This window comes from Rana temporaria, chromosome 2, assembly GCF_905171775.1.
Source record: "Rana temporaria chromosome 2, aRanTem1.1, whole genome shotgun sequence".
Lineage (NCBI taxonomy): Eukaryota > Metazoa > Chordata > Amphibia > Anura > Ranidae > Rana > Rana temporaria.
In genome coordinates this window covers 104846195-104905691 of record NC_053490.1, presented here as the reverse complement: position 1 = coordinate 104905691, position 59497 = coordinate 104846195, and the positions used below count along the sequence as shown (strand labels likewise).

General features: G+C 43.6%; 2 protein-coding genes across 7 annotated transcripts; both read right to left on the bottom strand.

Moving 5' to 3' along the window:
* Positions 1–10041: 10041 nt before the first annotated feature.
* LOC120929333 lies at positions 10042–14052 on the bottom strand. Its single transcript, XM_040340708.1, has 2 exons — positions 10353–14052; positions 10042–10162 (listed from the first exon to the last, which is right to left on the bottom strand). Exon 1 carries the CDS (start codon positions 13059–13061, stop codon positions 11772–11774), a length of 1290 nt encoding a protein of 429 aa, XP_040196642.1. The 5' UTR covers positions 13062–14052; the 3' UTR covers positions 10042–10162; positions 10353–11771.
* A 5736-nt stretch (positions 14053–19788) lies between these two features.
* PCBP2 (poly(rC) binding protein 2) lies at positions 19789–58534 on the bottom strand. 6 transcript variants are annotated; one of them, XR_005747370.1, is made up of 14 exons: positions 58310–58528; positions 47859–48004; positions 44879–44935; positions 43969–44085; positions 42047–42178; positions 41221–41349; positions 36514–36588; positions 31110–31211; positions 30626–30667; positions 30216–30291; positions 28635–28690; positions 27205–27374; positions 23334–23471; positions 19789–20176 (listed from the first exon to the last, which is right to left on the bottom strand). XR_005747370.1 is itself a non-coding variant. In XM_040340706.1 (13 exons), the coding sequence occupies exons 2-13, from the start codon at positions 47925–47927 to the stop codon at positions 20140–20142; spliced, it is 1062 nt and encodes a 353-aa protein (XP_040196640.1). In that variant the 5' UTR covers positions 47928–48004; positions 58310–58526; the 3' UTR covers positions 19789–20139. The 6 variants fall into 6 exon arrangements, 5 of the variants coding, with proteins under 5 accessions (XP_040196640.1, XP_040196641.1, XP_040196636.1 ...); XM_040340706.1 differs by lacking the exon at positions 23334–23471 and having other exon boundaries at positions 58310–58526; XM_040340702.1 differs by lacking the exons at positions 19789–20176; positions 23334–23471 and adding an exon at positions 25668–26296 and having other exon boundaries at positions 58310–58533.
* Between the last annotated feature and the right edge of the window lie 963 nt (positions 58535–59497).

Genomic DNA, 59497 nt, shown 5'->3' with positions numbered 1-59497 from the left:
AGAGGGAAGGGTGTCTGCGTCCTGTTTAGACACCAACGCTGTTCTAAATGCTTTAGGCTTGGGTGGCTCCACTTGGCTCTTCCCCAATGCCTGGCAGCTGAGTCAGACGCACTGCCTGTGGTCTCCTCATGGGCTGCAGCCGCCGCTGGTTTGTCCTGTCCCCATCCCCAGGGAGTCGTCGGGTACCTGGCACCGAGAGAACCCTGGACTCTCCATCTTCCGCCATGTCGAGGGCTTTAGAGCCTCTTAAAGGCTGCCACATGGCCCCTATCTTGCTGGAAAGGGTCCGCCACCAGAAGACATCTGCCCTGCACAAGGACGAGGCTTGCGCCACTTCTGCGCATGTTCCACGATGCACCCTGGCCCCGAGACGATGACTGGAGAAAAAGGATCTCCAGGTACAGTAGTAGGATTTTTTTGAACTGGCTTTTCTAGAGTTAAGTAGCATGGAAATTACAGATTCAACAGCCATTCCATTAAAGCTAGTGACTGAGAAGCAGGATCAGGGCCAACACTGGGGGGGGGGGGGCAGGGGGATACGTGCGCTGCAATGGGGCGCAAGGATGCTGGGGCCGCACACTGCCCCTTCACTAGCAGCAGATGGTGTCGGAAATTATAGCAGTGCCCGTAATCATATCAGTGTCGGCATAGTCCCTGCTGCGTGTCTTCCCTGCCTCTGAGGTTTCATGTGGTGGCAAGTACTAGGACCTGGGTAATCGTATAAGGTGATGGGAAGACACACCCAAATTGGCCAGTGACTGCATGTAATTGGCCAGCTCTGCCCCAGCGCTGCTGTGTCTGCTCTGCAGGGAAATTTCGGACAGTGTGAGGCGCCTGTACCAGGGAGAGACCAAGCAGGTTCGGGGAAAGCCAAAGACAGACATTGGAGATGCAGGTGAGAGAAAACTGACACTCTAACTATTAGTTAGGCTTTGCTAGTAATTTTCTTTAAAAAAGAAAAAAAAAAAAAAAGATATAGGGTGGGGTGCTGAACCACATTGATCTTTGTTCTCTTTCATGTTGTTTAGGTAGATCTCCACCTCTCAAAGGTTTGCCTACCCCTGTAATAGGATGCAGCCAGCAGCTGAAGAGTTTGGCTCCATCTCCAGCAGGCGTGGGGTTAACTGTGATGTAACACAACTACAAAAAAAGTGATTAGAGCCCCACAAATCCCCCTCCATCATTGTATTCATAATACATGATACGAGTCTAAAGAATGAGCCTGATGCGACCTTTGAAATATAGAATATACACATAATTAATAAAGTGTATATGCTATATTTCGATGGTCACAGCAGCCTCATTCTTTAAATTCCACGTATTATGAATAGAATGTTGGGTGGGTTGCATATTAGTCTTTACCAGGAGCTGCAGTTTGGCATTTTTACCCTAAGCACTTAGTGACCTTGTCTCGGGTACTGGGGGGGTGCAAGGCAAACTCAGTCTTTGCCCCGGGTGAAAGAATGTCTAGCTTCGCCACTAAGCAGAATAGTACAGGGGGCCTTGAGACATCAGTTCTGGCCTGTGGGGAGAACCCAGACATCTCCTTTGCATGTGTTCCAGGTTCTTCCGGGCCAGTTTGGTGCAGTGAGAATCACCAATTTCTTATCTTCCTCTATTTTGCGTGCATGGAAGAGCGTTGGATGCTGGTGCTAGAGTATCCTTGTTTCTGGCCACAAACAGGGGTAAGTTGTTGTTGAACTTGAAGGCCATGATGTTCACATCTAGGGTTCCACATTTCTGACATAAAAAATGTCAGGATGAAAGGACCATTTTACTCTGTCCAGGCAGTGGTGGAGAAAACCTACCTTTCAAGTGTCCCGCAATTTCCTGAGAGACCATGTTGTCTGAAAAAGTGAGACACTGAAACACTCCTCTCCAGCCTGTAAGGCTAGCATCTGTTATTACCTTCCTTAATGTGGAAGAAATAACATTACCAAGGCTGGATTAATAATCCACTAAACTAGGGAGCTTGGCTGGAGAGAAAAATGGGGTAGTTGAGAAATTGAGTGTTTGTTCAAGGCCTAAGGAATGTTGTGTTTAAAGGCCTTAAAGTGGAAGCAAATGAAGCCAAAAGCCGACAACGAGACCTAGAACTCACCAAGAGGGACGCTGCCTGAGTCTTAAGATCTGAGCATGAGACTTTAGGGAGAAGAGCATTATTTCTGAAAGGAAAACTTTTGTCTAGAATGAGACTTAGATATTCTAGACTTAGGGGTCTCCAAACTTAAACTGGGGGCCAGTTTACCATCCTTCAGGCTTTAGGGAGGACAGACTCTGGCCAATGGTGAGTAGTAAAGATGTTAACAGGGGAGGAGGGGGAAGAAAAAAAATGCCCCATCATTGGTGTCATTAAGATGAATTGTGCCCCTTCCCTGGTCTGTTTGGGGGAAATTATTCCCCATTGTTTGTATCAATGGATGAAAAAGTGCCCCAAGGACCGGATAAAAGTAAGCAAGGGGCTGTATCTGGGCGCCCGGGCCACAGTTTGGAGACCACTGTTCTAGATGAAGGGAAGGCTGGAAGGCAGACTTTTGAAAATTCAAGTTAGACTTACAGGTAACTTGTTTTCCAGAAGTCTTTCAGGACAGCACCTTGAGAGATAGTGACTCCACCCACAACCACAGGAAACACCTTCTTCCTCCAGATCTTTAAAGGGAGGTACCTCCCTAGTATACCTCAGTTGTCTCAGAGAAACCTCCGGCTCCGGCTGGAACACATACGTTAGTCACAGCATAGCATATTAAAACTCTAGGGCGGGTCGTTGCTGTCCTGAAAGACTTCTGGAAAACAAGTTATCGGTAAGTCTAACTTGAATTTTTCCAAGGCGTCTTTCAGGACAGCACCTTGAGGGGATAACAGAGACATACCCCCTTAGGGTGGGACAACAGCTTGTAGGACCTTTCTGCCAAATGCCTGGTCACTGGCAGATGTGAGGTCCAATCTGTAATGCCACACAAACGTACGGTAGCTTGACCACGTTGCTGCTTTGCAAATTTGCTCAGGGGTGGAACCAGCTCGCTCTGCCCGTGTGGTCGCAAGTGCTCTTGTTGAATGAGCACAGATTCCTTCTGGAGTAGGCCTCCAGAATAGATAACTTTAACCATCTGGCCAAGGTAACTTTTGAAGCTTGGCAACCTTTTTTGTTGCCTTCAAAAATAACAAATAATGATTCTGTGGGTCTGAAGCTCTTTGTTATTTCTAGGTAGCATAACAAAGCCCTTCTTACATCTAACATACTGTATGAAAAAAGTTTCTTTCTCCCCTGAGGAATTTGCACAGAAGGTAGGTAGCACAATATCCTGGGAGCGATTAACTGTTGATGCTACCTCAGGTAAAAATGTTGGATCTGTTCTCAGAACAATTCTATCCGAAGATAAATAAGGTTCCCTTATTGTCAATTGTCATGTAATTCACTGATCCTGCGCGGTGACGTGATAGCGACCAGGAACAAGGTTTTTAAGGTAAGATCGCTGAGAGATGCGTCTTCTAAAGGTTTAAATGGCCTTCCTGCCAGGGATTGTAGAACTACCAAGAGATTCCATTTTGGGAAACCTTTAATCTGAGCCGGTCTAGACCTTGTAAGGGCTTTGAAGAACCTAGCTACTAGTGGTTCTGAGGCCACAGATCTTTTCAGAAACACTGCCAAAGCAGATACTTACACCTTTAAAGCCAGACTCTGGCTTTAAAGCCAGGCTGAATTCCAGACCCTTATCTGCTCCTTCTTGCAAAAACTCTAAAATGGACTAAGATCGTTTGGGTCTTGACCAGACGAGTTACACCAGCAAATATACACCTTCCACACTTTTGTCTATATAGCCCTCGTCACTTTCTTCCTACTTTCTAGTAGTGTAGAAACTAAACGGTCTGAAAACCCTTTCTTCTTTAAGAGTTGCCTTTCAGATACCAGGCTGCAAGGGAGAGACTGGACACATCTGGATGAGTCACAGGACCCTGTATTAACAGATCCTGCCTGAGAGGTAGATGCCAACATGGCTTGGTCGCCATTCCCAGGACCGTCGAGAACAAAGCTCTCTTGGGCCAGTATGGGGTGATCGAGATGACCGGTACCTTCTCCTTCTGAATTTTCCTTAGCACTAAAGGGATTAACTGGGACGGGGGGAACGCAAAGCACAGGCGAAACCTCCAAGGTTGTGCCAGAGCGTCTATTCCTAGAGACCCGTCCAGTCTGTTTAGGGAAAAGAATTGAGGTACTTGAGCATTTTCCCTTAAGGCAAACAGGTCCACTTCTGGTCGACCCCACTTGTTGGAAATTTCCACAAAGACCTCTGGGTTCAGAGACCACTCTGACTCCCATACTTGATGTCTGCTCAGGTAATCCGCCACCCTGTTCAGGGACCCCTTTAAATGAATAGCTGAAAGGGACCGCAAGTTGTTTTCTGCCCACATAAGAATTTTTGCAGCAAGAATTTGTAGAGGTCTGCTTCTTGTGCCCCCTGCCTGTTTAGGTATGCCACCGCCATGGCGTTGTCCGTTAGCACCTGAACATGGCGATTTTGAAGATCCGGCGCAAACTTTATTAGGGCCAATGCAATCGCCTTTAGCTCTCTCCAGTTTAAGGATCTTTTTGACTCTTCTTTCATCCAAGACCCTTGGATGAATTTTTTTCCTAAGTGGGCTCCCCATCCCCACGCACTGGCATCTTAAGTCAGTCTCTTTTCTACTGGAAAGGACCACTCCAGACCTCTTGAAAGGACCTCCTGATCTTTCCACCAATAAAGTGACCTCTTCACTCGTGATGGAATTTTTATCTGAGTGTCCAGAGATCTGAGATTGTGATCCCATTACCTCAGGAGAAAGGCTTGTAGGCATCTAAAATGTAGTCTTGCCCATTGAATGGACGGCATCGTTAAAGGGGTTGTAAAGAAAAAAAATGTTTTCCCCTAAATAGCTTCCTTTACCTTAGTGCAGTCCTCCTTCACTTACCTCATCCTTCGATTTTGCTTTTAAATGTCCTTATTTCTTCTGAGAAATCCTCAATTCCTGTTCTTCTGTCTGTAACTACCACAGTAATGCAAAGCTTTCTCCCTGGTGTGGAGAAAGCCTCTTGAGGGGGGAGGGGGCGAGCAGGCAAGTCAGGACACTCTCTACTTTGCAGATAGAAAAAGGAGCTGTGTGTTAGTAGGCGTCCTGACACTCCTGCTCGCCCCCTCCCCCCTCAAGAGGCTTTCTTCAGACCAGGGAGAAAGCCTTGCATTACTGTGTGTCGTTACAGACAGAAGAACAGGAAGTGAGGATTTCTCAGAAGAAATAAGGACATTTAAAAGCAAAATCGAAGGATGAGGTAAGTGAAGGAGGACTGCACTAAGGTAAAGGAAGCTATTTAGGGGAAAAAATCCTTTACAACCCCTTTAAAGTCAGGACTCCTAAAGCCGACATTACCTACCTTATTGTTATAGGCTGGTTGGAATGGAGCTGCAACACAGCGTCCTGAACTCTGACCTTTTTCTCCTGTGGAAGAAACATTTTTTGGTTCACCAAATCGACTTGGTAACCCAAGAAATGGATCTCCTGAGATGGAACTAGGGATGACTTTTTAAGTTCAAAATCTAGCCCAGGGTTTCCAGGTGGTTCTGCGCCTTAGATAGGTTGTCTAGTAACCTTTCTTTCGATGGGGCGAAGAATAACAGGTTGTCTAGGTAGGGTATAACTGTCGCCCCCTATAGACGAAGCGGGGCTAGGGCTTCCGCCATCACTTTGGTAAAAATTTGAGGCGAGGATGACAGCCCGAATGGAAGGGCCCTGAACTGCAGATAATTAACTACTCCCTCCATTCTTACTGCCAACCTGAGGTACCTCTGTGACTGAGGGGAGATTGGGATATGCAGATATGCGTCCCTCAAGTCTATTGATGCCATATTACAGTCTGGCATCAATAGATTCTTGACCGAAAATATTGAATCCATCTTGAACTTTCTGTATTTGACGGATTTGTTTAGAGGCTTCAAGTTTGGGATCATTCTGAATTTTCCTGTTGGTTTCTTTATCAGGAAGATGTGTGAATAGAACCCCAGTTGCAGTTCTTCTGGAGGTACTTGTACCACCACACCCTGTTGCATCCGCTCTTTCAAAGAGGACTTCATGGCCAGGGATTTCTCGCCTTGCGTAGGAGGATGGAAAAGGATTCCACCCTTTCCTTTGGCATGGCCCAAATCCTCCAGCCTCCTTGGAGTTTGTTGTCTTTTTCTTGAGCCTTTTTGAGGTCGAAAAAAAAAAAAAAAAAAAACATCTTGGGGGTTGTTTCTTCTTTTTTTACTGGGAAGGATTTTTTCCTGTCAGCTGTCCTATCTAGGATACTTTCTAGATCAGGCCCAAAAAGAAGGTCCCCCGAAAAAGGAATCCCGCAAAGTTTATTTTATGAAGCTGCATCACCTGGCCAGGTCTTTAACCACAATGCTCTTCTTGCAGTATTAGTCATGGCTGCGGACCTCGCCGACATCTTGATTGCTTCAGCTGAAGCATCCGCTATGTAAGCAACTGCAGAGGATAAAGTGAAAAAAAAGAGTCTAAAATTTCCTGCTTAGGTGAGTCCGCCACTATATGGGCTTCCAGCTGGTTAGTCCAAAATTATAAATTTCTAGCTACACACGTTGTGGCCATAGCAGGCTTTAAATTATTCATAATAGATTGCCAAGATCTTTTTAATAAGAGATCCAGGCGTTTGTCCATAGGGTCTTTTAGGATCCCCATGTCTTCAAAAGACAGATCAGTGGACCTGGAGACCTGAGAGAAGGCCGCATCCAGCTTAGGGATCTTATTCCACACTGCAGAGGGATTTTCTTCAAAAAGGGAAACGCCTTTTATGGGCTTTTGGGAAAAGTTTTTTTTCTCTGGATCCTGCCATTCTTTCTTTATACGGTAGCATGAGAAATGACTGGATGGAACAGGAATGTCTGACCCTTGGGCTCACTTAGACCCGCATACATGCGGTAATGTAAACTCTAATCCTTTTTCTCCTCACTTAGGCCCAACGTGACATGAATAGCCCTAAGTAAGCCATCTACCTCCTCTAGGGATAATTTAAATCTGGAAGGGGAAGCTGCCGACTCCTCTCCTGAGTCCTCACTAGGAGGTACCTGGGACTGTCCTTCCCTGGTGACAGGTTCTTCAGCTAAAGGTTCTACCGCTGGTATGGTCACCGACCCCTGGGAGGACTGTGAAGTGGAGGCCTGAGAGTCAGCCAAGTAACTAAAGAGTCACGAAAAGTTTGAATCGTGGCAAAACGTTCATTCTTTACAGAGGCCATCAACTCTTCCCGTACAGAGGCTGATTCCTCCTGAACTAAAGATGATATGCAGGTGCTGCATAGTGCTTTCTTCAAATTCTCTCCCATCTTTGTCCTACACGAAGGACATTTCTTTTTTGGGTCAGAGCTCTTAACCTGGAGAGAATAAAAGAGGAGAAAGCAGGGGAATCCTTAATGAGACCTAGTCTCTGTAGGTGAACCCCCCTCATAGGTGCACTAGGAAGGGGTAGTGAAAACTCCAGTGCCCAGACAGGCCCCTTGCCACTAGGGTGTGTGTGTGTATATATATATATATATATATATATATATATATATATATATATATATATATATATATATATATATATATATATATATATATATATATAAAAAAAAAGAGAGAGACTAGAAGAAAATACAGGTAAGGAAAAGGCAGACTTAAACTGCTGCCTCCTACCTGAACCTTGCTGGTGACTGTGCCTGTCCACACCGCCGTAATCTCTGCATCCTCCATTGCAGTGTACATCGTTCAAAAGTGTCTTCCACGCCGTTTCCGGACTCCCCTAGTGCCTCTGCATCGGACCGGAAACAGGCCCCAGCCTCAGTCATGCCAGAAATGACGCTGCGTTGACCCGGAGACCCGTTCTGGCTACGCCAAAATGGCGAGTCTTTCGGCTCTCCCCAAGCACTAAGGGAGGAAGAGGAGCCCGGACACCATCGATATCGTTCGGATAGGCCGGGAAGACCGACAATCTCGTATGGAGGAAAAAAACAGTAAGAGGGAAGCACGTCTCCTAGGACCACCTGAGAGATACTGACTCCCCCTCATCGAAGATGTTCCCTCCAGCTGGAGGAAACACAAAAACTGAGGTATACTAGGGAGGTACCTCCCTTTAAAGATCTGGAGGAAGAAGGTGTTTCCTATGGTTGTGGGTGGAGTCACTATCTCTCAAGGTGCTGTCCTGAAAGACGCCTTGGGAAAAGTTGATTATCCAGCCAAAGGATTGAAGAATCTGAGAAGTAATTTGCAGAGTAACAGCACATGCTTTGATTTGATGTTGAAATGTCATCAATAATCCAATTTAGACCTAGCACATTTTCACACCTGTGCGAATTCAGGTGTGTTTACAAATCGCTTCTAATATCTTTCTATCCCTTTGGGACAATGCTTCTTTAGTATTCATACAGGGTAATTTTTTAGGATGTTTGTTTGCTTTGTGCCTGTTATGCTCTCAAACTGCATGGAATACGTTTGGTTTCAGCTCAATCTAGCTCACTTCATTTTTGATAATCTCAGATGTTAAATACACCGTTCTGTATAAAAGGGCCTTATCCTGTGCGTTTTTTGTAGCTTTCAGTTGCATATCACACAAGCCTCTTTGCATCAAGGTCTACATGTTGTTGCTATGAAACCCCTAAAGTGGTTGTAAACCTTTCACATGAACAAATTTATTGTGCACTTGTCTCAATCCAGAGCACTAAATGTCATTTTGCTCTCCTGCCTTGTTGCTCTGCCACCTGCATGAGTTACATCTGACAGGTTCTCCAGACACGAAAATAATATATAGAAAATGGGAGGGAGCTCCAGCACACAACCCCTGATTAACAGCCTCAGATCCATTCCTGTGAGGGGGGGGGGGTCCCTTCCCTCAGCTCTCCTCACTGAGATATGCAGAATGCAACATTGGCTCACCACTTTGTAAAAGCTCAAAACAAGCTGTATAAATTCTGCACTTTAAAAGTCTATAGAAGCAGAAGCTGCAGACACAACTTGTGTGGGAGAATTTATTGAATCTCTGTATTATAAAGGTTAGTCACTTCGCTGGATATATGAGTGTTTACAACCACATTTACTGCAACATGGCAGCAGGTGAATGCTTCCAGTTCTGCGCATCTACACTTGGTCTGAGCAATAACCACTTACTAACCAGGCCTTTTCTGGAACTTTTTTCACAAGTTTAAATTAGCATTTGTTGCTAGTAAATTAACTAGAAACCGTCACAATAATCTTTTTTCCCCCGCAGAGACCCTAGAGAATAAAATGGCGAGCATTGCAATATTTTATGTAATTTTATTACAAGCCTGAATGATCAGGCATTAGCTGCAGTCACAATGCCTATAAGAGTATAGCACTAGGATAATAGGAAGTATCGTTATAAATCTAACCACACATTCTAATCTATACTATTCCTGGGTAACTCATGAATACAGAAGCCACCTTTTAGCATTCATGCAAGTCTTATCTCATACATATCTTATCTTTTTTTTGTTTTTGGAACCCCATTTGAACATTACTGTGAATTAACCATTTGCATCTAGTACAAAGATCTGGATAAGTGTGACTGTTGGAATAAAAGGAAAAGTCGCACCTGCGCTCACATCCAAAGACAACATTGTCTTTTTAATCAATTCTGCTGTGGAAGATATCTTCACACTATTAATTCTGTTATTTTTGTTAGTAATGGTGCTTTTCTTCTACAATAAATATTTGTATTCAATTGTAGTGTTCCACACATGTTTTCCTTCCCTTTGAGCAATTGTTTTTTTGGTCACATAGACTGCGCCATATGGGTGTTCATATGGCAATTGGTTGAGCAATTATTTTACTGGACATATACTGAACATCAGTCCCACAGTTGATCCAGGCTATACGATTTCAATATTTTATTGAACACTATGTAGCGGTCTTTCAAAACGCAATTTTTTTGGATGAACACACTTTAGTGAAAAATAATGAAACAAGTCACAATATACAAAAAACCTTAGTTAGACTTACCGGTATTTCTACGAGTCTTTCAGGACAGCACTTGGAGAGAGCGCAGCTCCACCCACTTCCCAGGAAACACTGCAGCCATTGCTTTAAATTCCGCCCACTTCCACCATGACCTCAGTTGTTAACGAGTACCTCCGGCCATGCTGAAATTAGATAAGCAGAACATAGCAACTATACACATTAGCATTTATACATTAACCTTTATAATACAAAGGGAGGGTTATCGGTGCTGTCCTGAAAGACTCGTAGAAATACCGTTACCGGTAAGTCTAACTAAGGTTTTCTCACCTCGTCTTTCAGGACAGCACTTGGAGATGATAACAGAGTACTTACTCTAGGGTGGGACCACCGCTTGCAGGACTTTCCTGCCAAAAGATTGCTCCGCTGCTGCGAGCAAATCCATTCTGTAGTGGCGAGTGAATGTAGAAAAACTCGTCCACGTGGCTGCTTTACAGATATTTTCTGGTGAAGCTCCAGCTCGTTCCGCCCAGGATGTTTCCATTGCCCTTGTAGAATGAGCCACCACTCCCGTGGGAGGTTCTATATCCATGGCTTTGTAAGCTTCATGGATAGCCATACGAAGCCACCTAGCTAAAGTGTTTTTGGAAGCTCCATAGCCTTTCCGAGCTCCCGAGAACAACACAAAGAGAGAATTTGCTTTCCTAAATTCACTAGTGATCTCTAGATAGTGTACTAAACACCTTTTCACATCTAAAGTATGAAAATCTCTCTCTTTCGGACCGGATGGATTTGGACAGAATGTAGGAAGAACAATCTCTTGTGTTCTATGAAAAGCTGATGCGACCTTAGGCAGGAAACCCGGATCTGTCCTTAACACAACCCTATCATGGAAGATGGTTAAAAAGGGTTCAATAATTGACAAGGCTTGAAGTTCACTGACTCGCCTAGCTGAAGTGACTGCTACTAGCAAAACCAACTTCAAAGTCCAAAACTTGAGTGAGGTCTCTACAGGTGGTTCAAAGGGTCTTTTAGTCAGACCTCTTAAAACTGATAAATCCCATTTGGGAAAAAATTTAAACGGTACAGGCCTAGCCCTGGCTAAGGCCTTAAAAAAATCTGATAATATAGGGATCCAGAGATAACCTTCTCTCCAGAAAAACTGAAAGTGCAGCAACCTGAGATTTCAGGGTGCTGGCTGCCAGACCTTTGTCCATCCCGTCCTGTAAAAACTCCAGGACCGACAAAATACTTAAAGGAGGACAATCCTTGGATTCACACCAAAAATTAAAAATTTTCCAGGTTTTAAAATAAATAGCCCTGGTAACTTCTTTCCTGCTACTGAGCAAGGTACTAAGTAAACGTCTGGACAAACCCTTACTCTCTAGGATTTGTTCCTCAGTAGCCAAACCACAAGCTTTAGATGACTTGCGTCTGGATGTAGAAGGGGACCCTGGAACAGCAAGTCCTTCCTGACTGGAAGCAGCCAATGAGCCTCTATTGCTAGATCTAACAGGGCTGAAAACCAGGGCCTCTTGGGCCAATAAGGAGCTACCAAAATTAGAGTCGTCCTTTACTCCTGCAATTTTCTGAGAACTAGCGGGATCAATTGAACCGGGGGAAAGGCGTAGCACAAGCGGAAGGACCAACGCTGGGCTAACGCATCCAGTCCCTCTGCTTGGTCCAGCCTGTTGAGGGAGAAAAAACGTGGGACCTTTGTGTTGGCTTGAGATGTGAACAAGTCTATTTGAGGTGTTCCCCACCTGTCCACTATTTCCTGAAACACCTCTTGGTTTAGGCTCCATTCTGACTCCAGAACCCTGTCTGCTCAAAAAATCCGCCAGATGGTTCAGGTCGCCCTTCAGGTGTACCGCAGACAAGGATGCCACGTTTACTTCTGCCCAATACAGAACTTGCAAGGCCAGATTCAGTAGGCACCTGCTTCTCGTGCCCCCCTGCTTTGAGATATATGCCACTGCCGTGGCATTGTCCGATAGGACTTGGACATGTTGACTCTGGAGAGGCTGACTGAAGGCCCTTAGTCCCATGAAAATGGCTCTCAACTCCCTCCAATTGGAGGATCTCCTGGAATCCTCCCTTGACCAGGATCCCTGGGCCATCTGTCCCTCGAGATGGGCGCCCCACCCCCAGGAACTTGCATCCATTGTTAGGATCTTTGTCGTGGGGAAGGTCCATAACAGACCCAGACTCAGATTTGCTCGAGTCCTCCACCACCAAAGTTTTCTTTTTACCTGAGGTGGGATCAAAAACTGTTTTTCCAGGGATTCCCCGAAAGCCCAGTTTTGGAGGATCGCCAGCTGGAGATCTCTTGCATGGAGACGGGCCCACTGAACTGCTGGAATAGAGGCTGTGAGGAGACCCAGAGTGGACATAGCTGTCCGGACAGTTATTGGGAGATTTGTCTGTACTGCCTTTACTGCTGCTTGTACTTTGACAATTTTTTCCTCCGGAAGGAAGATCTTTTCCTGAACTGAGTCTATGGAATACCCCAGAAAGACTATCACTTGAGAGGGAACCAGGTTCGATTTTTCTTTGTTTAAAATCCAACCTAATTCCTCTAAATGGGACTGAGTCCTCCTCAGGTCTCTGAGCAACCGATCCTCTGATTTGGCAAACAGCAGGAGGTCGTCCAGGTATGGGATCACAGATACTCCCTCCAACCTGAGTGGTGCTAGTGCTTCTGCCACTACCTTCGTGAATATTCTGGGGGAGGAGGAGAGCCCTGAACTGAAAATGTTTCACCTCCTTCCCCGTCCTGATCGCCAGGCGAAGGAAGCGTTGCGATGAGGCTCTGATTGGGACATGCAGGTATGCATCCCTCAGATCTATTGAAGCAAGAAAGCATCCTGAAGGGAGAAGCTTCCTTACTGAATAGATGGAGTCCATCCTGAATTTTTTGTAACGGATTGACTTGTTCAGGATTTTTAAGTTCAGAATCAATCTGAACTTTCCTGACGGCTTCCTCACTAAGAACACGTGGGAGTAACACCCCAACCCTTCCTCTTGCTGGGGAACAGGAGTGATAACCCTTTGCTGAAGAAATTCTTCTATTAGAGTCATCATTGCCTGAGATTTCTCCTGATCTCTTGGCAACTGAGTCACATAAAACCGGGACGGTGGATTCTCCGAAAATTCCAGTGCGTAGCCCTCTGCGATCACCTTGAGGACGAACGCACTGGAAGTCGCTACTTCCCACTGTGGGAGAAATGACTGAAGACGCCCTCCCACAGCTGGAAGACCGTCATTGGGGTTTTGAGGGCTGACTGGGGGAATGAAACAACACCCCCGGCTTGCCTCGGCCCCTCGGGGGCCGCCAGGACTTACCACCTCTCTGTGCCTCCTTTGAATTTTGGGACTGGAGAAAAGAACGAAAATTCTTCTTGGTTTGTGGCACTACTTTCTTTAAAGGGAAAGCTTTCTTCCTATCTGCTGTTCTGTCTAGGACTGCCTCTAGACCAGAACCAAATACTAAGTCCCCCTCAAAAGGCAGACCACACAGCTTCACCTTTGAAGCTGCGTCCCCTGACCAAGTCTTAACCCATAAGGCTCTCCTAGCCGAGTTAATTAAGGCCGAGGACCTAGCCGACATCCTTATTGACTCAGCTGAGGCATCCGCCATGTACCCTACAGCGTTGACCAATACTGGTAAGGACTCCAGAAGTTCTCTGCGAGAGGTACCTGCCTCAATATGGCTTTTTAATTTATCCAGCCAATGTTCCAGGTTCCTAGCTACTACTGTAGACGCCATAGCAGGCTTGAGGTTGGCTAGTGTGGAATCCCACGCCTTCTTCAAAAGAGCATCCGCTCTTTTGTCCATGTTATCTTTTAAGGTACCCATGTCCTCAAAAGCTAAATCTGTGTTACGTGACACTTTTGAAAAAGCTGCGTCAAGTTTGGGTTTCTTATTCCAGACCTGCGCTTCATCTTCATCAAAAGGAAACCTCCTTTTTAGAGATTTAGAGAAAAAAGGAGCCCTCTCTGGATCCTTCCATTCTCTGACAGCATCCGATAAAACTGTGTACTGGAAAGGTTTTGTGTTTAATCTCATCTAACCCCTGGTACATTTTGTCGTGTAATGACAACTGGGCCTTGTCTTCCTTAATACCAAGGGTAGCATGTATTGTTTTTAGGAGGTCGTCTACCTCCTCCAAAGACAACTTGTAACGTGAAGAGGATTTATCTCTATCATCGTCTTCCTCTGCATCAGACCCTGAAACCACACTTTTAGGTTCCTCATCCTCAGACTCACTAGCTTACCCCCCCCTGGGAACTAGTGGAAGCTCTAGGAGTTGAATGTGCAACCGGACGTTTTTCTAGGAAGGAACGGAACGATGAAAAAGTCTGCTCCAATTCCTTCCTGAAGGAGGAAAGCATCTCCTTTGGTTGTTCAGAGGGTGCACTGGCGGAGGCTTCCTCTCTAACCAAATCTGTAATGCATGTTTTGCATAATGGCTTAAGCCATGACCCCTTAAGGGAAGTTTTGCAAACGGCACACTTTCTCTTAGGTGGTGGCAATGCATCCTTAAGCTTTTCTTTACACTTCTGAAAAACATCAAAAAACAACAACGCTATGCTTACTTTTTGTGTATCAGACCATAGCAAACAAATATGCCACCCACAGACAGTGAACAAAAACACCCAGTCCCCATCACCGCTGTGAAAACACAAACAAAGCATTTCTCCCAAAAACATTCATAAGGGATAGTGCTGCAGGCTCCCCTCCCCCTAAGGGACAACAGGAGGGACACAGAACCCAGGAAAATGGAACCGCTGTTCCTACCTGGGCCAGGCTGGTGCTTGTGGCTCCTGCTCCCGCCACCTCCGCTGCTTCAGCCGGCTCCATGTCTCCCCGCGTGTAGCAGTCGTCCGGTTCTTCCATTTAAATCTTCCCGGTTACCCTCGTCGCCACGAGGACCGGAAGTGCACCGCCAAGGCCGCCTCCCCCTCTGCGCTCCAGCAGCTGGAACCGGAAGCTGCCACGCACCGCCGGAAGTTCCGCCCCCCCCGGAAATGACGTCGCCCGCCATCCGGAACGGCTCCACGTGAACCCGGAACAGGCACCTGACCTGTTCCCTTAGCCCACGCTGGCCGCCTATGGGAGCAGACACTTCCAGAAGTCTTAGCCCTCACTGGGCTCGAGAAAGGGGAGAGCACCGGAGCATCCCCCACCCGTCAGAGGAGATGCTGGGTCCGCCTGAAAAGAACAAAAACCGACCGCAGGTATGCCTCTGCCACCTCCACCTGGAGAGAGTACAGCACACCCCTGGTTCCCTGCAGCGCTTCCACCATGGCCGGAGGAAACACAACTGAGGTCATGGTGGAAGTGGGCGGAATTTAAAGCAATGGCTGCAGTGTTTCCTGGGAAGTGGGTGGAGCTGCGCTCTCTCCAAGTGCTGTCCTGAAAGACGAGGTGAGAAATAGACATTAGCTAGTAAATAGATACCCAACCTTTCAAGCTTTAAACCTGCACACGCTCGTTGAATGGCAACAAACTATGGTACTTAAAGGGTCACTAAAGGAAAAAATGTTTTTCGCTGAAATGACTGTTTACAGGGTATAGAGACATAAAAGTTAACTGATTCCTTTTAAAAATGATTAAAAATAGATAGAAATCAATCATATAATGTGCCTGCAGGTTAGTTTCACTTTTAAACTGGTTTCATGTTCCTGTGAACGAGAGACACAGAACAAAAACAAACAAATCCAGGGCAGTGTTTTGTTTTTAAAATGAATCTGATTGGTTCTGTTAAGTTTTAGACACACAGCAATGACAGCTTAGACAACCGTGAAAAGCTCCCAGTACTGTGGTTATAAGGAGCCAAACAACCAGGAAGTGTGGAGATCAGAGCAGAATTACAGCTACAGCAAAAACGAATAATAAGGACACAAAACCAGTACTGCAGTAAGGTAAAGGAAGCTATTTAGCTAAAAAAAAAAAAAAATCCTTTAATCTCTATAGGAGATCTTTTAAACATTTTTATAGGTTACCTGTTTAGAGTTGCAGAAGAAATCTTGTGCTAGAATTATTGCTCTTGCTCCAAACAATTGCGATACCTCACGTGTGGTTTGAGCAAAGTTTACATACGTGGGCACAACTTAAAGCAGATTTCCACCCAAAAAAGGAACTTCTGCTTTAAGAGCTGGTGACCCCCCGACATGGCACATTTGGTATGTAATATTTTTTTTTGTTGGGGGAGCGTAAAAACCCTCTTCCTCACGGCGCACCTGGAGAAAGTTCACCTCTCCCCCACAGGTCCCAGATGATTGCCCGGCTAATCACAGCGTGCCTCGTGCATGCCCAGCTGTGAAGCCACAGCCAGGCACCCACAATGCCGGCGCCGCAGAGAGGAGGGGGTAGAGGAGGCTTTCATACGCCCACATCGCTGACACCTGGGACAGGCAAGTCTTAATAAAAGTCAGCAGCTACACTTTTTGTAGCTGCCGACTTTTATATGGGTGCAACTCTGTGTGTTCGCTTCTGCACAGGAGTATAGAGGGTTGGGACGCTTTTTTATTTATATTACCTTGTTTTTCACACTGTCCCTTTATTTTGTTTATCACTTTCATGCCTATTACAAGGAATGTAAACATCCCTTGTAATAGAAATAAGCATAACAGGTCCTCTTAATTGAGATATCTGGGGTCAAAACAGACCCCAGATCTCATTTACCTTTAAAAAATAAAAATAAATAAAAAACAAGAAATTAAAAATCAAATGCAAAATGTAACACTTCGTTTTGACCCGAGAACCAGAAGTGATGTCAGAGGTCACTCTGGTCCTCCAAGGGCACAGAGACCACAGTGGGGGCCATCTAGCTCAAACACCTGGATCGTGTCCAGGCTTTACCCGTGGCTTTAGTAAGCCCAGAAACCAGAAAGCGGCAGAAGGGGGGGGGGGACAGCACCTCTCTCGTCACCTCTAAAACGTATCAGATACAGAATCGCCCATAGTAAAAATGATTCCGGGTTATGACAGCTAGCAGTATTGTGTGGTAACATTACTATGGGCTACAGTTGGCAAGAGGTACTAAAGTTACAGTACTTCAAGCAATTTTTGCAGCTTTTATAACAATGTGGAGAAGATTTAAGGGGGCTGCACAGAAAAGTTGGTCTTGCAATGCCAATTTTTTCATTAAAGATGCGTTAAATGGCAAATGTCATTGTCAGTTATGACTATGTTTATCAATATAACTTTTAGCATTATATTATGCCAATATAAAATTTTTGTACACAGGCATTTAAAACTCATATTTTAATTCTTGGGTCCATTAAGCAGATACGTAATGGCGTTATTTTTGAATAGCCGATCGAGTCAGAAGGCAGTGACACTCGTTGGCTCATGCAGAGGACGGAGCCGTGACAGCCCAGCGACCATTTTTTTTTACGGGCACCCGATGCCCATATCGGCAATTTTAACCACTACAGACCCGCGCTATAGCCGAATGACGGCTTCAGCGCGGATCTGAATATCCAACAGGCCGTCAATTGACGGCCGCCCCTTTGGGCGTTCCCCGCACGCGCTGCGGGGAAAGTCTGTGTTGGCCGTGTCACTTGGACACAGCCAATCACAGATCGCCGCGAACAGCCAATCAGAGTGGCTGTTTGCGATGCGATCTGTGCGGCCAATGAGAGATGATCTCATATGTAAACATATGAGATAATTTCTCATTGCCGGCTCACACAGAGACAGCGGTGCTGTCTCTGGAGAGGAGACCGATCTGTGTCCCTTGTACATAGAGACACAGATCGGTCACCCCCCCCTCCCCCACAGTTAGAACACTAAGCAGTATACACATTTAACCCCTTCCTCACCCCCTAGTGTTAACCCCTTCCCTGCCAGTCACATTTATACAGTAATTAGTGCATTTTTATAGCACTGATCGCAGTATAAATGTGAATGGCGCCAAAAATGTTTCAAAAGTGTCCGATGTGTCCGCCATAACGTCGCAGTCGCAATAAAAATCGCAGATCGACCGCCATTTCTAGTAAAAAAAATAAAAAAATAATAATTCTGTCCCCTATATTGTAGGCGCTATAACTTTTGCGCAAACCAGTCGCTTATTGCGATTTTTTTTTTTTTTTTTACCAAAAATATGTAGAAGAATACGTATCGCCCTAAACTGAGAAAAAAAATGTGTTTTTTTTTAAAAAAACTGGGATATTTATTATAGCAACAAGTAAAAAATATTGTATTTTTTTTCAAAATTGTCGCTCTTTTTTGTTTATAGCGCAAAAAATAAAAACCGCACAGGCGATCAAATACCACCAAAAGAAAGCTCTATTTGTGGGGGAAAAAAGGACGCCAATTTTGTTTGGGAGCCATGTCGCACGACAGCGCAATTGTCAGTTAAAGCGACGCAGTGCCGGAAGCTGAAATTTCACCTGGGCAGGAGGGGGGTATATGTGCCCGGTAAGCAAGTGGTTAAAGCTGTTTCAGCATGTTGCCAAAACAGCCGTTTTCGGACAATATATATAAAATCTACACACCATATTTTTCACTATGCAGGTGCTCTTCTGACTTTGAGGTGTGCCAGATTCAATTATGTGTTCAATTGTGTGTTTATCACCCTAATGCTGTGCGCAACAGCTTTGATTGGCAGAGAGGTTTTCATGTGTCCCATTTATACACATCTTGACTCAAACTGCACACTTCAGCTATGAGTAAGCATCAAATTATGATGTGAAACGCAGCCATTTGTCAATGTATGTCTACTTTGTTATTGACCGTTTTTGGATTTTATCCTTTGAAAATTTTGAATAAAATTCACTTCAACAGAGTGCGGCAGTCCAGGATGTTCCTTTTCATGGATTAGTGCAGAGCCAGCACCTGTTGGTGTAACAGGGCAGGAGCCACTACAGGGGGTTGGGGGTTTGGAGTGGTACGTTTTCCTTGAATGACAATTTTGGGGTTTGGCTTTTTATAAGTGCACCAGGAAATAAGATTTGAATACATGATTTTTTTTTCTCCCTACAACAGCCTTGAGGGCTGTGGTTGGCCAGACAGTACTGTATTATACACGGTCTCTCCCTCTCCAGAACCCATTACAAAACTTATCACAGGCATGTGTGAAGCTACCACTTCCTACTGAAAAGGAGATCAATCAGGAGTCTTTAGATGAAATCTCACATTTCAAGCACTGTTTGTAGCTACAGATAAGGCCATCTGCTCAGAGTATAGACAATAGTACCAAGCATCAGGAAGCAGAGAGGACACCCTAGACATAATGGATGCCTTGACAGCAAACTTGTCAGTTTTAAGCTTTTTTTCCTCTCCCCCTTTTAAAGGATGTAGTAAACTTCCATCTTTGAATTTTACCTATAGGCAAGCCTATAATAAGGCTTACCCATTAGTGTAAATCTCCTAAACATGCACCTATAGGAGATATTACAGTACATGCAGCCAGTGACATCACTGGCGCATGTGCTCTGAAGGAACAGCCAACCGTGCCGATCCTTCAGAGCCCTGTGCCGTGACCGGCAGCTCCAGCACGCATCCTCAGTAGTGACATCAACACGGTTTTGGCCAGGTACAGAGTCAGTAAACCCAGAAGCAAGACGGGTTAGGATGGAAACTGCCACATGCAATGACATCACATCGCTGGAAGGATTTGTTTCGAGGCAAGTTTCACATAATGTGCTAGTATGTGATGCACATTATGCCTTTGCTTTACAGCCACTTTAAAAGTTTCTCAACATAACTACATTCTGGATACTAGAACAGGTATTTGCCTGCTTACAGCCATCCTTTAGTCAAGCAGACATCTGTGCTGATAAAAGCAAAAGAAACCACAAAATTTCAGTCCGTCTTTATTCGTTTTCTGAAAAATTCCTGACGTTACAGAACTAAATTGAAATGCCTTTAATAACCCACTCTTTACATTGTGACTTAAATAAAAAAAATTAGGTAACAGGACAAACTTTTATAAAACTAAAATCTTTATCAGCAGGTTTTAACAGCAGAAGAGGAAAACCAAAATTGAGTTAAAATGTCATTTCAATAAAAAGAAAAAAAATTCATGAGTGGATGAGGAAAAAGCACGATGAAACTGAAAACTTGCAAACTAGTTAAAACCTGAAAAAAGGCTGTTTGCAGGGCTATGCAGACTGACATGAGCTAAACAGAGGAGATGCTGGAAGTTTCTTAACTGCTTCCCATGCCACCAGCTTCTGAAGAAAGCCTAAAAGAAAAATGAAAACATAATGAAGGCTAAAATCAAAAACTTCCACAGTGTGTTCTGTTACATAAAGCCTATTCTAAAGAACACATTTAAGCAGCTTGGAAATAAATCACATCTACTTATGCCTGGTGAAAAATGGGAAACGTTTTGCAATGCGAAGTGTCTTACCCTTTGAACTTTTAGGAATGTCCTTTTTGGCTGCCATGTACAGAGACACGCAAAATCTAATATTTAAGCGATTACTCAAATTACCCCTTGCAGTAGGGCTCCCCCTAAACTACAGTGGTTAAACACTCACCCTTTGTCTAAGGTACCATTGAAAATCAAATTTTTGTACTTACCATAAAATTCTCTTGAAGTCTTTAAAGAGGACAGGTATTACAGGAAATCTAAAAACCCTTGGCTTCTACTGCCACCTACAAGAGGCTGGGACACTCAGACGTTAAGCCAACCCCTCATGCTTGTGTTTTGTGAGCAAGCAGTACAAAAGCCATCACAGAGGCAGGACCTGTGTCTTCAAATGGACTTAAAGATGATTTCACAGCAAGTCTTATTTTATGTATAGTCCATTGAGGGGCACAGGAATTTTAGGAATACTTCAACAGTTAGGATGTCCAAAAGCAGTCCACTGAGTGGGCAATAGCCACTAGGACCCAACAGATTATTATTAAGGTACTTATATAGCGCCGTCAATTTACGCAGTGCTTTACATATACAAAGTACATTCGCATCAGTCCCTACCCTCAAGGAGCTTACAACCCAAGGTCCCTAACTCACATTCATATACTGGGCCAATTTAGGCAGAAGCCATTTAACCTATCAACATGTCTTTGGAGTGTGGGAGGAAATCAGAGTACCCGGAGGAAAGCCACGCAGGCACAGGGAGAACATGCAAACTCCGGGCAGGTAGTGTCATGGTCAAGATTCGAACAAGTAACCCTTTTTACTGCTAGGCGAGAGGGCTACTCACTAAAGCAGTGTTTCTCAACTCGAGTCCTCAGGGCGCACCAACATGTCATGTTTTCATGATTTCCCTCAGATGAAATGGCTGTGGCAATTACTAAGGCAGTGAAACTAATTAAATCACCTGTGCAAAATAATGGGAAGCCTGAAAACATGACCTGTTGGGGCGCCTTGAGGACTGGAGGTGAGAAACACTGCACTATATTACTGTGATGTCCATTGTGGAAGATCATACTACAAAGTAAACAAGGAATCAATGCCTTAAGACTAGATGAATAAGGGCCAACCAAATATGAGGATCAACCTGGTGCCCCACACCACATCCGATAACCACAAAGGGGAGGGCAAATGGCTTCGTGAAATTGCTATGAGCAGCAATCTACGTGAAAGACCTAAAGGATCTTCACCCTAGAAGGAAAAAAGTCAGCCGTTACAAATCCTGAAGCTGCCGACTTAATAAAATAGCCCTTACCTGTCCAAAGATCCAGCACAGCATTCTTTGCCTCTGCAGCATGTTTAGTGTGGTTAACCAGCTGTGACTCCTTACAGCTTCACAACTGGCTTCCTGCCTGTGTGAATGGTCCCATAGCCTTCAGGGACCTGTGCATGTCCCAGAAGGCTGTGGGGCCTCAACTTCCAAAAGTGGGTACCTATCAAAACCAGGTACCTGCCAAAAGCAGAACTTCCCTTTTGGGTGAAGCATATATATTGCAGGGTAAATTACTACCAAGAGATCCAACAGGGATAAACAAACTTGTCTCCCACCAGCAAAAGTGGTGTCACACATTCATGCAAAAGGCTGACATAAGAGGACTTCTGGCTTTGAGCTTTAGTGGGAGGTAGACTCTGGTCACCTACAATGTACTACTAGGATTGGGTTCTTTCATCCTATCCGCAAAATCTCCTGCATTGAAGCAGAGGTTCAACCACCATTAGCATCTGAGAGACACCTTCCCGTAAAAAGGGAAATCACTGTCCACAGAAGAGGTTTTATTATTTTTTCCTCAGCTGACCCGTTTAGGTCTTAGCCTTAGAACCATCAGTGGTAACTCTAAAAAGGCTAGATCAATTTGGTAGCATGCCTAAATTGTATGACTGGAGAGTCTACAAACTCTTGGTATTGTATGGAGTTTATACCTTAAGGGACTGTATTTGAGCAGACCAAGGATTTTGATGTGCAATAGAGACTTCAGGGACAGCACTACCTGCCTGGAGATGGCATGTTCTTCCTGTGCATGTTTTCTAGTTTCCTCCCACACACCAAAGACATGTTGGTAGATTAATTGGCTTCTGTCTAAATTGGCCCTATTAGGTGTATGTATGAATCCAAGTTAGGGACCTTCAATTGTAAGCTCCTGGGAGGGCAGGGACTGTTGTGAATGTACAACTATATACGTAAAGCACCGTGTAAAATTGTCAAAACTGCAAAAAAATAAAAATGAATGACTTGGCTGTGAATGGGGGTCAAGAACATGCAAGAGCCTCTGGGAGCTAATGGCTTTATTAAATTGTGCATAGAATCCCAAAATACCTGAAGTGGACACAAGTGGTCTTAGCCATGCCTAGCTATAGTAGAACCTGATGAGGGACTAGGAGTCCCAGTATCTAGGTTTTGGTCATCTGTTTCTTCTGGATACCAAAAAATCTCCCCTAGAAGCAGTAGAGCAATATTGGCTGAGGTCACTCATTGCAGAACGGCCTGTGTGCACGCCTTTAAAGGACAAATACTCACAAAACCCAAACAGTTGGTGAGGTTTCATAGAGGAAGCGATGGATGGGGCAGGTGAAACCGCTTTTAACCCCTTGGTACTAGCTCTCGCGGCGGTAAATTAAGTATGCCAGGAGGAAGGACGTTGCTTGCGGTCATGTGACTGCCACGATTGGCTGTCACATGACGAGCAGCTTTCCATTAGCTGCCACTGTCCCGGGAGCACGCTCTCGGCACAGCTCCATTGGCGCTATAGCACACAAATATGCGGACACTTAGTGCCAAGGCTCACCCACGGAGAGGCTGCATATTTACATGCACTAGGTGACAACATGTTAATGGTACCCTAGACAAAACAAGAACAAACCCTCAAAGTTCAGGGGTGCCCCAAAGCAAGAGTAACTTTGAAATTCCTTCAGAGTTCAGTTTTTATTATTCTGCAGTGGAACTGTAGGCAAACCAAATACACATTTACTGCTTTCTTACCCAAAGGATGTGCAATTCGGCCAGCAATTCCTGAGACACATCTTGACAATCAGAAGATCGCTACATCCTTTAGAATACTGCCTCCTGGGTCAGCTCATTTGACAGAGCACAATGCTCTTTCACTGTCCAAGGAACAGGCTGGAGGCAGAGAGGTAACAAAGCTGAAATGCTGAACCAGTCAGACAAATCCTTTGTAAACGTGCATTTAAACTTTGTGTCCTTTATCTTGCATGACATTTTAGTGTTTATTTTTTTTAAACAAATGTTTTCATGTATAGATTCCATCTATCCCTGTGGGCAGTGTACCACATTACATCTGCGGGCTCTTCTACGTGCTTAGCAGTGCTCCCAATCAGTCCATCGGTCTAGTCAGATGTATTAAGACTCCATGGAGCTTTTGACGAGAAGCGCATATTTTTTGGTACCTGGCCAACAGAATGATAGTATGGAACCAAACATTTGACACCCGTCCGACACCTAGTCTCAATACTCACATCAAGCAATCATAATTCGTTTTCAATAAAAAGACCCTTTTAACTGGCTTTATGGTCGTTTTCACCAACTCTCCCCCATATCTTGAATATAGCAGCTTTAAACAAAATTTAAATTCTAAGCAAAAACCTTGGCAGAATGGTTGTAGTCATCACTATCCTCTAGCCTGAAATGTTAGTTGCTTGACTTGTCATACTGAAACTTTTGTTTAATTCTTTGGTCTAAACAGATACAAGCTAGCAGAATTGACACTTCTCTACATACATGTTGCAGGTCAATATTTAAGCCAGTGTCAAAGCAGCCAGGCAACTAGCATATTTAGGGGGACCCACACAACTTGTGTTCGTGCTAGACAGTATAATATGGAATTTCATACCTTTTGTACATTTACATCTTTCAAGGTAAAATGGATTCAAAATATGCCATTAGTCATGAACACTTCCCATTGTATGTTTTTGTGTATACAAAATGGATACAGGCAATGGCATTCACATGTACTCAACTCCAAATCAGGCTTGTTCTTTTAGCAGATCAATGGCATAAGTAAAACCACAGTGAAAGTAGTGCATGGTAAGGTCAGATTAGGATCTTCTAAAAAGACTAGATACTGTATGTATTATTGCAAGTGTTTAAACCAGGATATTCTCTTCTTATCACTGCTGGCAAGTAGACCTGCAATCCTACAATGCTTCAATTGTGCATACACTGAAAACCCTTATGCATATGGTACATTTGGTTATTTGTAGGTATACAAAAGGATATAGCAGCTGACCAGTTATTAGATGTGGTGATTGCATTCATTTTCATTGTCTGGCTAAGAATATTCCAAATACAGAAGAAACCCATTTTAATAAAAATCGGTTCCCTGTACACTGGCTGTGAGCTGGACAGAAAACATCCTTATATTTCTCATGTAAACTACCAATCCAACTGTCCCCCCGTATGCTACTGAGACAAGGGCAGATAGGTCTGAAGTGTTTAGTCAGGGTGGTAACCATAGCTCTAGTAGGCAAGTGAAGCTATCCAGAGACAGGTGTATTACAGAACTACCAGATAAAAAATAAATAAATGCAGCCACTACATCCAGGGACAAGCCAGCTATAATATATTTGCTGCTTTAAGGATTTTTGCACCCTTATATAAAAATGCACCTACATTACTGTAGTCAGTGCTCTTTTCACCATGTATTGAACTCATCAAAGCGCCTGAAGGTAACCCTAATGCAACCACTCAATTTTACTGAAAACAGAATACACTAAGATTTCTTAATGGTTGCCAGAGATTAAACTTGAAAACATGGCGGACAGCGTAGTTGACAAGGAAACCCTGTAGTTTAAGGTTATAAACCCAATGTACCGCTTAAGCTATAACTATCTGCACAAAATATATCTATAAGTCACTATGTGAGGGAAAACGAGTGCTCCTTCTAATGCGATTCCTCTAATGATTCAAGCTGTGAACAGAAACCTTGTGAAAATCTGTTACACTAGATAGGGCCTTCGTAAATGTTTGTAGTATTTTCTTAAAATGCTTAGATTTTTTTTCTCATATAAAAGCATTACTGGGCTTAAAGAAACCAGCAAATGAAGTGCAAAATGCTATGACTGTGTACCACCACCTGTGTCAGACTGCTTGCTTTGATGAGATTAGGAAAAGAAAAATTGGCTCTGGCTTCTACGGGTTAACAGTCTTTAGCTCTTGCACTGCAAACATGCCAGTTTCTAAGCATTTCCAACATGAAAACATTTTCCAAAGAAAAGTTGTCAAGACTTGAACATAAAGCCAGTATGGAGGCAAGACGTAAAATTATCTTTCTATATAAAAACAAACTAAAACATTGTCAGCAAACCAATGTTGCTTTATTGAAATACAGTGAATGCTAATAGCCAACACTACTGGCAAGGTTTACAGATTGACAAAAAAAAAAAAAGGCAAAAAATCTACCTTTTCAATTACTTATAAGCCCCAAATAATTCAAACTAAGCCACCATCTAGGTGGTACAACTTATGTGTAGCATACTGGGACTTTGATGCAGCAGAATACACAGTCAAATTCAATAAAATCAAAAATGCGTAGGTGTGAACAGTTTGAACTAGTCAAACAGACTACTCAATACGGAGAGAAACGCTGCTTTTCCGATTTCACTTTAGTATACAGCTGGGTAGCAGAGGCAGGAACAGCAGAGGATGAGGTAGAGGAGGCGGTGGACACAACATTTAGAGCCAGGAGCGGGACGGGTTTCATGTCAAGCAGATTGGAGACACAAGGGACAGTCGAGGGATTAGGGAGGCTGGAAGGTGTTTCCGAGGAAGAGGAGTTGGAGGCGGAGGAAGGTTCACCACCCCCGGCCGTGGAGGTGTTCACCAGAGAAGGGGCAGCGTTGGAAGAGGAAGGGGTGGAGGATTGAGAGATGCTGAGAAGGTCAGGGGTCGTGACGCTCTGGGAGGAGGAAGGTTTAGCAGTTTCTAGACTGTAACAGAGGAGAAAAGAAAAGGGAACAAAAACAAAAACGGGTGGGTGGGAGGGTAGGTACAAAACAAAGGAGTACAGGAGGATAACAATGGAAGCGGAGAGCAAGCAGAACTATATATCAAGCAAAGTCTACCACTATAGTTACAAATGCCACCCAACTAGTGTCACTTCTGTTTTACAACCACCAAAAAGTGGTCAGACAGATAAGGCATTAAGATTAGATTAGTTTCCCTTTAAATATGACTCTTGCAATGCAAACCGCAGTAAAATACCACTAGAGTTTTGAAATGGCCCCCCACAAATATTTTGCACTGCTCAGTTTTAGTCAATGGCTGGTAAGGGTTAATTACAGACTTCAGGGCTGACTAAGCTAGAAACCTATTCTACCAAATACTCAGCTTTACAAAAGGGCACCAAATATTAAACAGTGTAAAGAAAACACAATCTTGTCAACCATTTCCTTATAATCCCAATATCCACAGGCAATGTATTCCCTGTTAGCTCTCCATTTCCTGTGCTTGGTGTCGATTTGCCTTCCAGTATCCTCTTAGCATTTAAAACCTGGGGTAGCCCCTTTGGAATGTACCATACATGCAAGGATAGATATAGTAATGGAAATTTTACACACCAAAAAAGAGCCAAGGCTTTCATGGAAGGCAAATCTAGAAACTGTAGACCTTGCTATATTTGTAGACATGCAGATAGCCCAGTCACTATATGGAGCATTAAAAAACACAAGTACCCAAACAATCATGGCTTCCAGATCTTTACAATACAGAAGTTTGCATTGGGAAGAACCATATCAACAGATCTGGAAAACATGTAGTGACTGGGGAAGACACTTGACACAAATTGCTCAACTTTCATTATCAAAATACTCGTTCTGTTAAGATTTCAAGGTCTTACCTGACATTGATAAGGTACTGGGCCAAACTAATGCTGGCTGTGGACCCAGTAATTGTAACCTGACGATCAGTGGAACCTTCAACAGGGTTAGCAATCTTAATCTGTGCTCCAGACATCTGGCGAATCTCATTTATTTTAGCTCCTTGACGCCCAATGATGCAACCGATCAGCTGTAAGAGAAAAAAAAAACATATGTACAATTTTATACTTTAATTACAAACATCCAAGTTACATACTAGGACAAATAGTGTTTAGATTTCAATAGAAGCCTAATTGGCCATCTCGCTTGAATAACACACAGGTGTTGTGCTAGGAGCATGTGTTATGAGAGGATTTGAGTTGAGCATGCAGATTGGCACTTTTGTCAGGGGAGGAGATTTTTGTTGACAGAAAAGCAATTTTTTGCTCGCAATTTGGCATGCTCGCCCTGGGCTCCAAGTCAGTGGTCATCAACCCTGTCCTCAGGGCCCACCAACAGGCCAGGTTTTATGTATTACCTTGGGGAGATGCAGACTAGAATACCGCAATCACTGAGCAGCAAATTACATCACCTGTGATGTATCTGTTATCTTGCAAACCTGGCCTTTGAGGACATGGTTGATGACCACTGCTCTAAGTGACCTTGTCCCAGCATTGGGAAAGTATAGCCTTTCATGCAGCCAGGGACAAAACTAGCAAGTTAAAAACGCATGCAGTGTGGAGTTCTGCTTTAATGGAAACACTTAGCTTATCTGAAAAAATTAGCATTTTAATAAATTCAGACAAAGGTCAAAAGAAAACCACTGAGCAATCATTTTCAAATAGACTTAAACAGTCAAGAGCTCTGATCCATTTATGTATATTGTCAGATTCTGAGAGCACAGATATTCAAATATCCATTTTTTTAAAAAGAGTGGAGACGGATTAGAACATTTGTCAGATTAAACTGCCGTCTGTCTCCCAGTTAGGGGAGATTCATCCTGTGTTCTGTTTACAGTACTTATAAGTGAAAAATAATCAATTTTTGGGTGTCACCAAAATTAGAGGGGCCTCTTCCAATGGGGAAAGCAATTCTGGTCACCTGTGGGCCCAACAGATTTCCCCAATTTGAAAGTATTTTCTCACTTTTTGTTTGGGCTATGGAACAGGAAATGAATGCAAATCTCCCCAATAGGAGACAGATGGCAAGAAAATTCATCCAAAAAAAAAAAAATTTTTTAAAACAGTTTGCATATAGTTCTACCATTGAAGACCCCACCAAGGTAACCTTATATGAGTAGGTCAAACTGACTTTGAATGGAAACTCAATCTAAAGGCTTTACAAATATTTACTTTGGCATTACAATTTTTTTTCCTTCAAAATAAACGGCACCAGCGTTTCTCTTACAATATGATGGTGGTTCAGAACTATACCCCATTGACCTCAAACATGCACAAGTTTATAAACTTACATCATTTGGAATGGTGAGTTCGTGGGAAGTTGTCTGAGCTGAAGCATCAATACCTCCTGCAAATAAAGTAGATTTAAGAATTAAATTGTAGCTAAAAACAACCCGGACAAAGATGCTCCTATATGCTTCAAGCTATGAAAGCGGAGCTTAGCTATGCATAAAACAAAGATGTATCTGCTTAATCGAGAAAGCTATCCGAGATTAAAGTTATGCTGGGGACATGTGTAGCACCAATTCCCTGCCAGAGTGAGGAACAGAAGGTGGATGGAGAAATCAGTTTTCATCTTAATGCATTTAGGTGAAATCCCTTGCACTTTCCGCCCGCCCCCACTTTACTTACCTGAGCCCTGAATCTCCGTGGGCGCGATCCGCATTGCTTTCCCCCAGGTCTTGTTGGCTCTTCATTGGATAGATTGATAGCGCAGCCATTGGCTCCCTCTGCAGTCAATCCAATCCAATGATGCGGCTAAGTCATACAATTGGCAGCTATGGACACAGAGTATGGCACAGGAGTACACCCGCAAGCCAACCCCCTCGGGACAGAGCTTCCCAGAGGCGGTTAGCTCTTGCAGGGAGGAGCCGCAAGAGATGCCGTGGGACCCCGGAAGACGACAATCGGGCCCACTCTGTGCAAAATGTACTGCACAGTGGAGGCAAGTATGACATGTTTATTTATTTTTTAAATAGCTGAACCTTTACAAACCGTTTCAGCCAAAGCCCCCAAACATTCAAAAAACATTTTGTAAAATGAGGTTGACACCCAATAAGTCTAGACTTAAAATTTTGCCTGTCAGCTAAGTGGCAAACTTTAATAACTATTGGTCCAATTCTGGTATGCACAGTAATAAAAACGATGTGTTGCAGAAAAAAAACAAGCTAGTGTGTTCTCCCGGCAGGGGGCAGAGGGGTGAGGAGGCAGAGGAAAGCCATCCTCGTCGGTAGTACACAGTAATTACTATAATAGCAGCTAGCAATAATCGCATGTAAAATTTTATAGGCTGGTTGCACCCAGGTTGACTGATCAACTTTGGTACATTGAGCCTGCCCATACATGGTTCGAATTTCAGCCAATCCGTTGGACAGGCAGAGATACAAACGTCTATGGCTGGCTTGGCCTAGAAAGTTGATTGGTTTCTGTGCAGAGCTGAACCAGATTTTCCACTCCCCAGTTTAAGTAAATCAACCCCACAAGCTATAGAGGCATGGTAATGAAAATAAAAACACATAAAATAGGAAAGCGTAAAAAATTCATAATCTGGAGGACAAATTTAATGAACATGCTGTCATCCATCCAATAAACTTCTGTGCTCAGAATTTTCTTTTCTCTTCACAATTTGGATTTTTTTTTTTAAACATCAAAACCTTTCAAATTTTAACAGTCAAATGTGTCCACTAAAGACTGGAAGTAGTAATTTAAAAGACATGCATGAAATACTATATGCAAAGTATAAGTTTCCCTTAGAAGATCGCACAACCATACTGATCTTTGAGTGAAGCAGCTGACAGACTGGAAAATTGCAAAGCTAGCAGTGAGCAGTGTGGCTCATTAAAAAAAATTGAAAACAAGCAAAGATTCCTTACCACTGAATCCGGTGTTGCCACTATGGGACATAGGGAAGTGAGATTGCTGCATTGCCAGTTGGTGTAACTTGGTCAGCTAAGGAAGAAAAAAATGCAGTTCTAGAGAGATGCAAGGCAACTGGATATTAACTAAAAAGGAAGATGTGAACAGATTGCTTAGCTCAGTGTCCAGCTAGAAGACCAAATATGAGAAATATTAGCGCTGTGATAGAGTACACACGGCGTAGAATTGCATAAAACAGTGCTAATCACTGTTCTAAGAGGGTACAGCTAAAAGCATACTTCCTGCAGGTTCATTGTATTTAGAGCAAAAGCAGATAAGACAAGAGGTGCTTAAAATGTGAAGGTGATCCCGAAATACCCAGAACTACAGCCCTCAGAGCATTGCAAAGAGGCAAAAGCACACTTACATCAGGCTGAGGAATGGCATACTGTCCTTGAATGGTGTAGGCCTATAAAAAGGAGCAAAAAGTAGTCCAATTAAACCCATGTGACAGCCAGCAAGACCAATGTGTGAAGGCAAGTGCTAACCAGACAAGACATAAAAACAGTAAGCAAAGCGGATTTAGGAAGACCAATTAGCATTAGCATTAGCCGTTTAGAGTGCGGCAAGACAATATTTAAAAAGGAGTTTCCTACTCGTGACAGTCTCAAAGTGAAAGCTTGGCTACAAATAAAATGTAGTATAGAGTTTAAGCCCATGTAGGACTGCCAAAGCATTGAGAATTGCACATGATCTGTGATAAGAAAACATTGGCATCTAAAAGTAACTCTTATCTTCATACTTTGTTTTTAAAAAGCCTGCAACTATTCAGTTTTAGAAGCAGCTTATAAAAGAAAAAAGAAAAGTTTTGAAAATTAAAAAACGTCTAGATAGTAAATATCAGGACCTACCCCATGGAGATCCACAGCATCTAGGGAGACTCCCCCTGTGTGGGACCTCCGCCCCTCCCACAGGTCAGTCTCACATGCGTGCCCTCCGGCTTGGCGCGACACCTGTTGAACAAAGCGAAAAACGGGATTCAGTTATCTCTGATAAAAGTCACAGCCTCAGTCCTCAGACATCATAACCCCAGCCACCACATCCATTGGAAACATTGGAAAGGATGAGTTGGGTCATGGATCCAAAATGAGGCCACAAGTTTAAGCTATTCCTTAACTTCACTCATATCTATCTCCGTGTATGCTTATACTTAAAATGCATCTTAAACAGAACAGCAACAAGAATTTCAGACTGTTGATAAAGATATCTATGCCACAAATATCAGCATTCAAGAACTAGTTAGAACTTTTAACACTGATCTCTGAAAAGTAAAAAACAAGTTATTCCACCAACAGTGCACTATCTGGCATAAAATTTAAGTCACATGACCTTTATTTTAAGTCTAATCATATGCATCAACCTAAAGCTAAATCCTTAATGCTTCAGTTATTACAAGCCTGAAAATTTAGAACATGTAAAGGATTAGCAGCAACTTAAAAAAGGATTCATAGGTATATTAACAAAACTGAATACCGATATACCCTAACCTTAATACTGCCTACAAGTAGTCTCAGTATCCTTTACCAACCTTTACAATACATGCTAAATAGATGTTCTGTTACAGAATTGTGGCATGAAGTAACCATTTGATGCAGCCATAACTGCACTTTAATATAGTACCCTCTTTCTTAAACCAATATGGTGAGCTTATTATGCGTCAGTCATTTTGGATCCATGATTACAACTCTTCAGTGAAATAAAAAAAATAAAAGAAGACTTCATAAGGCAGTCGCTTCCATCAGAGACACTTAACACTTTGTTCAAAAAAGGTGACAACAGATACAAAGAATTTTACATACAACAGCCTGTTCAGAACTATTAGCTCTGTGAGGAAAGTAAACCTGATTAAAAGCCAACCCTCAACATTTAACAGATGCAGGGCTCTTCTGTGCAGTAGCTGTGGCAAACACAAGCCATCAGCTTTATTGACTCTTGAAATTGGGAATCTTTCAGATGTGCACTGGCATAGAACTTAAACGTGTGACACTGACAAAATGATGCAATGCAAAAACATAACATTTGGACCATTTTGGTAGCTGAACATTTAAATGTGCCCCTTAAAATATTGCCTCATCATTGCATTGCTTGCAGTTTAATAAGTTGCAATATAATATTGCAATATAAACACTGTAAATGTTTTTTATACGGCCACGTGACTGCAAATCTCCAGTTCATCTGTATGTAAGGAGAGCGAACAGTTGAATCAGAGCAGCAACATCACCCACAGGCATTTATAGCAAAAGTAGTTATTAGCTGGGAGAAAGGCATGTAGAAGGGGAGCTTTGCTCAAAAACATCCACCACCCACACCATAATTTATTATAAAATGGTTTTCAGAGCGCTAGAGCAATGGCGAGGCAGCATTTCTAAGTTGTTTCAGTGTTTAGCAATTCAAGGATAGTTTCCCCATTTACGTCAATGTAGTTTTAGGAAGCCGAGTAGTGTCATTTGCACAAACCAATATTTTCTAAGCTACCAATTTGATGCAAAAAAAAAAGTGTTGCACAGGTATATAGTCCAAAAATTAAGTCTGTGCTCCATTTGATAATTGCGCAAAAAAAAAAAAAAGGAAAAAAAAAAAAAAAGATAACAAAATTAGTGCAGCACTCCCTTCACCTTACCAATAATTACTACACTAAAAAAAAAAAATCAGTAAATTATACACTCTACATACATAAATCTACAGTACAAGCAAAGTGAGAAACAAAAAGCAATACAAATATGAGATGCAAAAAACTGTGCACATAAACAAAGTCCAAAATGTATATATTCTAAGGGCTCACACAGTATATCAAGTTCACGACAGTCAAACATTTAAGTGTAGTGAAACCACTTTTCAATTTATGTGAACCAAACTTCACCTGTTCGCTCACCTAGATTAAGTCTGCTTAGTGAATTGAAGGTCAAAACTAGCATGAAACATCCAGTTAGGCACCATTGTAAGCTCAAAAACACAATACTTAAAATAGTTCACTTCTAATCATGAAAACGTGATTAAATGCACTTTTGTGATCCAATAGTTCCAGCCGGAATCAATAAGCCTGGGTACATGCCGCATTGGTCTGTCTTTCTAGCAGCAGCTCATTGTCAGACGCACAATGGCACTGGTCACACCCAGAAGTAGTGCATCCCTATCGAACTAAGGAAGAAGCCCCTGCTTACCGGGCAGGAGGCATGCACGTTATATTGATTCCAGTTGAAACTATTGGACCATGTTACTTGCAGTTTTAAGATATCAGTGCGCACTGACGTTCTTTATTCTATTTTGAGCTTGCTATTGCCTGGGGTGGACGCTGGAGAAAAAGCGTCTAACTGGATAATGGTTCATGCCGGTTTTGATCCTCCAAGTGATGTCCACTTAAGTGAACACACAGTTGCACAGGGTAAGGGATGTGGATGTTATTACAGGTGATTTCAGAAGTCTGGTTCACATATTGAAAACGGAAGTGGTTTATATTGCACAAACTGAAAATACTGTGAGCTGAGCACGAGGAATATATGCATATTGTGCTCAGTGCATATACTTATGTTTTGCATTTCACATGTTGGTGTTTACTTTGTCTCACGGAGAGGAAGAATGGGGAAATGCTAACGTAAACAAGCATTTCCCCATTCTTCCTAGTGAATGGACACCGATCATAGCTCCCTGTAAAATCGGGAGCGGTGATCAGTGCCGCGTCACAAGTAGCCCATCCCCCCTAGTTAGAACATATCACCAAGACACTTGACCCCTTCCCCACCCTCTACTGATTAACCTCTTCAGTGCCAGTCATTTACACAGCAATCAATGCATTTTATAGCACTGCTCGTGGTATAAATGTGAATGGTCCCAAAATAGCACCAAAAGTATCCGATATGTCCGCCATAACGCTGCAGTCATGATAGAAATTGTTGATCGCCGCCATCACTAGCAAAATAAAAATGTCATAAAACTATCCCCTATTTTGTAGACACTAACTTGTGCGCAAACCAAACGCTTATTGAGATTTTTTTTTAACAAAAATATTTAAATTCGTTTTTCTTCAGTTTAGGCCAATACGTATTCTACATATTTTTTGGGGATATTATAGCAAAAAGTAAAAAATATTGCTTTTTTTCAAAATTGTTGCTCTATTTGTTAATAGCGCAAAAAAATTACCTGCAGAGGATCAAATACCAACAAAAGAAAGCTCCATTTGTGTGTGTGTGTGTGTGGGGGGGGGGGGGGGGGGTTTGGAGGCCACTTTGCACGACCACGCAACTGTCAGTTAAAGCGGAGCAGTGCCGAATCGCAAAAAGTGCTCTGGTCTTTGACCTGCCAAATGGTCCCGGGGCTGAAGTGGTTAAGGTAAATTTTTAAACTTTATTGTATTTTTATTTTAGTGTCTAATAAGGTGAAATAGTCTATCAAGCACAAGTTTAGTACATACATAAATACCCAGTTTTTAACATAAAACATTAGGTTGTGCCGAGTACATAAGATATCCAACATTTTAAGCCTTAAAATTGCACATGCCAGTGAAAAAAAGGTGAAAGTTGATACCAATATTTACCATAGGCAACGCTTTAAAAGCTCTTACAGGCCATCAGTTTAGAATTAATCTTGAATAGTGCTCCTAGAATTATTACCCTCATTCAGTTGGCAAAATGCAAAATGCAGCAGAAGTTATAAGAAACCTGTCAGTGAAGGGGATTTCCCTCTAGTCCTCCCCAGAACAGTCAACCCCACTAGATGGATGTGGATTATTTTTCCCCCCAACCTCTTGTTCTGCTGACAACTAAAATTCTTGTTTAGGGCTCTTTCACACGGGCAGACCGTATGTCCACTTTTTCATCCATCCATCTACGGAGAATGCGGGTGTCAGCGGATGATCATCCGCTGACACCCGATCTCATCCGGTGCCGCAATCCTCCGATTCTGTAGATGGAGGAAACCCCTATTTTTTCATCCGGCTGCAGATCGGATCAACAGGGACAGACGGTCCATGTTGATCCGATCCCCCTATAGGTAAAGGGTCAGAGATCCGACAGGGCGGTCCCTGCACAGTGTGCGGGGACAGCCCGGTCATCCGCTGGCTCAGCAGGGATCAACGGAGCGATCCCCGCTGAGCAAGCAGCGGTTCACGGGGTGGATCACCACAGATCCATCCCGTGTGAAAGAGGCCTTACCCCTATTTTTTTAAATTTTAACCAGTGCATGGGCAATTTAAGAATAAAGCAGCTCTAATAGTAGAAGGGAACCACCTGACCTGCAATGATGTCCCGATTACCATTTTTTGGATTTCACCTTGCCTAGTTTCAGTGACAATGGTCACTGACACAGATTGTGAATCTACCTTGTGGGGACAGCAATAAAATTTTTAGGGGTTCCAATTATCCCTTCTCAAAAAAACTGTCAACTCTACAGATCCGAAGAAGTGTTTCTAGCATGCAATAATGTAATCTTTTTAAAGGGTAAGTTCACCTTCACAGAAAAAAATCTGTAAGGTGAACTTGCACAGAAAGTACTGCATCCACAGCAGTAGCACCGACACAAAGCAGCCAGGCATTTATATACCTTTACACAACAGTTGGCTTTGTTGTATACAAGGATCAAGCCTCTAAAGCCACCTAGTCAATTTTACATGTACAGTAAATATGCCATCTATCGTCCCCCACCCAATCTGTGCTCGGGCACCCCTGATGTCTTAGTTAAGAGAACCTGTAACCCCAACTATGCAGTCATATAGAGAACTTCAAACAACTTAAAATATATGATATATCCATGTTTTTATCACATCCAAAACATTGGGTGTCCAAACATTTACACAAGAGTAAAGGCATTTATTTTAGTGCCAACATTCACTATCAGCTCTGAGCAGATGACCAGTGAAAGGTTTCTGAAGAGTTGCTGACACAACTTTGGATACTGTCGTTCCCCATTTTACAGGCACGTACAACATTAAACTTGACATTGTTATCAATTTACTCAATGCAACCTCATTTTATATTCTGGGTACCTATACTGTGCTTGCTGGCACTTTTATACAGAAAATAGATTTTAGAAATGGCACTAAAACTGCTTTTATTCTACAGTGTCCGTTTTTAGAAAATGTTTTTGAGAAAAGATGCAAAAAAAAAAAAAAAGAGGAAAAAGTTAAAGGTTTTAAGTAATGATCTATCTGGATACGTCTTTCTTGCCTCCTACAATATATACTTTTTTTTATCACAGATCATGTGTAAATCACTACAGGGGTAGGGGGGACAGAAAACCGGTGTCAAGGTCTACAAGACTTACCTGCCCACCTGCAAATATAACCGGAGAACTGGAGGGTTTTGGCCGATATGGTATGGTTACCCCCTTTGGAGGAGACTAGAAGGAAAGATTGAATATACAGTCAGAAACATCAATTGTATTGCTTTTTGGACATTAAAATCAACACATGGTTTGACCAAAATAATTAGGCTTTATAACTAAAGCAAAAATTATACAAAACACCTACTCACAACTGTATTAAAGTGATTCTAAAGCCTAGTTTTTTTTACCTTACTGCATCAAGGTAAAAAAAACAGAATCCCCCCTTCATACTTACCCAAGCCCATTCCTGATCAAGCACTGTGCCTGAGAGCAGAGGCTTGGCTGGCTCTGTTACTCCTCTCTGGGCAGATTGATAACAGGAGCCACTGGTCTGTGTCAATAGACACAGACGGGACGTTTTGGGAAAGCACGCACGGGTGCCACCATATAAAGAGACTTCCTATAGGGGAACTCACTGAAGAGGGAGCCAGGAGCACCAGAGGGGGACTCCAGAAGAGGAAGATCAGGGATGCTCTGTGCAAAACAGTTGCACAGAGCAGGTAAATGTGACAAAAAAGGAACCTTTGATGATATCACTTTAAAGTGTCAATAAAAGGCAATTTTTTTGTTTAGAGCGGAGAGGCAATAGAACTTTATAAACAAAAATAAATAAATAGGCGCAATATAAACAATGTGATCAATAATAAAGCAGCTGCTGTCACTTTAAAGTCTTCAATTCCACCTGCAAAAAAATATATATCAATAACAGGTGCTATGCTATAAAGTGACTAAAAGCATACATAACCTGATGCATAACTAATAAATCCACTGTCAGCAATTCACCCCAAGTGCAGACAATAAGTGCTCTCCACCACCGGTATCACAAGCTGCTCACCTCATAAACGAATAAAATCAGCAGCTGTCCCCTATGGGGATAATGAAGACACCTGGCACACTATGAATGCAGAGACCTATGGTAAAAGGCTCCTTATTGGGTTGAAAGAACCAACAGTCTTGCACGTTGGATATTGTATGCAAAAAAGGCAACATCAAGTGTTCTCTGTATTATGCCAATAGTATAAAAAGTAGTAGATACACTCACAAATACAGCACAATTGGCTTGTGCAAACGGCAAGGCATTAAAATATCCAAATGGCCGTGGTATTACATCAGTATGCAAGCTCCGCATCCTAGACCATGGGTGCTCTACCTGTGGCCCTGCAGCTGTTTCATAACTACAAGTCCGAGGCATAGCAAGGCTGACAGTTCCAAGCATGACTCCCAAAGGCAGAGGCATGATGGGACTTGTAGTACCACAACAGCTGGAGGGCCACAGGTTGAGCACCAATGCCCTAGACCAGGGATATGCAATTAGCGGACCTCCAGCTGTTGCAAAACTACAAGTCCCATCATGCCTTTTCCTCTGGGTGTCATACTTGTGGCTGTCAGTCTTGCTATGCCTCTTGGGATTTGTAGTTCTGCAACAGCTGGAGGTCCGCTAATTGCATATCCCTGCCCTAGACACATGTCGTCAGGGCGTCGACTTTAGTACGATGTGACACGTTAATTGCGCTTTGAGTGAATCTACTACTGTTTTTACAAGTTGGCTTAATACAGAGCACTAGATGTTGCTTTTTTGCTTATAATATCCAACGGGCAAGACAATGAAAATATATATCTCTCTATATACACACACAGCATGAACATAATGATACATCGATACCTACATGTCAGCTTAGCAGCATGAGAAGTAACAAACGTTCGTTACTTCTCATGTGCTAAGCGCTGACATTTATGTATCGATGTATCAATCATGTTCATGTCATGTGTGTATGTGTATATATGAAATCACTTTACTTGTTTCATACTTTTATCACATATAAATGTTTACCAACAACTCTACCTCCACAAGTCAATTGTCTCATTAACTACTTGCCGCCGTCGTTTTAGCTCTACGCCGGCTCTCGCAGGATACCAGGGGCGCGCGCCCCCGAGTCCAGTGCGCATGCCCGGCGGGCGCGATCTCCGCTGGGCACCCAAGATTGCTCGTTGCAGAGCAGGGACCGGGAGCTGTGTGTGTAAACACAGCTCCCGGTCCTGTCAGGGGGGGAAAATGCTGATCCTCTGTTCATACAACGTATGAACAGAAAATCAGTGATTTCCCCTAGTGAGGCCACCCCCCCCCCCCCACAGTAAGAACACACCCAGGGAACATACTTAACCCCTTCCCCGCCCCTTAGTGTTAACCCCCTTCACTGCCAGTGGCATTTTCATAGTAATCCAATGATTTTTATAGCACTGATCACTATAAAAATGCCAATGGTCCAAAAAATGTGTCAAAAGTGTCCGCCATGTCGCAGTACCGTAAAAAAACAACAAAAAAAACGCTGATCGCCGCCATTACTAGTAAAAAATATATATTAATAAAAATGCCATAAAAATACCCCCTATTTTGTAAACGCTATAACTTTTGCGCAAACCAAACGCTTATTGCGATTTTTTTTTACGAAAAATATGTACAAAACGTATCGGCCTAAACTGAGGGGAAAAAAAACGTTTTTATATATATTTGGCCGATATTACAGCAAAAAATTAAAAATATTTTTTTTTTTCAAAATTGTCGCTCTATTTTTGTTTATAGCGTAAAAAATAAAAACCGCAGAGGTGATCAAATACCACCAAAAGAAAGCTCTATTTATGGGGGAAAAAGGACCCCCATTTTGTTTGGGAGCCACGTCGCATGACCGCGCAATTGTTAGTTAAAGCGATGCAGTCCCGAATTGCAAAAAATGCTCTGGTCTTTGGGCAGCAATATGGTCCGGGGGAAAAGTGGTAAAAATTCCCACAATCCTTTGTTTACCCGAATCAGGGATGGAGGTACATTCATTGTGCCTCTTTAAAGTCCCAAAACTCACCCCTCATTTAGGTGGGGAGAACTTATTGTCTGCACTTGGGTTGAACTACAGATGGATTTTCTCCAATCAGCTTTCATTCAGTCACTATTTGCATGAACTTTTAATATACATTAGATTTTTTCACAGCCAGTGGATTTATTAGTTGTGTATCATGCTACGTATGCTTTGAGTCACTTGGTATATAGGAATTAGAACTCAGGTTTTATTGCTGTGTGCCCATTAGGAGGTTTCACCCTTTCCACTGGCCTGCTTTCTTTTGTTTTTATTTGTGACAGGAACTTTATTACAGTACACATTTAAGCAGCACTGTGCATCTATATATTGTACATTCACATCAGTACCTGACCTCAGGAGTTTACAATCCAAGGTCCCCAACTCACATTCATACACAAACTAGGGTTCATTTATAAAGAAGCCAATGGACCTACCAGCATGTTGGGAGTGTGGGAGGAAACCCAGAAAGGCACAGGGAGACCATGGAAACTCTGAAGGTAGTGCTGTGGTTAGGATTCAAACCAATGATCCCAATGTCAATAGGCAGGCGTTCCAACCACTTAGCCATTGTGTGCCCCATTATTGAAAGTAAGAAAATTCCAAATTTTGAGGTTACATTCATTTACAGGAACAGAGGGCAATATTTTTCTATTGGGAAACTAGTTTTGGTGACACCACAGGATTCCCCTCACATTGGCATATTCTCACTTCCGGTTTTGGCTATGGGACAGGAAGTGAAATCTATACACAGATGGGGGGGGGAACTGACAAGGATTAGAACCCTTTCAACAAAAAAAAGAAGCTTTGCCTTTAGTAGGGCCCCTTTTTTCACTGGGCATTAAAGCGTTCTTAGCGGCGCTTTACTGTAAATTTTGTGCGCTATTTGGCCACTAGCAGGGAGCTTTTACTCCCTGCTAGCGGCCGAGAAAGGGTTTAAACCACATCTGTAGAGGCGCTTTGCCGGCGGTATAGCCGCGGCGTCCATTGATTTTTAATGGGCAGGAGCAGTATACACACCGCTTTAAAGATGCTGCTAGCAGGATGGTCACTGCTCCAGTGTGAAAGCCCTTGGGGCTTTCACACTGGAGACAGCAGCGGCTGTTTCAGGTCGCTTTGCAGGCACTATTTTTTGCATCTGCAAAGCGACCCAGTGTGAAAGGGGTCTTACACTTTAAACCCGTAGACAAAAAACAGGTAATTTATGAGACCAGTAGCAAACATTTAGACCATCCTTGCTGGCCCTGTTGCTTAGCAGTCCATTGTTGCCCACCTGACCCAGAAACCGCATCTACCCAATCTACATACGTTTCACTATACAAAAGTTTTTGCAAGGAAAAGGGGTAAGATTTAAAGTTCCATTTTAATAAAAAGGCTACGTATTTAAAGGCATAACGTAGGGTGATGAGCCTTTATGCGTTAGCCTTTTAGATTACACTAGCAACTTTTGTAAGCTTGCTTTTCTGTAACAAGACTCCAATACACTGTTGCAGTCTAGACAATACCTCAAGGCACAATATACATTCTACAAATGCTCATATGATAATTTACATCACGTATGCAAGAGAATACCCAATACTACACTTTATATATTTACAAGTTTGCATATCTGGTCTTACGCAGTTAACTACGTTTTAAAATAACATGTAAAAATACATGCCAACTAGCTTTTAACTGGCAGTCTTGTAAGAACACAGTAAAAAATATATATATACATACATACATACAACACAAAAAAAAAAAAAAAAGCCCAGTGTAACCAATACTACTACATATTATTGAACTTCGACATTAGTCTTACCTCCAGCATTACCACACAGATCTGTTTGACACAGTCTATGATGGACTGAGGAATACCGGCAATAGTGATTGCGCGTTCTGTGGAGTTCGGCAGCATATCCCCTGCAACCTGGACCTGTGCCCCTGTACTCTGGAAAACAAACAGGATTTTCAGGGGCAGAAAGTCAAGCACGCAATACCAAATGGTCATGAACGTTCAGACATCTGTAGTTACATGTTTATAAACTGCTAACACTATCAGCTTGAATATTACAAATTACATAAAATCTGGGTCCTGTGTAACCTACTGCAGTCATATAGCCACATGAGGCGTAGAAAGTGGTTCCAGAGAAATTCGAGTATTGACACTTTATACATTGGGCCGTGTAAAAGGTCCAGAATAAGTTCAGGGAAACTGCTTCTGCATTACAAAAGCAAGCAAAAATTGTTTCAAAGCACTTTCAGCAGCTGAATTACTTACTGAATGTGCCGCTTCTTTAGCCTTTAATCCTCGGCCCATGTTCCATTTTAAACTGGTGCCATGATCACTGCCCAGGTTTTGTGCTTCAGGATGACTTCTCTTGCAGTATCCTATGGAGCCACCCTTGGACGCCAGACTAGTTAGATCTACCTACAATATCACTAGAAGATATTCCCATATCCTAGGATGGCAAGGAACTCCCGATTTCCCCTCTTCCTCCACTTCAGTCACAAGACCGCACATGTCTTTTTTCCACTGGGGAATCTTTATTTTATGGTGCTTAATGTGCCAAGCTAAACAAAACTAAGGGTTTACTACTTTAAACATCAGGCTGTATTGTGCCTCTTAATTCATTTTATATACTCACCTCCCTGATTTCCTTTATTTTACAACCTCCTTTGCCAATCAGTGATCCACACTGGCTTGCAGGAACCACTAGACGCAGCGTAACGGGTGGTTTGCTGGAGGCAGTGCTGTTCGTCATTGAGCTGCTGATATCCTATGGAACATGCAAGAAACATTAAAATCAAAGTCTAGGCATATGTTTTACTTTGTAGCAAATCATATGCTCATTTAATACAGCTCAACATTATTACTCTGCAGTCAAAATTCTAGATCTCCCAATGTCACTACAATTAGCATGCTCTCAGTGGAAGCTCAAGGTTAAAGGAGTTCTCTGAGCTAAAACTTTTAACCCCCGCTGTGCCCGGGCTGTAAAACTATACAAAATAAACCTTCACTTACCTGCCTACGATCCCCCGTTGTTCCGATATCGCCGTCCCGTTCTCCGGTCCCGGTCTCTTCCACTTCCTGGGGGTCAGTGACTCACAGTGCGCTCAGCATATCAGCGGCCGCGACGGGACATTGCTGCGGCCGCTGATAGGCTGAGCGCACTGAGTCACCGACCCCCTGGAAATGGAAGAGACCGGGACCGGAGAACGGGACGGCGATATCGGAACAACGGGGGATCGTAGGCAGGTAAGTGAAGGTTTATTTTGTATAGTTTTACAGCCCGGGCACAGCGGGGGTTAAAAGTTTTAGCTCAGAGAACTCCTTTAATAGTGTCACATCTCAAGTCATACAATCCCTCTACTGACCAGTAACCTGATCAAACAATATATACATACATATACTATAAAAAAAAATACATAAAAATCCTTTGTACAAAAAATCTGAACATATAGCATCACACACTGACAGACCTCCAATCAGTTCAATAACCCTAAAAGCTCTTTGAGGAGCAAACTTGTGCAAAAGCACTTTGGCAGCACTGCCCAATTATTTCAGTGGACAGGGCGTTTTGGGAGCGGTGTATACACCACCCCAAAGATGCTACTTGCAGGACTTTTCCCATCCTGCAAGCACAACGCCCTAGTATGAAAGCACTCAGGCTTTCACACTGGGGTGGCTTGAGAGACGCTTTACATGTGCCATTTTTAGTGCCAAAATGCCTGAAAAGCACCTTTGTGTGAAAGCACTGTGTACTTGTCTTAAAGCATTGAGGCCAGTCACTTCACTGGGTATAAGGGTTCACAACCACCAAATGCTAGCAAGGGAGCAGCCAGAGTGACCACTGTTCTGGTAAGCAAAGGAATGCAGCCATATGAGATGGTAGTGTTACTCTTCAAAATGAAGGTCCTCAGCAACAGCATACTTATGCCCAACTGCAAGAAATGCGAAAATCCTCCCTTGCATTGGGACTGCCCCAGCACTAAAAGTTAGCTGCTCGCTTGGTCTAGAGGAGAAACATTTCAAACATGATCCTTTGCTACCCGGGCAGACAGCATTCCGATGTGCTCTGGCGATAAGACTCTTGGCATTATCACATCCAATGCACGGCATTGGTCTTGATGTCAGGACCTTAAGACTGCCAAGTATGGGGGGGTGAAAATACAGAAAGGACCAGCCTGGCAGCACAGAGAGGAGGAGGGATCTGGCAAGTAGCCCTTTTTTATGTCACCTAGACCAATATGAGCAACCCTTGTGTTGATGCTGACCCACTTGCAATGGAAAAGTTTTATGTTTCCAGGAGCTGGGTTTTAGGCTAGGTTCATACATGTTCCAGCTGTGTTTTTTTTGACCGATTCAGGTGTAAATTTTAAACTTGAAGTCTCACCTGAAACAAAAATGGACTGCCCCGGACATGTGTGAACCAGCTCCATTAAAAGTAGGTCCAGCTCATGTAATGCCAAATGGATGCGGTTAAAACTGACCCTCAAGGCAACATGGCCTTTATACAATACTGATAATGTATATAAGCTTTTAGATACCCAGAAGCTAAAAGGTTACCTCTTCCAGTTTATCAATTATCATTGAAAAGGCTTTGAAGATGGCATTTGTTGGACCAGCTAACGTGATAATTCTTTCTGGGCAATTGCCTTCTGAGATGTTAATACGAGCCCCACTCTAGAGAGAAGAAAAAAATAAAAATAAAAATAAATGGAAAACGATTTGCATGCATTGAAGTATTGACCTTCCGGTCAAAGGAGGCAGTTACATAACAGGAAGTCTTATTTGATTAATATACATCACTTGACAATTGTCAAGAATCTCAATAAATGAAGGGGATATACTTTAATGAACTTGATACACTAAGCTGCCAAAAACCAAACAAAACTATGTGGAATCCAAGCAGTGGCTCAAAAAGGCAACAGCTCACGTCCTTTGACATTCTACAGTGCTTCCTAGACTAGCAATCCTGCTGGCTCCCAACCCTCACTTCTTTGGCTACATTCTAAGTTTCGTGTCGCACATTTAGGATGACCTTTTAAAAGGGTTTTAGTGGAGCATTATGGAGGGAAAAAAGTACTGAAAAATAAGCCAAAAATTCAGCAGCAAAGCCGACTAGTGCCTTTGTCCATCCCACTACCCATCTATGCTGCAGGAGCTGGCTAAATAAGCAATTATATGGCATGTAATCACACCTGCACATAAAGGACTGTCAAGTTACTGATCAGGTTTTCAAGTGTACGTGTTAAAGACAGGTGGAGAGGATCCATATCGGACAATTCCTAAATGGCCAACTACCTTACAAGTTCATAGCTAGACACTACCATGTTACCTGGCTCTTAATTTTCTACATTTGCAGGCACCTGAAGAGGATTAATACAACTCAAGTTTCTGTCAAGATAGATAAGCCATTACATTTACTATAATACACAAGTCGAAAACCATAACAAAAAGGAAAAGAAGGTCTGACCTCTTCACGCATCTTTTTAACAGACTCTCCTTTCTTTCCAATGATGCTACCGACTTCCTAAGAGGGGGAAAAAAAATGTTGATTGTCACTTTTGTTAAAGTTCAAGAATCTTGCGTCAAAACAGTATTTTAGAATATATAACGGAGGAAAAAAAAAAAAAAAAACGGATTAAAAGCAACAGTCATTCTCCCCACCACATCCCCCAAACAAATTTTGCATTGTTGCTTTAATGTATTTTAGGGCTGGTTCACGTCACTTGCAGTGCAGGAAACGCAAGTTTCCAGTACTACATGGACATTTGCAGTCTTTAGATCAGGGGTGCCCAACCTTTTTAAGAGCAAGGGCCACTTAAGCGACTTGGTAACCAGTCACGGGCCACAATGGACAGTGGAGCGGGTGGATGGCAGCCCACTGGGCTCTTTAGAGCCCACTTTACTCTCAGCTCAAACTCACAGCTAATAGAAGTCTATGGCTCAGTGCAAGTATCCCACAGGTGCACTTCTCTGCACCTGCGGATCAGTTTGAAAGCAGTCCAGTAACCACTGCAGAACAGATATGCCCATATATACCCTGTGATACCCTGTGATATTTAGTAATAAACTTACCTTTAATACCGGGCCACTTGTTGGGCACACCCGCTTTAGATGCACACAGGTGCCATTAATTGCATCTCCATGCCTCCAAGTGCATTTTCAGCAACCAAAATGCATGGTACCACTGTACTATGTGGTTTGACATGGGGAGGATTTTAAAAATGGTGCATGCTGTGTTCTTTGCTTGTCCCTGAAATGAATGGGTTACTACCAGCCATCCTAGGACACATTTCATTAGATTTCCCAGCTAGTCAGAGCCATCTTTTTGAATTGCGTTTCCCCAACAGGGCACCTGCCATAATATTTAGAGAGTCCTAAAAGCTTGTATGTCTAAGGGCACTTTCACACTGCCAGCGCCCAGGTGTCGGCAGTAAAGCACTGCGTTTTTCAGCCACTAGTGGGGCGCTTTTAACCCCCGCTAGCAGCTGAAAAAGGGTTAAAAGCGTTCAATGGGCAGGGGCGATTAAGGAGTGGTGTATACACCGCTCATAAAGGGCTGCAAAGAAGCTGCTTGCAGGACTGACGTCCTTCCAGCGCTGCGCCCCAGATTTCACACTGGGATTGCAGCCGAGGCTTTCAGGCGCCATTACAGTGGGTCTTTTTCCTTGCCTCTAAAAGCTTCTAAAAAGCCATAGTGTTCTCTTAAAAATGAGAATCACATTTTTGCTTCGAATAAAGATCACAATTCTCAACATAACATCTTTTACATCATGCAAAGAAATTGGGTTAAATTTACAGTTTTTTTGTTTATTGAAGTGAGTTTTCCCTAAAAAAAATTGTGCTTGAAAGACCCAGAAAGACAAAATACTGTAACACCCATTTTATTCTCTAGGGTCTCTGCTAGTTTTGTACAGAGCAACCCGGATCCTCCTTTTCGAGCCCCCTTTGCTGCTCCTGGCTTCTATCGAGTGACCCCACAGACCTTCTATGGGGGCACCCATAGTCACAACTCTATCTATTCAGACAGAGCCCCGACCTGGCCCCCTTTCTCCCCTGATTGACAGCCGCGGGAGCCAATGGCACCGCTGTGGTGTCTCGGCCAATCAAGAGGAGAGCCCCAGACTGCCAGGACCAGGTATTTAGGGGGTGCTGGGGAGGCTGCTACACAGGTTTATCTTCATGCATAAAATGCATGAAGAAAAAAAAAACCTCTGCCTTTACAACGCCTTTAATCTTTAAGGCTCCATGCACACTAGCTTAAACTGCTTCTAAAAGGAGTGGTGTTCTGCCTGCAGAAGCAGCTCAATGTTATCCTATGTGTCCATGCACATTAGGATGTTAACAGGCCTATTTTGAGTTCAACGTTTAGAGGCAGGAAAAAAAAAACTTCCGGTTTGTGTTTAATTGGAGCTCGCTGGCAGAAAAAAAAAAAACTCATCTCGACTTTGTACAAAGAATGCTCTATACAAGCGTTTTTTACTCCCAAGAGAAGAGACATGCCCACTGTGCATGGAGCCTGAGTGGATAAACTGACCTCATTTACCGGCCATAGATTACTTTTATCCAAGGCTGCATTCACACCTGAGCGTTTCGTTTTCAGGCAGAAAGTCGCATGCTTTGCACAGGTCAAAAGGTCACCAATGTAAAAAGCAGAAAACGGCTGTAATCTGCCCAAAAAGAAGCTCATGTACTTTGACTTCAGGCTACAAAATGCTCTGATGTGAATAGGGGCCATTTAAATGAATGGGATTTTGCTTGGGCATTTTTCAGGCGTTTTACAAGCTGAAAAAGCTCAGGTGTGAATGCAGCCTAAAAGTTACGTTTCCTTCCATCTCAGCAATATTGATATACATTTACTGGATGTTTTTTTTTGTTTGACAGCTGTGAGCAGAGAATGGGCTCTGCACTTGTTACATGAATCGTGGAAATGCTGGATTAAAATCGTGAGGGGGTTGAGATCGCAATTTAATGATTTGTGCTGCTCTAATGGACACAGAACATGAAGGCATATTTAAAAGGTGTTAAAAACACACCTGGCACTGCTAAAAGCAGCAGTAAAGATGCCCTCCCTATGAGAACCAACTTTTTGTTTTTTAAACTGTATACTTACCTTCTCTGTGCAATGGTTTTGCACAAAGTAGCCTTGATCCTCTTTTTTGGGCAACTCCTGCCTGCGGTGCTGGCTCCTCCCCCCTGCCAAGTTCCCCCAAGCCACACTACTGGACATCGTCTCCTCTCCCCCACATCACACCTTTGGAACCACATAGGATACTTCTAGGATGCCAGGCTTGGATCAGATTTCAGGAGCCTACAAACAACCAAACCGGAGGGGCATAATGGTCGCTTTTAGAGCCAAAAGTATCATAGAAAGACTGAAGGGGTTCACTTTATACATTCAAACCATAAATAAGCTACAAGTAAATAGAAATCATTAGAATCATACTTGCCTTCCCATGCATCAGGAGTCTGATGGTGAGGGTAACATTCAGGCCTCCTTCAATAACACCGGTGTCCATAGTGAAACTAGTTCTGTTAGATCAGGGCAATAGTCAGAAGATGTAAAGGTAGTCTTTGGTCACAAGATAAGACAAGACTGTAAAAAAACAAAAACAAAGAAAAAGGTAAGCAATTGTAAAAAGCAAAGAAAAATAGTACAATTTAACATGTGAAAGCCACAGTAAGCTATGAAGGACCATCAATGCACTCGGTCATTACAATAACAAAGACAAATCTACCTACTTGGCAGAATTTAATACAATTCAGGGCTCAAATTTCATTATAACCAATGAATCATAGGAATGCTGGATGTGCTGCATTAGCACTGAGCTTAAAGCCCAACTCCGAGCACAATTGCCTTCACAGGTTCACAGAAAACAAAACATTCCTCTCCCTCAGAAGCACAAATCCATTCTTCAAATCAGTTTACATGACGGGATTAGGGATTCAGGATTCCTGGCAGCTCCAGATGTAAGTGCTGAAGGTCTCAGATCCCTGTGCTGCAGTCATGTCTCCACCTTCCTTTTTTAAACCAACTTTTTTTATGAAGAAAAAATATTGAATTGAAAAAACCAAGAAATTCACGTGGCACAAAGACGCAGAAAATATACACCTGAAATAAACTCCTGTCCATACAAATCTGAGAGGGGTATACAAGCTTAACCATGGTTAGCAAAAATCTAGGCATCAACCACAGAGCAAGGTTATTCATTTACGCAGTCCCACCAAAGGCAAAAAGCAAATCAAGAGGGAAAGGTTGAACATCCAGAGAGGAATGGGGAACAGGAAGAAAAGACGCAAAAGCGGTAGCTGGTACACCGCTAGGTTGGGGCCAGAAACCAATGGACCAATCCACCCCTGCTATAGAAGTTGATCATTGTCAAACCTCTAGCTTCCACCCAGGGTGCCCATATTTTATGAAATTTTGTAGGGCAGTTTCTACCCATTTATCAGTTTGTAGATAACAGTCCGTTTTGTGAAGCAGAAGAGGGAGCAGAGACAAGATCTTTCGGAGAAGCTGAAAGTAGAGTGTGAAGTCGCTAATCACAGTACGGGAAAAAAAGAAAAAACCTGATTTTACAATATGTTGGAATTTTAGTTCCCTAGCTGTCATGCCAACAGCTTCAATGCCATTTACCAGCAACAATGTATTTCAGCAGTTCTGCCTTCACTTATTGTTGTCAAATGGCTAGATTATCAGCATTTTAAGGTCAACAATGGAAGCCTACATATTCCTCACACTACAGGTTGCCTCAATAACAATTCTGCCCATGTGCCCACATGGGTAAAAGTACAAAAGCATGTTCTCCCCACCTACTTATTGTACCTTTAGGTTTGTCCCTCTTAAAAAAGTAACCCATCCATCCCTCTCATAGGTCCAAGGACATAAAAAGGATGTCATTCCATGTTGTGCTTGCTCTACCTGCATTTTCCAATGCTGCAAAAGTTTTTTCCAAGTGAATCTTCACCATCTGAATGGTGGTTTGCCATATGTGATTGTAAAGAGCTTATGTGGTCAGATCAGGATGGGTCTGGTGAGCCTAAAGTTACTTCAAAGCAGCTGCAGGTTTTATTTTTTAAACCTTACTTACATCAATAGGCATGGCTGGCATGTAATAGTTTTTCAGATTTAATTTGACAGTTGTATCAGAGGCGCATGAAAGAATGTATGTACTAAATTTGTGGATGAGGTTACCCACATACAAAGAAGTTAAACCTTTTAAGAGCATTTGATCCCCTCGACAATACAGGCACACCACATGTAGTGCACAGATTTCAGACTATCCTACTGCTGAAAGAAAATCACGTCTCTAACAACACCAGCACTGGAAGCTGCCCAGCTTCTAAGCCACTACAACATTACTGACTACACAGCCACTTGATAACAGTGCATGAGCAAAATGTCAGTCACAAGATCTGTCAAGTACAAAAATATCAGAAGATAAGGGTTGCTATAGGTTAACACTCATCAATGCCCTATCAATTGGAACTAGCACTGGATGAACTGATCCACATCTATATTAAAGCAAACCAGTCAGCACCATAGCACTAAACAAGCAATACACCTACAATACATGTAATGCCTACACTCAAGTTTAGCTAGCATCCCTGGAGACCAAAATCCCAAGACATCTGTGGCACTCCCATTTTAGCCTAGGTCCACATTGGAGCAATTTGTCATGTGATTTGAGAGATCAAATCGCATGACAAGTCGCAGCCTACTGGCGGCAATGGCACGGTTCCAATCGGTGCAACAGATTTTGCGCCGCACCGATTTGCAAAAGTAATTCCTGCAATACTTTTGGCAAATTCAGGTGCAACTTCAATAGACATCAATGTATAAAGCCACACAGATAACTAAAGTAGCACCTGAAATCACGCTGGCCTTGACACTTTAAAATTGCGCAACTTCACGTGAGGTAGTGCGATTTCAAAGTAGCATCAATGTGAACCTGGACTTAAAGTGGCTGCTATGGCTGAAGGTTTTTACATATAGGATAGAACAACCTTTATACACAATGCAGAGGATTAACCCCTTAAGTTCCACAGTGAGTATAACAAGCATGCTGTGCTGCATATACAGACAGATTTTACTGTTGTGCGTTTAGTAACACTTTAAAGTGATTGTAAAGTCTTTTTTACACAAAACATGGTATACTTACCTCTGTGCAGTGGTTTTGCACAAAGCAGCCCAGATCCTCTTCTCGGGTCCCCCTCTCCTACCAAGTGCCCCCTCAGCTGGCAGATCTCTATGGGGGAACCCAAGCTGAGTCAGCACTCCATGTATCCATTCATACATGGAGCCCCGACCTGGCTCTGTCCCCTCTCCTGATTGGCTGACTGCAGCAGAAGCCAATGGTGCCGCTGCTGTGTCTCAGCCAAACAGGAGGTGTGTCCCGGACGGCTGAGACACCTATGGACATCGCTGGAGAGAGATGGGGCTCAGGTAAGTAGTTGGGGGTGCTGGGGAGGCTGCCACACAGTTTATCTTAATGCATTGAATACATAAGGATACAAAATAAAAAAAACTGCCTTTACAGCTCCTTTAACCCAATTCTCAGCACAGAATGTTCAGAATTACTACAAAGTAGCAGATTACATTCCACGGGAGCACTGCTGACAAAAGAAACAGAGCAAGCTTTGTTTGCGGCTGCATAGCAGTATAATTATGAGGCACAATATACAAAAATCAGATCTGATTAAAATAAAACTTTTACTCTTGTATAAAAAGTTATCAAGATTTACTGTAAATATGTACTGCAAAGAGAAAGGCAAGAGGTAAATGTAAAAAAAATTGTAGCATAAAATGCTTTGCCATAGACTGGCCAGATAAATGTATCTAGGTCAATGTTTTACAAAGGATCACTAATGAGTGTACTCTGTAGGTATCGCAAAGTTAATTTTAATGGAGCTCCCAGGAGCTCACGCAACCAGATCTTCTATAGGCAGCTGCTTTAGGATGGGATAGGTTTATATAGAGCAAGTTTATCCATTGTGCATATAAAGGAAAAGGGAAACTAAAATCTGCTGCCATATAAGCACTGGTTTCATTGAAAGTAAAAAAAGTCACCAGGTATAATTAAAGTGTTTAATTACCCCTATTGCAGATAAATGTCCCATTCTGGCCAAAATATGACACCCCCCCCCCCCCATCCTGTGAGGTTGTTACCTGGTAAAGGATGTTTGTACTTGCCTAGGTCTGCCATCCAGGGGCCATGCCAAATAAAAGGATAACTAGTCCAGCGATACAGATGCACCCATCACTCCCCTTACACTGAAAAGTCTTCTCTTCTGGATCCTGAGAGTACCCCCGAAAAAAGGAGCCCCCCCCCCCTCATGCAAAAACAGAAGAGGACTCAGGACTGCAGCATCTCATGATCACAGTTCTAAGCAAGTTCATCATTTTTAATCAGGCTTACCGGGGGGGGGGGGGGGGGGGGGGGCAGGAGGGGTTAACAATATCCTAGAGATGGACTTAGGGCTAGTCCAAACCATAAATTGCACAGAACAGGCTGAAATCGCACCACATAGCACCTATTTGGGGTGCTGTTAAAGTGATTGTAAAGTCTATTTTTTTCTCTACAAATAAAACCTTTTCATACTTGCCTGTTCTGTTGCACTCGATTTGCACAAAGCAGCCCAGATCCTCTTCTTGGGTCCCTCACGCCTGTCGAGTGCCCCCACAGCAAGCAGCTGGCTATGGGGGCACCAGAGCCTAGTCACAGCTCCCTGTGTCCCATTCCAGCACCGAGCCCTGCCCTCTCCTGATTGACTCCGGTGACAGTCAGTGGCACCGCTGCTGTGTCTCAGCCAATCAGGAGGAGCGTCTTGGACGGCCAAGGCACTAGTGGACATTGCTGGAGAGAGATGGGGCACAGGTAAGTTTTAGGGGGGGGGACGCTGGAGGGCGGCGGCAGCTGCTGCACACAGGTTTTTTTATCTTAATGCATAGGATGTGCACAGTGCTCTTAATTGATGGCACATTCAGTATTTCTTCAACGCAGAGTGCAGTGCACATTCACCATTAAAGCGGGAGTTCACCCATTTCTAAAAAAAATTTTTTTCTTCCCCTAGATTCCTGCTCGTTCGGTCTAGGGGAATCGGCTATTTGTATTAAAATAGGTGCAGTACTTACACGTTTTCGAGCTGCATCTTCTTCCGTCGCTTCCGGGTATGGTCTTCGGGAGCGGGCGTTCCTTCTTGATTGACATTCTTCCGAGAGGCTTCCGACGGTCGCATCCATCGCGTCACTCGTAGCCGAAAGAAGCCGAACGTCGGTGCGGCTCTATACTGCGCCTGCGCACCGACGTTCGGCTTCTTTCGGAAAATCGTGACGCGATGGATGCGACCGTCGGAAGCCTCTCGGAAACCTGTCAATCAAGAAGGAACGCCCATTCCCGAAGCCCATACCCGGAAGCGACGGAGAGGATGCTTCTCGTAAACGGGTAAGTACTGCACCTATTTTAAAATAAATAGCCGATTCCCCTAGTAATAACGAGCAGTAATCTAAGGGGGAAAAGTGCCCTCTAAGGGTGAACCCCCGCTTTAAGGTCACCAGCTACAGCACACGTGAATACCTCCCAAACCGTGCACATTTAGGGGATATTCATTCTACCTACAGGCAAGCTTTATTTTAAGCTTAGCTGTAGGTAAAAGTGAAGCTTACTACTGCTTTAATACTCATTCAGAAACACTTTAAAGCAAAGCCTCTGGGTCCCTATAGGCCACTTTCCTAACCTTTTAGTCTCCCTCTACATGCAAACTCTCAAGACTACATGTCCCAAATAGACAAAGTGCCCCTGAGCAAGCCGCTTTTAACAAGGTGCAGCAAGGGCGTCTTATTCACCATCTACTTTTGCCTATTGGTTCAGGCAGCTTATTCACATCAGCCATTATTCCCAGGAGCTTGCATGAAAGGATGACTCCAGCAAGACACCAGAGGAGCCCCCCTACAATGAAAGTAAAAACCAGCATTTGTGGGACGTAAAGGAGGGAACAACTTGCCCACAGCATCCAATATAGGGAAAAAAGTTTAATATCGCTCTAAAAAAAAGGTACTCACCATATTTTTCAAATAAATAGAACCGCCAAACATCACAAAAACAAACATTCTATAGGTGAATGTATAAACTAAGTATTCTCCAACATTAGGACCAGTTTAGAAGCTGCTCCGGAAATAGCTTGTGACAACTTAGGCTTGGACACGAGCCAAAGCTGCAGGCGCCACCTATTACCCTTGAACTGCAAGACCATGTGCAGACCCTGACATCAACATGACAAGGTCAGGAGGATAATCTGTGCAAGTTTGAGACAATCACAGAATGTTCCCCGGGGAGGGGTCAGCTTGGCATAGCGTCAAATGCTCAAAATCAAATGAATGTTGTTAAAGCTGAACTCTGGAAAAGTCCTCCCTTGCCGTGAGCTGCCCCCACACTGCAAGGGATAAATGCTTGTTTACTCCAAGATTTTTACTTGCCTGATCCAGTGGCAGACAGCACTGACTGACCCTCGGCACCCTTATGTCTAATGCAGGGCTATGAACACTGCATCAATCTTGATGACATCAGAGGACCTTAGATCATGGGAAAGCAGGGGAGAAAAGGCAGAGGGGACCAGTCTAGCAGTACAAAAGCACCTGTGGGAACAGAGATCCGGTAAGCCATACTGCTTTAGGCTTCATGTGCATTTTCTGCATCAATGCAGGTACTTGCCGACAGAGCTAGCAGAAGAGCCTGTGTAAAATGTGCATAAAGTAATCACGTTTAGATACAGTTCTTCTAAAAAGTATCTGCAAATGTGTATGGGTCCCATACACAGCTGTGTCCTACTTTCGTAAGCAGCTAAATTCAGTGCACATTTTTGTTTGCAGACACAGCTGTGAGCAGCCCCCATTGATTCCTATATTATCTGTATTTAGATACATCCAAGTCTATACAATGCACTTTGGATGCCCCTAGAAACAAGCAGTTAAAGGATAAGTTGACCTTCAGGAACACTTTAGGGTGGAACCCATATTTTTTTTCAAAGGTGAACTTATCCTTTAAAGCAGGGATATGCAATTAGCGGACCTCCAGCTGTTGCAGAACTACAAGTCCCATGAGGCCTAGTAAGCCACAAGCATGATACCCAGAGGCACGATGGGACTTTTATGCAACAGCTGAGGTCCACTAATTGCATATCCCTGCTTTAAAGTAAAAAACTAATTTAAAAAGCAGGTCCAAGTCATAATGTACCACTAGGCACTGGATACTAGCACATTATGACATTCTTGTCAAATGGAGCCCCCTCTAGCGCTGCAGAGTCACCACTCCCAGGCACTTCCATCTTTGTCCAGTTATACTTCCGGGTACTGTCTTTGGCCTTTCCATGATAACGTCACATCACCATGGCACACAGCCACATAAATGTGGTCTGAGCTTTGTGGATCAGATCACATTACCCGCTGACAGGCAGGGGTTGGGCAAATTATGACAGAAGAGAACACTAGGGTCTCTTGTTCCACAACCCTTGCCTGTATGCATTTTTGTAAAAATTGGTTCAATACTGCGTCAACTAGTGCACAGCCGCACTGCGAGAGGCGGTTTAGGTTTCCCGGCGTTCAGATTTAAACGACCTATTGGTATTCCCTTCACATTCATCACAAGACATTTGACTGAAGAAAACATGCTAGCTCTGACATAGCAGCATACACGGACTTGTTACAGGTATGGAGACCGGTCCAGGTGAAAAAATACATATACACAAACAGTACTGCGTGTACAGGACATACAACATAACAGCCATGTGGACTACAATATCACACTGGACAGGTCCTTAAAAAAACATAGGTGTGACCAGAGCAAGTCGTCCTATTTTAGGGACCCCAGGATCAGTGCATAACACACATCTGAGCCTCAATTTATGCACACCCCAAGAAGAATGTGACACACGACTTTGATGGGCCAGTTGCTGTAGACATATTTTACTGATGTTTATACTCAGGATTAAGATGAAAGAAAGATCCTGACTAAGGCTCCATTTACACTTGCGTGACCTCAAAAATGCACAACTCCCATTGCGACTTCTGTCCAGAGAGTGTAAAGTCGGACCAAAGTAGTGCAGGTAGCAATCTGAATGGGGTCCAATGAAAAGACTAGGCTGCAACTTGTCATGTCCAAAGTTACAAATCACACAAGTGTAAATGGAGCCTAAAATGTTCCGTAAAGACCTTGTGTAAACATACATAAAACTCCTTCATTGTCAGTGTTGCAGTATATGCGTGTATACATACATAAAGATACATAAACATTTATGCACACAAACATAAAATCTAGAATTTGTTTCACATTCTGTACTCATTGCTGTATTTGGCAATGTTCACACTTGTGCAGGTCGGGAATGTGGGCATAATCGACCGTTTTCCTGACCAGCAAGCAAACGTGCCATTAAGGCGTTATAAAACCCAAACACATTTCAGCTTACCAATTCCTAGATGTGATGGCTGCATTAGTACATTTTTAGCCCCCCCCCCCCCACTGTATTTTCACCTGGTGATCTGACCAGCACATCTGTCAGTGACAGGCGTGCTTACAATGATTTGTTTTAAGTGGATCGTAAACTATGAGCAGGGCCCTCGTATTATTACTTTACTTGTACTGTGTGCCCTCAGCGCTGTACAAACTGATGGCGCTATATAAATGCTGTATAATTTAAAAGATTTAAATAGTACATTTCTGTAATGGCTTAAAGAGGAGCTCTAGGCTTCTACAGAAAATAAAATTCAGCAGCTACAAATAATGTAGCTGCTGACTTTTAATTTTAGGACACTTACCTGTCCAGGCATCCAGTGGTGTCCTCACCCGAGCCGATTTTTTAATTGGCACCACCTTCTTGACTAAGGGAAACCTGCAGAGAAGCCTTGTGGCTTCAGAGCCCGTTTCCAACTGTGTTGCGCTTTGAATGAGCTCACTGCAAAGGAAAAGAGGGGGCGAATTTCCAATTGAGCTGGAAATGGGTACCTGTCAAAACCAGGTACCCCCCAAAAGGTGCCAAATGTGGCAGCAAAAAGGGGAAGAGAGAGTGCAGACAAGCAGAGCATCCCCTTTTGGGTGGAGCTCTGCTTTAAGTGTGAGGTGACGTTTGGCTTCAATTTGTTAGTGCATCTAAATCTGGCAACCCCCCCCCCCCCAACTGACCCATACACAGTATAGGTACTCTAATACAGGTCTTTTACGAACCAGATCTTTAGGTAAAAAAAAAAAAGCTGAAGAAAACTGATGCATCCACCACAATCTGCAATACATTACATTTTTAGTTTTGGGATAAATACTTTAATTCTTAATGGCACCCACACGTAAATAAACACAGTGAGCTTTATGCAAGTAAACCCATACGGTGTTGTCGAGCTGCCGCGTTTTGAAAAAAAGGTGTTGTGGACTTTTCCCAAGCCAATAAATGGGCAGATGTGGCCGCACCAATGCCCAACCCCACAGCACCAATGCCTGACCCCACAGCACAGCTGTGTGATCCTACAATGGACAGGACCAGCACAGCTGTGTGAATGGACAGGACCAGCACAGCTGTGTGGATCCTACAATGGACAGGACCAGCACAGCTGTGTGATCCTACAACCACAGCACAGATGTGTGATCCTACAACCACAGCACAGATGTGTGATCCTACAACCACAGCACAGATGTGTGATCCTAGAATGGACAGGACCAGCACAGCTATGCGATCAGACAGGACCAGCACAGCTGTGTGGTCCTACAATGGACAGGACCAGCACAGCTGTGTGGTCCTACAATGGACAGGACCAGCACAGCTATGCGATCGGACAGGACCAGCACAGCTGTGTGTTCCTACAATGGACAGGACCAGCACAGCTGTGTGATCCTACAATGGACAGGACCAGCACAGCTATGCGATCAGACAGGACCAGCACAGCTGTGTGGTCCTACAATGGACAGGACCAGCACAGCTGTGTGGTCCTACAATGGACAGGACCAGCACAGCTGTGTGATCCTACAATGGACAGGACCAGCACAGCTATGCGATCGGACAGGACCAGCACAGCTGTGTGTTCCTACAATGGACAGGACCAGCACAGCTATGCGATCGGACAGGACCAGCACAGCTGTGTGTTCCTACAATGGACAGGACCAGCACAGCTGTGTGATCCTACAACCACAGCACAGATGTGTGATCCTACAATGGACAGGACCAGCACAGCTGTGTGATCCTACAACCACAGCACAGATGTGTGATCCTACAATGGACAGGACCAGCACAGCTGTGTGATCCTACAACCACAGCACAGATGTGTGATCCTACAATGGACAGGACCAGCACAGCTGTGTGATCCTACAACCACAGCACAGATGTGTGATCCTACAATGGACAGGACCAGCACAGATGTGTGATCTTACACCCATGTGTGATCTATATTGGACAGGACACAATGTGACAGCCATGTGGAGTACCCCACACACACACACCAGGTGGGGAGGACAGGTCCGCCGATAATGGGTGTGCCGAGGGCCATGATATGTAGGGACCCCGGGATGTGTACACAACACTCCTCTAGTCCCCCAGAAGGAGGTGATGGGCGACCTTGCATTGTACTCCGGGCTGTGTGAGAGGCCGGGCCTTGTTTACATGTCCTCGATCCTCCCCCAGGAGCAGGCATGGAGCCGGCGTGTGACCTCCATTGGCAGGCCCGAGGCCGGTCCCCGGTCACGTGGTGTGGGCCGGTCCTGGGGAAGGAAAGGGTTAAGGCGGAGCGGCCATAGAGTGGGGGGGAGTAGCGCGGTCCCCTCACATGGTGCGCCCTCTTGGCCGCTCCGAGGCCTATGAGCCCCACCGCTGTCCTGACAACAAAGCGAGAAGGGAGGAGGAGGGTTAGATAGGGTGCGATGCTTACCTTCACACAGGACGTGGTGGAGAGAGGACAAGAGCGGGACGGAGACCGGGGAGGGAAGGGAGAAGGGGGGAAGGAAAAACAAGGGAGGAATGGGGAGGAAGGAACGATCCGGAGGCGAAGGGGGCCCCGGGGAGGGAGGGAAGGAGAGAGCCGGGCGGGCGAGGAATGGCGACGGCGGGAGGGGCTGGCGGGAGCTGCGGCTTCTGCTGCTGCCTCTGCTGCTCTGGGAGGGGGGAGGGAAGGAGGCGCGCGCTGCTATCAACCCGCCCTCGCCGGAAGTCAGCTCTTCTCGCCGCCAGCCGCCAGGGGGCGCTCCACGGAAAGCCATTTATGAACATGGCGTGACTATGAATATTAGAGAAAAAGCGTGTTTTCGCTGGAGCTATGAGTCACAAACGTAGTGTTGAACTGGCCGTATGGTATGCTAGGCGGGGGGAAACAAACGTCTCAAATCCCAACAAGTCAGCAGGTCATGTGTATTGTTATTACTGCGTGCAGCGGGCGCCATCTTTCTACACCCTTCTAAAGATTTGCCTGGTGTACGGCGTGCTCCTGCGTGATATCTGCGAGTACCAAGATGGAGACCTCGGCTCGTGACGTTCTTTTTATTAGGCTCTTTCTTTTGTTAATTATTGGAAATTAGGCGTCTTTCCTTCTAGTATGTCAAATATTTATGCTCATGGTGGCTCTAAAAGGCAGTAAAGAGTCTTCTGTCCAGGAAACAATGACGGCGGGTTACTAAGATGGCTGGTGGGAAGAGCTTAGGCAGGCTGGGTTGTCTTGAGTGAAACAAAATGGCCGCGGGAGCACTTCCGGCGTCAGCTGATGGTCATTGTCCTACGCTGCAAGATGGTTGATATCTAGTTGGTGCTTTTAAAGTAAACCCGGCCATGTTATTAACCTTCCCTACTGAATGGAACTTTCCTGGCACTCCTCTTCACTCTTGTTTATACTTTGTTACTGACATAGAACAAGCATGGAGATCACAACTCGAATGGGTTGCTTCACCTTTTACCCAAACTAAGGGGTGCCTGTAGCTAAAAACAAACTCTTCAGTTTTGACCAAAGTTAAATAATGATCGATTTGTCTATTGGTATAGGACATTTACATACCTCATGAGGCCTGACTGAAAAACTCCCAGAGATTGCATCATCTTGTTCCAGGGTTACCAATCCCTATTAACTTTT

What these genes read in the sequence shown, in the direction of transcription:
- LOC120929333 (XM_040340708.1), bottom strand. Translation starts at nt 13,061, where the DNA reads ATGATGACTCTAATAGAAGAATTTCTTCAGCAAAGGGTTATCACTCCT.
- PCBP2 (XM_040340702.1), bottom strand. Translation starts at nt 47,927, where the DNA reads ATGGACACCGGTGTTATTGAAGGAGGCCTGAATGTTACCCTCACCATC. An exon ending in TTAAAAAGATGCGTGAAGAG is followed by an intron (nt 44,086 to 44,878) that starts GTCAGACCTTCT and finishes TCTTCTCTCTAG; the next exon opens with AGTGGGGCTCGTATTAACAT. An exon ending in ATGCCATTCCTCAGCCTGAT is followed by an intron (nt 30,292 to 30,625) that starts GTAAGTGTGCTT and finishes TTTCTTCCTTAG; the next exon opens with CTGACCAAGTTACACCAACT.